A 72,089-nucleotide genomic window follows, 5' to 3' on the forward strand; every position below is an offset into this window, starting at 1 on the left:
TCGTGTGATTGCATGCCTATTAATGCGTTCAAAGCAAGAGACGGCTTGAGAAGAAAATGAAAACAATCGCATAAGCTATAGGCAATGAGGCATGACATGACATGGATGGTGGGTGTCACATCACAAGTTGCGTTGGTGGCTGACAGGAAAGCTATGTTGAAGATTCAATGAACCACTGACACCTTGCAGTTGGCGCGACAGAATATGGAATTTAATGCACTCCATCAATGCAATCATGAGCTTAAGAAAAGAAGTGCCTGTAAATGCCTATAAATACCCATGCAAATGCCATGCAGGAGTTCCCAGTTCGAAGTTCTTAGTTCTTAGTTTGAGTTTTTCAATAGACATTGTGACATATATTAGGGCATATATTGTGGGAGACAAAAAGAACACCTTGAGAAAGGATTCTGCTGGAAACCCTTATCATTCTTCCATAGAAACACTTTGGTGAGAGCTTAGGACTCTAGGGAAAGAAGAAGATAATACTGTTCGAGTATCTAAGGAAGCAGCTGTAAAACAAGCCGAAAGGAGCAAGACATTACGAACCACTGCTTGACTCTCTGACCCTTTCTCTTTTTGTGTATTTGTATTGTATTTCTTGTATTGACAAATTCAAAATTGCAGTATGAATACATGTCTATTATACATCTTGCCTATCATTTTCACCAATATCATGCATAGCTAATCGCTTCATGGGTTGAGAAGATTGTAGCTAACACGACTAAATAACTGGAAGAATATGCGATCAACCTATTTTATGCATGCTTATATTTGTTGCTTGAATCAATTGAGAAATTGTTCTAAGTAAAGCTAATCTAAGTTTGAGAAAATTTAGACTAAGACCTTATAAAACGAGAGAAAATGTTCCTTAAAAATAAGTACATTCTTTACATATTACACCTATCGCATGCATCTTAGAGATAAGATAATGTGGCAAAGAATACTGAGAAGTGTTGGTTGTAACATTGAGTGTATAGCTTGATCGCATATTTCATCTAGTTGTTTAGAAAGTAAAAATTCTTCTCAACCCTCCTATCGCATAATTGTTATCCAGCTCACACTGCTTCATCTTAGACACAATCCTCATCCCATATTTAGGTTTAAGTTTGCTTATTCGATCACTTATTTGAACATTTTAAACTCATGCTAAGATCACATTTTTAGTTTCATCGCATACTTACAAGCAATCCCTGCGTTCGACCTTGGACTCACCAGGAACTTTGGTCAAATTTGTACTTAGGTTTAACTAAAGAAAACTAAGTGTTAAATCTCATAAGCATTATTATTTCATCTGTTCATGCATCACAAATCATATGGGAAACCTCATACAAACTAATATAAAATAAATGAAATTGTATCATATGATTGGGTAATCAAACCCATAACAAACAAAATTTTCATCCAAAAATAAATAATTAACTAATAGTTAATTTACAACAACTATTTTATTCCTCGATAATCTAGTATTTCAAGATTGCTTAAGACTTGAAGGGACAATGGACCTTGATTTATACAAGAACAAGTAACATATGAACTTAAAACATTTACTATTTACAAATGTGACCATCAACAACTTAACACTGTTGGTCAATCACATGATCATGCAAAGACCCATAATCTACCAAATTCATCAAGTGTACATAATTTGAACAATGTACCTTGATTACCAAGTCAATATGATACAAAAAACAAAGAACTAAGTCTGTACAATGTGTTACTTTACAAGTCATATACATAGATCAAAGAATGAGGAAAATTTTAATATAAAAATTAATAAATAATGAAAAGAATAGAGAAAAACCTTGAAAAAACCACAAAGAAGCAACCAAAATTTGGGGTCTTAGTAGGTCAGAATCTTGAGATTGAAATGACATTTGTCAAACGAAGTTTTGTCGTTGGCGTCGTCAAGACCACAAATTTCAAAACGTTAAGCCATCGCTCGTCATTTGTGGTTTATTCAGCCATCCAAGCCGCCACTACTGTAGTACGTTCAAGCTGCCATCATTGGTCAATACAGTCGATGCCATCAAAGTTGGGCAGGAAAGAAAAGCTACCGTCGAAATCGGGCTAGGTCGAAGCTGTCGTCTGCGGTCTGCTGCGAGGTTGAAAGCGAAGCTGCGCGCTTTGTTAGGGTTTCCCGTTCACGGTCTGCATGATAAAAACGACATCGTTTTGGTAAGGCGCTTTCACTTACCAAAACGGCGTCATTTTTTTTATATAAAAAAAATATATTATCAAGTTATATTTACGACGGCGCACGATTCTTTAGCTCAGTTTAGATGGCGGTTTTAAACCGCCATCTTAAAAAATCTTACGATGACAGTTTTTACCAGCCATCTTTTCTTAAATTATCATTTACCCCACGAATTTCCTTGGAATGTGCAATTTTCCAAAACTGACATCATAGAGTCGATCCGTCATCGTTTTAATTGTTGGGCTTTAATTAAATGATTAAACGGCGCCGTTTGGAGTTGGAAAAGATGGCATTTTGGTTTTTTTTTTTTCTTTAATGATGGCATTTTGATGTTAAAAATAAATAAATAAATAATGACAATAAATAATAAAAATAATCTAATCATTTTATGCCTATAGATGGTGATTTTAAACCGCCATTATAACCGATGTTTCGATGGCAGTTTCAACTAACATCTTACATGTTTCAATTTTTCACGCGATTTAAAAATTTATTTCCCGTTGTTTTTTAACTGTAGATTGCAGTTCACAACCGACATTTTAAAAATTGTTTTGATGGCGGTTTAGGGCCTATATATGGCAGTTTAAAACCACCATTATAACCTATGTTTCGATGGTAGTTTCCAACTGACATCTTACGTGTTTCAAATTTTCGCACGATTTGAAAATTTATTTCCCACCATTTTTAATTATAGATGGCAGTTTACAACTGCTATTAAAACAATCATTATGATGATGGTTTAGAACTAACATCATATATTAATTTTGAAAAAACGAATCATTTTTTTTTATAAACTGACATCGTGTAGTCAATGTCATTGTTTTAAAATGTCAACTGACATCTAAAGTCAAAATTGTTGTAGTGTATGTGGATGATATCATACTCATTCAGAATGATGTAACATTCCTAACCGACGTAAAGAATTGGTTGGCTACTCAATTCCAAATGAAAGATTTGGGTCAAAACATAGTTTGTTCTTAGTATTCAAATTATCAGGGATCATAAGAATAAAACATTAGCCATGTCTTAGACATCATATATTAATAAAATGCTTATCAGAAATTTGATGTAGAATTTCAAGAAGGGGTTTACTATCTTTTAGACATGGAATTAATTAGTCTAAGTAACATTCTCCTAAGACACCTCAAAAGGTTGAGGAAATGAGATGGACTCCCTATGCATCAGTTGTGGGTAGCCTAATGTATGTCATGTTGTGTACTAGGTCGAACATATGCTATGTAGTTGGGATTGTAAGTAGATATCAACCCAATGTAGGATTAGATCATTGGACTATAGTTAAGACCATCCTTAAGTGTCTTAGGAGAACGGGGGACTATATGCTTGTGTGTGGCACTAAGGATTTGATCCTTAGAGGATACACTGACTCTACTTTTCAAACTGATAGGGATTCTAGGAAATCCACATCAAGATCAGTGCTTGCTCTTAATGGAGGAGCTATAGTATGGCGGAGTATCAAGCAAAGATGCATTGTTGACTCCACCATGAAAGCAAAGATTATGGCTTAACTTAGGAAGTTCTTGACAACTATGTTAGTAGTTTCGAACATGTCATTGCCTATCACCCTTTATTGTAATAATAGTAGTGCTGTGACAAACTCCAAAGAGCCTGGAAGCCATAAGCGAAAAAAACACATAAAGCGCAAATATCATTTGATATGGGAGGTTGTGCAACGAGGAGACATGATCATTATGAAGATAGCTTTAAAGCACAATATAGTTGATCCATTTACAAAGACTATCTTAGCTAAATTGTTTGAGAGTCATCTAGAGAGTTTAGGTCTATGAGATATGTATTTCCTAGTCTAGGAAAGTGGGAGATGTTATTAGGTATAGTGTATGCTTTAGTTTTTTGTATTGTAGTACTTTAGTATATTGTACACCCCACTAGCTTTAAGACATGTGGGAGATTGTTAGTGTTTATGTCCTAAATCCCGTGGTTTATAATGAATAAGAAAATTATCTATTTAATAAAATAAACAGTTATTTTATTTATAACTTAGGTGTAACTCACACTAATAAACTAAAATCCAAGGTTATTTTATATAACTCGAACAATATATGGTTGACATACAAGTGAATCATGTTTAAGTAATAATCTAAATGGTTTGTGGTTTATGGATAAGTTGGGTGTTTTATTCTGGTGACACTACAGATACAAACCACTCTGTAATCATTATAAACGATGTGATCAAAATCATTCATGTGGAGACATGCGAGTAGGAGTATCATATACAAATAGTTTGTATAAGACTGAACCGCGAAATATTTAATTTTTCTTTGTAACACCGTTGACTAAAGAGATTAATATTTCATATGATGACCATATGTAACTCGATCTCAATCCTAAGTGAGTTATGTACTCCTTCCATGAGGACAGCCATTTGATTTGTACGGATGAGAGTGGTCCATGTTGTCGACTCAATAATTCTATCATTTTGGAGATTTATCCAAGTAGGGAGCTGGGAACATAGATATCCAAGATGGAATTCACTCCTTTCCGCCTTTAGGCTAAGTAGATGAATTATTCTCTTAAGTGTTGACTCTGAGTCTTGAACAATGGGGCTCCTCTCTCTCATTGGCCTGAGAGAGATTTTGTTTATTGTAGGACCATAAACAAGTTGTTTATTAGAAGATCAATGAGACTTAAGGAGTAAGAGGTAATTACAGGGATAAAACGAAAATTGATCCAACTGCAATTATGAGCACTTCGTGAAGGATCGACTTACTTGTAATGGTTATATCTGTGGACACAGAAATATTTTACAGTGCAAAGAGTGCAACTATTAGTCTTTGACCCACAGTTAATGAATGTTGATTAATATAATTAAGATTTTAATTAATTAATCTCAGATCATTGGAACTTCTAATCTCTAGGTCCATTAGGCTCCCTGCCAGTTCACTAAAGATAAAACAAGATCAAATTATTTTTATGAAAGAATTTGAATTGCTCAAATTAAATTAGGGAATGTACATTAATTGTATAAGATGCAATTAATATAATGTATAAAGATATATTATAATATAAAATTAATTTTGAATGAGATTCGAAAACTATATAATATGAGTGAACAATATATTTGAATAAGATTCAAATATTAAATAAATATGAATTGGATTCATATAAAACTATATGTTAAAATTAATATGAATAAGATTCATATTAAAACTATAGGTTATGAGAGTGACATGCATTTGAATATGCATATTTATTTAAATATATGATATCTAATAATATTAATTAATTAGATTAGTGAATTATTAATTATTAATTAATCAAGATTAAATTAATTTATTTTTAATTAAATAAAAATAAATCTCTCCTACAGTTGTAGGGGAATGGTGAACGTGAGAGGGATTTATTCTTCCTCTCATCTCTCTCTATTTTCTTTAAAAATGTAGATTGTCTATAGTGAGGGGATTGGTTTTTTACATATAGATCTCAGACAAAAACTCTCTCAATCTTTCTCTTAAGAAAATCACAAAGGAATATTTTCCTTCCCTTATAAAAAGAAGATTCCCACAAGTCCTATCCTTGTTGGAGTATAGTAGAGAAGATCTTGTGGTGGTGTTTATTTTGTACTTAATCGAAGAGTTCATGATATCAAGAATTAGAGAAGATTTTTAAGAAACGTTTTTAAAGATAAATATTCTTCTCCCTGGGTTGAAATTCTAGTATGCATAATGTACTGTATTTTCCATTTTTTTCTGTTGTTGTTCTCGAATAAAATTGAGACAAAAACGTTCATATACTTCTATACGGGATTCAATCTCTTTACATCTAATTAGGTGTAAATTCAAATGTCAAGTCAATGTTAAGAGAATAAAAGTACTTCATATTTCATGTTAGTTGTTTTCCCAATATGTTGATTTTAATATAAATTTTAGAGATTATGTGACATCATACAAGAAATATCAATTGATGTAAGTTAACGTGTATATATTGCATTTTTTAATAAAATATATGCATATAGTAAAGAATTATAAAATAAGCTTGATAGAACCACAATAAAAAAGATGCATAAAAAAAAATTTATGGATAGTTGTTAAAGTTTTCTTCACCATGTTACAACAATGCTATTGTTGGCTAGAAATAAGACTATAAAAGATGCTTTCGTCGTCTTGTAGTCACTTTGATATTTCCATAAAACATAAGAATGGAAATAGATCATAACTATTATAAATACTATACTATAGGTATGAGACATGTAATGTCACAATCTTAGTAGCCAAATTTTTCAATAAATAGTGATGATTTTGTAGATGTCGGTGATATGAATATTGGTGGAAAATAAAGAGAGAAATTTCCATATTTACCTATTTTCATAATTTCCTTTATTTATTTATTCCAAAATTTAGTTAATTAGTTATTTTATTTTATTTGCTTATATATTTTATTATTATATTATATTTTTTCTATATTCGTATTCTCGTTGTGCTTTGTTGTGTTTCTCAATTTTATAACATTTTATCAACACGTGCTCCTATCATTCTCTCCACTGAAGGTATGTCATTTTTTCCCTATGTGTTATAATTAATAAATTAAATATTATTTTGCATGTTTAGTATATATTAAATTTGTAATATAAATACAATATTTTGTGATAGTGTTACCATGACAAATCTTACAATTTGTTGCCCTTGACATTAATGGTAATAATTATTTGTTATGGGTGCTTGATGTTGAAGTACACCTGGATGCCATGAATCTTAGGGAAACAATTAAAGAAAGAAATACAACATCCAATCAAGAAAAGGCAAAAGCTATGATTTTATTTCGTCAACATCTTCACGAGAGATTGAAAATGAAATATTTAACAGTAAAAGATTCCCACATCTTATGGAAGAATTTGAAAGAAATATATGATCGCTAGAAAACAGTCATTATTCCTAAAGCTCGTTATGAATAGATGCATTCAAAGCTACAAGATTTTAAATCAGTATGTGATTACAAGACTACATTATTTAAAAACGGTTCAAAATTGTTGTTATGTAGAGAGAAAATTACTGATGCAGATATATTAAAGAAGACATTTTCTACGTTTTATGTCTCGAACATGCTCATGTGGTAGCAATATCGAGGAAAATCTTTTAAACAGTATTTTGAACTTATTTCATGTCTTCTCGTGGCTACACAAACTAATGAGTTATTGACGAAAAATCATGAATCTCGACCAACTAGAACAATATCATTCTCTAAAGTGAATGTTGTGGTTTTAACAATTATGGTCGAGGTCGTGGTCGTGGTTGAGGTCGTGACTGTGGCGGTGGAATAAATAATTGTTCTTTTCGGGGTGGTCAGAAGAAAAAATAATTATTCTTTTCGTGGTGGTCATTATAATCATCCAAATTTCAAAAGAACTACAAGAAATGATGATCGTAAAGGAAAAACTCCACAAGATAAAAGTTTAAGAAATATTGAAAAGAAATGCTTCCGATTTGGTATGATTGGGCACTGGGCACATATATGTCATACATCAAAACATTTAGTTTATCTTTATCAAGCTTTTCTGAAAGAATTAAAGGAAAAAAGTGGAAGCAAATTGTGCATACCAGAATAATGATATATTTGACACATCTAATATGACAAATTTGGATGTGGTAGACTTCTTTAAATCTCCAAGGAGAAAATTGGCACAATTGATGACATAGCAATCGCTTCTTTTGATTTTGAAAATATCTAAAATTAATATTTTTTTCCTTTTAGAATCTATCTTTCATGTTTTTTTTTTGGGTTGAACTTTTGTAATCAAAGTTATGTTTCTCTTTATGTAATTATTTTGTTTAATGAAGAAACATGAACATTTTTCATATATTAAGTAACTAAAAAATGAGGAATGAATCTATCTCTAGCAGACTGTGTAACTAAGCAACACATGCATAAAGATAATTTTTGCACAACAACCCTTTCTTGAAAGAATATAGGGAATATGGAAGAAGAATTTTCTTAAAAATTGACAGAATTTCTAGAGGGAGAGTTTCAAAATAATCGTAAAGATTATTCTTGTAGAGAGTGTAGAAGTAAGTTCCATAAAGGTTCCCTGGAGCCCTATTTATAGATTCTACGGGGTCACTCCTAATCCTATTAGGAAAGTCCTTTGTAGATATTTTAAATTATATAGTCAATAATATCTTCTCATGTAATATCACATATCTCATATTAAAATATTTGTCTTTTGCTGATTCTCTTTAATTTGAATCTCATTCAAATTAATTAACTAAATTTGAATCCTATTTAAATAAATTAATTCTCCCATTATCTTTTTAATTAGAATATTATTTAAATTAAATAATTTATTTATTTATATGGATCTCGTCAAAATAAATAAGTAACTATTTGAATCATATTCAAATAAATTAATTCTTCATATTATAAAGTTATAATTTGAATCTCATCCAAATAAATTTTATAATAAAATATGTATTTAACTGTATCCAATACAATTAATATTTTCCTTCATAAATTTTCAAATTTTCTTTCAACATATTCGATCCTTGTTGGTCCGTGGTGAGCTAGCAATGGGACTTTTATGGACCTAAATATTATAAGTTTCAATGATCCAAGATTAATTAATTAAACTCTTTGATTAAATTAACTTTCATTCATTAATTACAAGGCAAACCACTATCGACCTATAGTTGAATTCTTATGCACTATCAAATAAGTTGTGTCCATGGATATAATCATTATAAGCAAGCTGGTAGTATAAGCAAATTGATCCTTCATGAATTGTTCATAATTATAGTTGGGTCAAAATGTTCGTTTCACCCATGTAATTACTGTTGGGGTTGATGTCCAAAGTCTCATGGGTCCTGTAGTTTGTAATAGCTTAAACGTATATGTAGAGACATACAGGTGGATCATGTTTAAGTGATAACCCAAAAGGTCTGTAGTAGATGGATAAGGTTGGGTACCTTATTCTGGTGACACTACGAATACAACCCGCTTTATAGATGTTACAATGGTTGTAAAGTGCTACAATTGATCTGATCCTGATAATTTATGTGGAGACATGTGAGTGTGGATATTCTATACAAAGGAGTTTGTATAAGACTGGACCACGAAATGACTAGTCTCGTTATACAACACCATTAATAATAGAGACTTACATTTCACTAGGATGACCATAAGTGACATGACCTGAATCCTGAGTGAGTTGTGAACTCCTGTCCATGAAGGTGGTCCTTGGATTTGTATAGGTGAGAGTGATCAGATCACCAAGTCAATAAACCTACCATTTTAGGGATTCGTCTGATTGGGGGAGCGGGGAATACAGCTACACAAGATGGAATTCACTCATTCCCCAAGGTCGGGATAAATAGATAAATTGCTCTCTTAAGGACTGATTCTAGAGCTTGAATAATGTGGCGCCACACCTTCTCTTGGCTCGATAGAAGTTTGGTCATACTTGAACTATAACTTATTGTTCATTAAAAGGATCGATGGTACATAATGAGTTAGATATAACTATAAGGGAAAAACGATAATTTTGGCCTAACTATACCTACGAGCAATTTGTAAAGGGTCATCGACTGATTATATCCAATGGACACAAAAATATATCTGTAGTGCAAAGAGTGCAGTTGTCGGTCTTTAGTGAAGTGACCGGTAGTTAATGAATGTTGAATAATTTAATTAAAAAGTTTAATTAATTATTCAAGAATTATTGGAGCTTCAATCTATAAATCCATAAGGTCCCCTTTGTAGCTCAACAAGGATTATTGAGAATCAATTTTGGATTAATTTGAATTGTTTAATTAATTGAGGACATTAGTTATATGTGAAATAATTAATTTAAATTAATTATATATGATATAAATATAATGTATTTGTTACATCATAATATAAGTTTATTTGAGAGGAACTATTTATTTGAATATGATTCAAATATTAATTATATGAATAAGATTCATATAATTAAATTTAGTATAAATATGATTTATATTAAATGTCATGCATTATTGAGAGATATGTTATATTGTATTTAATACAATATAAAAACTATAAGTTATGTGTTATATTTGTTATAATATATAGTTTAACATATATTATATGATAAGGTAATTATCATATATGTATATTAAATAATTTTAAATTTAATTGATTTTTGAAAAATTACAACTCCTTCCCCATCATTTTTCTTTTTGAATTGGTGGTCTTACATCTTCTTCACAAAAGATTTTTACAGAGGACTATACCAATTGAGCTACACTTTTGTTCGCTCTCAATTCCTATTCTTTATTTAGTCTACATTGTTTATTTAAATATAAAAATAAAAAAATAAAAAATGCTGTACGTGCGTAGGTGATTAGATGGTAAGACATGGGCATGCCTTCACTAATTAATTAGTATTGTTTATTTATAGGTTAAACATTTAAACATTTAGAATTAATTTTCAATTTTTGACGATAAATTAGTTTGAAAGTGTCGTCTTAAAAAAAAAAATTAAAACAATAGTTACAAATATCTAAATTATAATAAATAATGTTTATTGCTCTTTTCAAATTCTTTTTTTTATTATTATTTTTAAAATCACCTCTTTTCAAAATAGGCATTTTTATTTATTTTTTTTATTTTCAAACATCATTCTTTTTTTTTTTTTTTTCTAAATTATAATAAATTTTAAAATTATAATTAAAATTATTTCTTTTTTAAATCATGTTTTAAACAAATTTTGTTATTTGAACCCAATCAAACCCAAATGAGTTGATAACCCAACCCAAACTGCACGGGTTGGATTGGGTTGATCGATTTTTTCGGGTCATTAGATTTTTTAAACACCCCTAGTTCCTATTCTTTATTTAATCTTGATAACTGGCAGAAATGCCAGTTATTATAAGCCTTTTATTTAGAATTATGAGAGCTAACAGGTAGAAAACGCAGTGATAATCCTTAGAATTTGTGAAATTTTGAGTTTTGCGTCGATAAGCATTTAAAACCTCACTGACCCAATATTATGCGTTATTCTGTGCCAAAGTGTCTATTTTTGTAGCTATCGCAGGAATCAAACGCATGTGTTTGTAATAAGCAATCACAGAAAAACGCATGCGCTGAAGCCAGACGACCGCAAAAGACAAACGCAGACGGAAATCCCATGCGTCCAACGCATGGAAGTTGCAGTAACCCCATGCGTTCAACGCATGGAGAACGCGGTGAACAAATAGAGATTGCGGCCACGGAGTGACAGCCATAATAGAAGATTGCAAGATGGGTAGAATGCGTTGATAACTTTAGCTAAATTAAGCTCGGACGCATACCTTGGGAGTATCAACAAGATAAGGTGATGTGACAATGCCCATACTGCGACAAAAGCAGCAGTGAGCCATACCTTCATCATTACAACTGTCGGCGTCCAAGTTCTATAAATAGCCCTTGAGACCTTCATTTTGAGACATCCGAGCTTTTGACTCAAGGTAGAAGTTTATGATCACAGATGAGAGCTTGAAAGAGATTTCCAGTGAGAATTCTTCATTTCCATAACCCAGACCAAGTGGCAATCGGAGCATTCGCCGGGGATAGAGCTCGAGAGAGACATCTCCACCATTCAACCATGGCACCACCGGCAGCCTTGACGCAGAGTCCTTCATCTCCCTTCTAATCTCTGTATTGTATTACATTTTAGCTTGAGATATTAAGATATTTTGTGATCAATGCAAATTTTAACTCCTTCATTACCGTCTTCTTCATCATCTTCATCTCTATCATAGTTTATCTTCAACATTTATTTATCAAAGTCAATCACATGCTTAATCGTGTAGCCTAGAGATAGGACGCATGTAGCAACCCACCGAGAGGTGTGTGTTGTGTGAGTATAGTGAGTTAATCCTCTTTGCTTGGTGAAAGGCTGTGGCAACGCCTGTCTATGGGATGTTGCATTACTTGTCTATAAGTTAAGTAGTCGCGTCTAACTACCTGAGAAGATAAGGGATGGAACGCACTAAGCAAGGTTCGTATTGTTCCTAGAGATAGGCACAATCTTATGCTTGACGCAACCATGCACTATAGAGATATAGTCATGTGGCTGACCACCTAGAGGTGTGATGCGTTAGTGCAACGAGTTGAGATTACTCGGGCGATTTAAGATAGTAAACATTACTATGCGTCAATGGTTGTTGTGTCTCTACCTATTCTAATTGCAAGTCTTTTATTGCTCAATCTGTTTAGTTAGGAGTAGAGTAGTGTGTAAATCATTTTAAACCTTCTTCGCTATACTTTTATTCTTATTTATCGCCTCAAACGCATCACCTCACAAATATTATTGAGTGACAAGTCCCCGTGTTCGACCTCGGATTACCCGAGAAACTTGCATTTGTGTTATACTTGGCGCAACTGTAAGAAAACTTGTGATGGGAACGTGCGATTATTGCATGCTAAGATTAACGCATCATCATTCCGACGCATGACCTCAGACGCATGGGAGCAAACGCATCAGTTATGTCTAACGCATAATTTCATGTTCAAATCCCATCCGTCCTTAATAAATAAAATAAAACAGAAACGCGTCCATAAATTAATTCCCAACAAATCTCCATTGTTTATTTAAATGTTAAAAAAAATGTGATACGTGCATAGGTGATTAGATGGTAAGATATGGGCATGTAGGCATCTTTAACCTTCACCAATTAATTAGTATTGTTTATTTAAAGGTTAAACATTTAAACATTTAGGAGCAATTTTCAATTTTTGAGAATAAATGAGTTTAAAAGTCTGTCTTCAAAAAATTAAAAATAATAGTTACAAATATCTAAATTATAATAAATAATGTTTATTACTCTTTTCAAATTCCATCATCATCATCATGGCTAAAAAGGTAACATATCCATTATAGCATTTTGCATTTCTTATAAATAGTTCTATGCATTTGGTAAGTAAATCATTTTTCGATATCTATGCCAAGTTGATTCATTTGTTGTCATATATATGTCAATCCTTGATTTTTTTTTTTTTTTTTTTTAAATCATGTCTTAAACAAATTTTAGATTTATCATAGTTTATTTAAGTTTTATTGTTATTAATACATTGTGGTTAATTTGCAGGATTGATGGTGAACATGCTAATACAATATTTGGAATCTTTTAAAAAATACTTGGAATTTCAAAGCAAGTTGAAAATTGAATCATACTAAAAATGGAGAAGCTTTAAAGGTGTTGAAAGTCACTGTAATTGAAAAGGTAACCCTACATTTCTTATTTATAATTTTATAAAGTTACTTAAAATGTTTTCACAATGCAATATTCTTTTCCTCATGTTTTACTCTTTTAATGAATATTTACAAAATCCATATTGTAGTTTGACAAAGACAACCATATATATTTTTGTCAATTTCAATGCTCACTATTGACTCCACACCATTGTAAGTAAGACTTAAATTTGGATTTGTGTAATTTATATATATTTTTTATATAGTTTTAAGTGTGAATCGATTTTGCAATAATCATTAACAAAGGCTCAAGGACAAACAATACTATACGTCGGAATTTATCTTCAACAACATGTCTTCTCATATATCTTTAACATGTCTTCTCATATAGATAATTGAAAGTTGCACTTTCAAGACGTTCTCAGTGAAAACAACAAAACTTTTGTTAAATTGAAATGTTGTAAACTTTTTCTAAAAAAATTGCGTATAATGAGGTAATCATTTATTAACCTAAGTGAGAGCATCTCAGATGTTAATTAACATGCACTCTCTTTCCTGAGATCGGAAGTTTGATATTCCATCTCCACAATTATTGTACTAAAAAAATGTAATAGTTTAATAAACTAATATTTTCTTTAATCATTATATTATGTTGTCTTTGAAATTATTGTTTCTTAATTTAATATTATTTTATTTATTTCTATATGTATACATAATTTCAAAAGAAAAAAAGGCCTGATACGTGCCACACACGTTTTTGTATTCTAGTATAACAAAATCTACTTTAATCCGCTACTAATATTCATGACTTTGTTAAATGAATTGGAACGACAAACTATGTGAAACTCAAATATAATTCAAATAGAATAATATTTTATTATTATTTTATCAAGATTTGAATCTCCAATTTTTTAATTGAGTATATATTTCAGGACTAGTTTAATTATACTCACGTTAATGAAACAGAACCATTTTTAAGGATCTAAAGAAAAGTAAACTATATTTATTTATTATCTAAATATACGTTTAAAAAAATCAATTTTATACCTTCAAAGATATTTATGTATTGATTTATTTATTATGAAAAGAAAAAAAAAAAGATATTTATAAATTTTATATTTGAAAAAAAAGAACCAAGCGTTTGATGTCTTGGAGACGTGCGGATAATTTAATTGAAGTGCCCGGTAAGCTCGAGCGAATTAAGGTGGAGGATCTTATTTTTTAATTGTAAAATTGTCGGGGAATCTGACGGATTTCTGCATGTCTGCCACGTGGCCGCGTGCATCCCTCTCTTTTTTTATGAGGCCCATCCCTATCGCTGGGCTGGGCCTATCAACTGGGCCAACTCATTGGCCTTCAACCTGTTTTCTTAGTGCTTACCACATATATAGCCCTAATATTCTAGATGGCCAGAATAGAAGGTTGCTTTTAAGTAATGACCAAAGCCATTTTAGTTTGAGAAAATGGTCAAATGATTAAATCTACTATTTTTTTTTTTATTAATTTAAAAATGGATGGATTTATTCCTATAGTCATATAATTTTAAAATAAATCTAATAAACTAAAAATAGTATCTAATAAAATCTAAACAAACCAAAAAAAAAAAAAAAATCTAGGAAAACACATTTTAACAAACTAAAAAAATAATGTTTACAATGCTTTTAAGGAAAAAAAAAATACACGGAAGATTTGGCACAACCTTCAATGAAAATAGACGAGAAGTAGGTGATGATTAAATTCCCACCAATCTAAAAAAAAATACCTTATACTAAAAAAAATAATGTTGCAATTTCATACCCATGCAAATACCTTAATTATCTATTTGAATCATGTAAATAAGATGTACTAAAAAAGGTCACATAAATACCTTCAACTTAAGTGCTAAAATAATCTATATTAATTCAGAGAAATAACTATACCTAGAAAAATAGGAGGTTGAGAGTAAACATCTGTGGAAGACTTTAAAAAATCGAGAATTTAGATCTTTTTCTATCAGTAACTTTTTTAGCATTGCAAATCGATAACGTCACCAAAATATAAAAGAAAAATTCAATCCATAAGAGGAAATGTACCATACTGAATACGTAGATCCACCACCAGTATATTATATGTTACTTTATAGATGGTGAAGTGAAGCCTTTTGTAAAGTCTCACTTGCACTACCGAAAACAAGTTACATCTCTGAAAAGAGCAATAATTGCATTTGTGGAGAGGCATAGTAAAAGTGGAATGTGTGGGAAAGAAGAGAAGGAAAAATTGAAATGAAAATTAGATATGATATAATCTTCAACTTTATAGTTGGAATTAAAAAAGAAAATTAAAATTGAGATTGAAATGTATTACAATCCAAATCAAGCACTATTAACCACTAAAAAAGCTTCTGTAGATTTAATCTTTTAAATCATCTCTACTCATTAAAAATTGAATCCCAAAAAAATCTTCCCTTAATAAGTTTAGAAACTTTTCTAGATTTCCCTAAAATTATAGGGATATACTCAAACTCTGATTATTGTATTTTTCTTTTTAGTAAAATCTGGATTTTGCTAAAATTGTGGGGAGATATACTCATTTGTAATTGATGGGAGCGTTAGCTTTGGAAGGGGCAAAATTGGAAAAGTAGGTAGGGAGATAGAGCCCACCATATTACGTTTTTGGCCATTAATCAAACATTTCAAAAAATGGTCATTTTTTCAATTGGATTTTTCATTTTCGACTTCTTGAACAATTTCTCAATATTCTAATATTGAGCTATGTATTTTATAATTATTATGATATTGAAACATTATTATTATTTTCTTGCGAATTCCCTCCACAAACCCTAATGTTTATTGAACTCGAAAATAAAAATAAACTATCAAAGCTAAAAAAAGCCATTAATTTCATTATTTTGTCTTGTATTTTAAATCTGTTTTGAGTGCATTTATCTTGCCTTTCATTTTTTCCTTAAATGGTTATTCTATTTCGTTACATATATAATATTCTATGAACGTAATTTTGAAAATGAAGATGAATGGTTTGTATATATACTTTGATTGAAATTAAAATTAAGAAGATTAAATATATTTTTATCAATTATCTCCCTAATTTTCTCAACTTAGTTTTTTTCATAATTACTTTTTACTATAAACATAAATTTAATGTGGTTAGAACAAATAACTTAAAATTATGAGATCATGGATATGAAAGAGGAAGGTGAATAAATTATTGTACTTTTAAAATTATAATTAAAATTAAATGAATTTTTACATAATAGCTCCCTATTTTCTCAACTTCTCCCTCCATTTTTCACTATTTCTCATTTTTCTCAAATCTCTCTTCTCCCATTCCCTTATTATCTCTCTAACTTTTCTCCATTCTAATGATTTTCTTCCTCATCTCAACAACTCTCTCTCTTCTTCTCTTTTAAATATAAATTCAAAATAGACTTATCCAAATTGTAATTGAAAAAATCAATTAATATATGAATAAAGATAAAACCCTCTAATTAACAATTAAGCACTATTTTTTATTTATTTATTATTATTATTATTATTTGTGAAGATGCTACTTAATAATATACCAAAAACTACCAAAGAAGGTGAACTAACATATATAGCAAAAACTCACAACTTGAAAAAGAAAAAAAAAATCATAAAGTTGGATATCAAAATATCATAAAACAAGAAGGTAAAATAACAAATGTAGGGTCGAGGGTTACTATTATTTTGGAGAGGAGGTTAACTGCCCTTAAATTGCCCTTTAAATCTCTAGCATATCTTCACACTAATTCACAATATGTTTCAATCAATTACTTGAACACATCCAATTTCTATTGAATAATTCGTTAAACATCAATGAAAATAGTTTTCGAATCCAAAGAAAAAAACAATTATACCTTTTAAAGCATTGGAGCAAAAATTTTGGGGATGACATGAATATCAATGTTTGAAGATAGAATAACCTACATCTTCGAAAGGGTAATTGTTTTATGGTGTATTTAGAATACATTTTCAAGTGTTTAATTTTAAAAATAAGTTATTTTGGAAGAAATTAGAGTATTTGACAACTACTCAAAATAGTTTTTCAAGTGTATTTTAATCAGTTTTTATCAAAAGTATTCAAAATAAAAATGAGTTTTTTTTTTTAAATACTTTTTTTTCAAGTCAATCCAAACGGGCTCTTAAATGGTAAACTGTTGGAATTATTTTCAAATCTAGCATAATGTCACTATCTATTTGTGATATACACTAATAAACTTTGATATACTATTATCATTGATAATTATCTATTAATAATAGACACTGATTTTCTATATCTATATCTGTAACTATAACTATCTATCAATGTGTTTGATAGACAATGAGACTATTTTTTTTTTCTATATTTGAAAATAGTTCAGATTGAAAACAAAATATTACTGTTATTTTCTATATTGGTACATGGTAACTATAGATTATATGTGATTTTTTAAAAATAGTTGAAAATAAACTATTTGATATGGTTAAACTTTTGTGAATTATGGTTTAAAGGAAAAAAAAAAAAACTGTAGTTTTAAATAATATATTTTAAATTAAAGGAGGGCCATGCATGTAGTAAGTTTTGCCCTAAAAATAATGGGCCATGATTAATGATTTCAAACTACTATATATTATCATGCATGACATCATCAAGTTGTAAGGGATTTATGTTTTAAATACTAGCATTGGACCTGAAACTCACACCTTTTTATTTAACTAATATTTACAAGGATATTTGTTATAGATATTATATAAGGAAAAGATCTAAAATTATATTTTCTTTAAAATATTTGCTTTCAATTTTTTCTAATCTTCAATTTCGCCTTCTCTTGTCTTCTTATTACACACTTTTTTTTTTCTTTTATTTTATTTTTATTTTCTTTATTTTCTTCGAATTTTGTTTATTTAGTTTACTTTTAAACTTTCTTTCCTTTCTTCAGTTTTTGTTTCTTCCATTTTTTTTTAATTTTCTTTCCTATATCCAGTTTTTACTTCTTTCCTTTTTTTTATATATTTTTATTTTCTTTCATTTTTTCGATTTTTACTTCTTCCCTTCCCTTTTTTGATATATATTTTTATTTTATTTTATTTTTTTGATTTTTGCTTCTTCCTTTTTTATTTTTTTAAAATTTTCTTTCATTTCTTCAATTTTTGCTTCTTCTCTTTCTTCTCTCTCTCTCTTTTTTTTTTTAAAAATTCTTTTCTTTAACTGATTTTTCTTCTCTTTTTTTCATAAGAATTATGAAGTTGATTTCGTACCTAAGACTTGAAAGTATTCAATTCATAAGTGACTTAACCCCAACAAGTCAATTATCAAATTTGATTATTATAATGAAACATTAAATATAAATAGCAAATAAAAATAGATTTGAAAGAAACTACTTTTTTTAGTCCACAAATTTGTACAATTTTTTGAAACATTAAAGTTTGAAATAAGAAATGAGAATAGTTATTAGATAATTTTATTTCTCAAAAAATGAGAAATGTGAACGATATCAAACAAGCCCCCAATAGTTTTTTTTCCCCTTTTTATGGGACTTTAAGAATATGATGTCTATCAGAAATAAACTTAAAAAAATGGCATAGGTGACCCAAAATGAAGGAGACAAATATATTTGTATACCATAATATTTGTGTATTGATGATAACAACTATTAGTGATATTAGTGATTGAACTTAGTTAGATATCAGTCATATTCATGTATTAGTGACATCAAATTTAGGTAGATATCAGTTGTAGAAGTCTATTATTGATAATCATGATAAAACTTTCTCAATAATAACCACTGATAACTTTAAGTGTTAGTCTTTCAAAATTGATAGTCATTAATGAAAGTCTATCAGTGATAGCCACTAATATTTTCTATCATTAATGGCTTAATCTTTGATGATTTTTTCAACAATTAATATTCACTTATAGAAGTCTATCATTGATAGCCAACTTAGTGAATTTAATTAATAAAGTTGAATCTTGAACTAAAGTGTAAGTACTTCATTTGTCATTTTATTTATTGAATATATGTGCTTTAATTATTTTTGTGGCATATCAAAATCAAAATCCAATATTTGTTTTTTTATTGTTTTGAATATACATATTAATTTTGTTATTGTTATTGTTATTGAATATACATATTAATTTTGTTATTGTTATTGTTAATGAATATATATATTATGATTGAAAGTTTGTTTTGATTGTGTTGGGAGTTTGAATATGGTGGGAGGTTGTTGAAATTGGTGTCCTAATTCTTCCGAAGTTTCGTAGTTTGTAATTTATACACATTGTTATGAATAAAATAAGAGTTATTTTATCTGGCATTTACTCATATGCTATTAACAAAGTTCCATGGTTATTGTTTGCAAACTTAAGCATGTATATGAGATATACAAGTGGATCATGCCTTAAGTGATAACCTAAATAGGTCTGTAGTATAAGGATTAAGGAGGGATACCTGATCCTGTGATACTACGGATATGACCCACTTTGTAGAGGTTTGCAAGTGTTGTGAACTACTACAAATGGTAGATCCTGACCATTCATGTGGAGACATGCGAGCAGGGGTGTCCTATACAAAGAGTTTGTATAAGACCAGACTACGAGATGATTCGTCTCTGTATATAACGCCGTTGATACTGGAGACTTAAATCTCACCTAAATGACCATAGGTGACATGACCTCAATCCTGAGTGTTTTGGGAACTCCTACATTTGAGGGCGGTCCTTTGATTTGTATGGGTGAGAGTGGCCAGATTGCTAACTCAACATGCCTACCTTTTTAGGGACTTGTATGATTTGGGAGCTGGGAACTCAGTTACACAAGATGGAATTCACTCCTTCCCCGAAGTAGGGGCAAGTAGATAGATTACTCCTTTAAAGGTTGATTCTTAGTCTTGAACATAGTGGCCATAGTTTCTCTTTGGAAGAGAGGATTCAGTTATAGTAGGACTATGACTTATGTTCATTAGAGGGATCAGTGTTACTTAAGGAGTTAGATGTAACTACAGGGACATAATGGTTATTGGCCCAATTGTACTTACGAGTGATCTGTGAAAGGTTATCGTACTATTGATTGGTTGATATGGACACAATATATCTGTAGTAAGGAGAGTTTAGCTGTCGGTCTTTAGTGGAGTGCCTGACAGTTAACAGATGGTGGATCCCGTGACTAAAGAGTTTAGTTAGTTATTCACGTACCATTGGAGCTTCGAACTACAGGTCCATAAGGTCCCATTGGTAGCTCAATGGATTCAAGTTGAGAATCAGTTCTTGGTATTGATTTGAAATATTCAAATTGACAAGAGGTAATTCAATTATATATGATATGATCGGTGTGGTGTATGAGATACATCAAGTGGAGGGTTAATGTAAATGAGATTTATATTAAGTACCATGAAATAGAAAAAGAACTATGATTATATGTTTCATGAGATGAAATATTAAAACTGTAGGTTATATATATAGTATGGTAAGTTGGTTATCATATATATTTATAATAATATTAATTATTGGATAATTATCTATTTTTCTCTAATAACCAATTGAGTGGGAGGTTATTGGTAGTTTCATGTTAACCGTGAGATAAAAGGAAAAAGTGTTTTTCTAATTTTAGTAGTTGTTGTATTGAGATTTCTATTCTCGGAAAGACTCACAGTGGCTGTCAAGTGAATGAGATTCATTAAACGATAGCTGAAGAGAACGATCGATAGTGCACTCAATTGACCTTTAGCTAAACTATCGCGGAGCTTTTGCTAAACGATTGCATAGCATTTTTTAAACGATTGGGCATCGTCTATATTGTTGGGGTTGATGCCCTAAAGTCTTGTGTTCTGTAGTTTGTAAATAGTATATACGAACACTTGTGATTGTTAATATATGATATTTACATCACATCTTGTTGTTATACTTGGTTATTTGTTTTATTTGACACAAAATCCCTTGTTATCTGTATGTGACTCAAGCATGTATGTGGTGACATACAAGTGGATCATGTTTTGAGTGATAACCAAAATGGTCTGTAGTATATGGATATAGGAGGGAAACTTTATCCTGGTAATGCTACGGACGCGACTAGCTTTGTGGAATGGTCACAAGTGTTGTGACTTGCCACAGATGGTTTGATCCTGATCATTCGTGTTGGGGACATGCGAGCGGGGGCATCCTATACAAAGAGTTTGTATAAGACCAGACCACGAAGTGTTAACGTCTCGTTATATAACACCGTTAATGACAAAGACTTCATTTCACTAGGATGACCATAGGTAACATGACTTCAATCTTAAGTGAGTTGGGGACTCCTACTATTGAGGGCGGTCATTTGATTTGTATGGGTGCGAGTGGCCAGGTCACCGATTTAAACCTGCCATTTTGGGAATTCGTCTGATTTGAGAGTTGAGAACTCAGCTACACAAGATGGAATTCACTTCTTCCCCAAGGCAAGGGTAAGTAGATAGATGGCTCCCTTAAAGGCTGATTATGAGACATGAATGATGTGGCACCACACACCTTTTCTTGACCCGAGAGGTGTTCACACATAGTTGGACTATGTTGTATTGTTCATTAGAGGAATCAATGGTACTTAAGGAGTGAGATGTAACTACAGGGCAAAACGGTAAATTGGCCCAGTGATGATATGCAGAAATGCATTTCATCTTAGGCCTTTTACTTAGAATTATGAAGGTTATTAGGCAGAATATACGTCGATCATGATAGGAATTCACGAGAATATGAGTTTGCATCGATCAGCATGTCGAATCCCAGTTGACTCGTTATTTTGCGTTAATTATGCGTTCAATGTTCTATCTTTGTAGCTAATGCAGGAAATGAACGCAAATGCGAAAAACGGACCACCGCATAGATGATCGCATATGGAGAAACACTCCATCGCAAAGGCAAACGGATCGATCAATGCATGGATGTTGCGGTAATCATCCGTATGCGTCCATCGCATGGGAGTTGCGCTCGTTAGGCAATTGCGATCATCATGTAGAGTTGCGGTATTAAGCGAATGTGGCCATTGAATGATTGCAGCTACGCGACAATGCAAACTAATGGGATCAACGCAAGGTGGGTGGAATAATAGATCAACGCATCTACCTCGAGAAAATCCAAAGCTGATGTTGACATTTCACCTACCACGCCATTAGTGGCTGAGGTTTAGAAAGGATGAACGTGCCGAACGTCAGACTCAGAGCAGTCCAATTAATGCTGTCGGTGATTCAAGCTCTATAAATAGAAGCTGATGAGTTGAAATTCATTTTATCTAAGGTTTTTGCCTGGGGTTAGCCTATGGCGGATCCTTGCAATCCAGACAAACGCGTGAGAAGATGGCTGAGAGTTCTTTACCTCCTTCATCCATTCCGAGTGACGACCGGAGTCTTCGACCGGAGCTAGATCTCGAGAGAGTCAGTTCTCTGCCCATCCATGGCACCACTGGCACCCTTAATGCACATCCGCTGGAAGCAAGTCTTTGCTTCCAGTCGGTCATTTCCTCTTCCTTTCTTTTCTTATATTGTATTGTATGACATTTTGGAATTAAGGAATTAATACAATTTGTTTTCAATGTATTTCTCTGTTCCTTCGACTCCATCTCCATTTTCTTGCTTAGCATCATTACTTTCATTTCAACACTTAGTGGGATTGTGTGGGTATTGCGTACTTAGTCATGTGGATTAGGGATATGAAGCATGTAGCAAACCACCAAGAGCGTTGTGTGAGTGTGTGAGAAAACCTTATTTGCTTAGTGTGGAGCTGCGGCAACGCCTGTCTATAGGTTAACGCATGACTTGTCTATGAGTAAAGTTAGCAACAATCAATTGCTCGGGAGAGTAAGTGGTTGGACGCATTAAGCAAAGTTTGCATTGTTCATTAGGGATAGTAACAATCTTGCGTCAACCAAGTTCATTCGATTGTCTTGTAGTATGTATGCTTCATTCGTCCATTAGGGATACTCAGAAGGGTAGTCTAAAGAAGAATCTAGGCTTGGGAGAGCCAGATTAGAACACATAATACAAAAGATAGGCGCTTAGGAATGAGCACTATTTGTTATTAACCCATCGCATGCATCCTAGAGATAGGATACGATTGAGTGCGGTCACCGAAGCATTGTGTGCATTTTGCATCATCGCATAGGAAAAGAGTAGAGACTTAGCAATAAGCTCTATGGACACTTTGCATTCAACACATGCGTCCTAGACTTCGGAGCACCGCATTTCCACTGGAAAATGATTTGTCGTGCATGAGTGTAGCATGAGTGCATTGGCTTGCGTTGAGTAGGGTGCCCTCGCAGTCACTCTTAAGGGTTGCAATGAAAACATCTCTGTATTTTATCTATTTTCCCATACATTTATTTCATGTCAAGGTTTGTCGTATCTCTACCTTTCATGCATATTCACATTGTGTTGTCTGTTAGATAGGAGTAGGAGTAGGATTAACTTAGCAACATCCCCTCCATTCTTTTATTTAAACCATCACATGCACATCACCGCAAACATATAGCTACAAGTCCCTGTGTTCAACCTCGGATTACCCGAGAAACTTGCGTTGGAATTATACTTGGTTCCACCGCAAGAAAACTTGTGGCAGGACGCCTGGTCATCACATACATTCGTTAATGCAATTTTCATTCCAATGCATGACCATCGAGCATGACTATCAACACATATCTTAGGAACATGCATCACATAACGCGTCCAAGGGAAGTTAGTTTTCGAGAAAAATTGACTTCCAATGTCCCGTCATCAAGTTTTTGGCACCATTTCCGGGGACTTGGCAACTAAATATTTGTTAAGTTTTGTGTTTCTGCGAGCAAACATATTTATCTTGGGTGTATTGCAATATGTGCGACCAGGTTGCAAACAATATTGAAGTGTAGGTGATGCACTGAAAGCCAATGTTGACCCCAAGGTATAAGGGAAATCAGTCGCAAAAGAGCTAAAGGTAATTCTAAGCACATGACGGTCGCATGTGCCCAACAATTTTCGGAAGTTCCAATGGTCAGGGCAACTTGACCCAAGCAGTTGAGAACCATCTCCTGCATGGAAGACTCCTTGCGGTGACAAACGCCTATTTTTTTTAGGGACATCTTCTGCTCTATCTTTACTTTGCTTTCTTAGTATAGGTTATTTTTATTTTTATTGTTATTTTGGATATATGACTGCTTCCTTGGTTGTGGTACGTTTGCTCTTGCAGGTGCAACAATAAGTCTCTTCAGTTCGTAGTCCAACGGAAGAATTCCTTTCACCCTTCAACGCATGGCTTCAATCGCGTGGATTCCAACTCATGCGTTTACCTCATGCGTTTTCTAAACGATCGTATATATTTTTCCTAAACGATCGTTCATTCTTTCCTACACGATCGTGTAGCTCTACCATACAATAAGCATTTCTACTCTACGATAGCAAAGTTTCATCTCCCACTTGTTTATCGTCTACACGACGCCTTCTTCTCCGTCCTCTACCAAACTCACCAGAGCCTACTCTTTGGGTTTTTAACGCCGAGGATACTCGAGTTTCTCTTGTGGTGGTGTCGTCCCCACTGCATTGTTCGTGTACGTTCGGATCGTGCTGTTGCAGTCGACATAATCTCCGGGTGCTGGTAGATCGGTGGGAGGTTTTCCGCTGCTGAGGGTTCAGACATACAAAGACAGTCTTCATTTGGTATGAACCTTTTTCCTTGTTAATTATTGTATTCTGAGCATGCTGATAATGATTTTTATATGCATAACTGTATGTTTGGAATGTATATCGTTTGTGTTTCGGTCACTGTGAAATCGAAGCGATCTAAACCTGTTCATGGAAATCTCGGTATGAGATTATTCATATACGATAGACCTTTGCCATCTCCCACATGCTCAATCGTTTATATGATTGTTCTTTCTCCAATCTCTTCCTCTAATCAAGTCCACACTGAGCCCACACTTCTGAATTCTCATACCGAGAATACAAGGTAGCCATTGTGGTGGTGTCGTACTCAACTCGATATAGTTTGAGGTTTTTGGAGGCTATTCGTTGTGTTGAGTTCGTTGTGATCATGATGTGTTGCAGTCGTAGTGTTCGAGCATTTAGGTTTACAATCTTGCTAATTGTTCGAGCGTTCGTGATCGAGGTTTATGACACCCTCGCTCCCATGTCCCCAACACGAATGATCAGGATCAGACCATTTGTGACAAGTTACAATACTTGTGACCATTCCACAAAGTGGGCCGCATCCGTAGCGTTACTAGGATAAGGTTTTCCTCCTATATCCATATACTACAGACCATTTTGGTTATCACTCAAGACATGATCCACTTGTATGTCACTACATACATGCTTAAGTTACATACAGATAACCAGAGATTTTATGTTTATTGGTTTGTGGTAAAGCAAATAAAACATGTAACACAAGTATTCGTATAAACTATTTACAAACTATAGGACATGAGACTTTAGGGTATCAACCCCAATAGTTGATGCATATCAAAGTTCTCAATGGCTGGAGTAACAAATCGTTTGATATGTTGCTGGAATTGTTAAAAGCAACGTTTCTAGCTGACATCGCTATACCTACTTCCTTTTATGAAGCTAAGTGAAAATTACATGATTTAGGCCTATTTTATGAGTCTATTCATGCATGCAAATATGATTGTGTATTATATCGAAAAGAATTTGTAGATTTGCAATAATGCTCCGTTTGTGGTGAGTCTTGGTACAAAGTTAATGATAGCAAGGATAAAAAAAATAACATATAAGGTATTGCATCATTTTCCATTGACACCGAGATTAAACCGATTGTTCGCATTAAAAAAAGGCGTTTTTAACATGAGATGGCATAAATATAAGCGAGTTGAAACGGAGGATGTATTGCGACATCTAACTGATGCAAAGGGGTGGAAACATTTTGATCATGAATTTCCTCATTTCGCTTTAGATCCCCGAAATGTTCGTTTAGGATTAGCTTCTGATAGGTTCAATCCGTTTGAAAATATGAGTACTTCTTATAGTATGTTTATGGATGTTTATGAATGTTTGAACATGTTGTGGGGGGTGAGTCAAAGTTTGGTTTAGATTTTTTTGGGGGGAAAGTTTGAGTTCTTGTGTGTTTGTTCTTGTTTGTGAAGTTTGAATATTGTGGGGGTAGGAAGGGAGTTGAACTTGTAGGTTTTATGTGTTTTTTTTTTTTTTTTTTATGTTTATGAGCGTCGAGAATGTCGTTGGGTGTGGGTAGAGTTAGGTTATACTCGTTTTGTCATTGAACTTGGAGTTTTTGTGTGTTTATATATGTTTATGAATGTTTGAACATGTTGTAGGGAGTGGGTGAAAGTTTGGAGTTTTTTTTTTGTGTTCGTTGGTGTTTATGAAGTTTGAATATTATGGAGGTAGGTAGAGTTCGGTTATAATCATTGAGGTGTTGAACTTGTCGATTTTTGTATGCTTTTTTATGTTTATGAGCATCGGGAACGTCGTTTTGAAGTTGAACTTAGAGTTTTTTTTATTTGTTTTTGGAAGTTTATGACATTTGAATATTTTTGTTTTGTTGTAAGATGTTGTTCGGAGATGAGGTTAGACGATTGTTGAAGATGTTGTATTCCAAACGTTGTTTTCTTTTCTGTATTCTAAAGACATATTTCTTGACGTTGTTTTCATCTTATTTCTTTCATGTATTTTTGAAGACAAATTTTTTTTATAAACTGTCTTGTAACTTTTCATTTATTTGTTATAATATAGAATTTGTTGTGTTTGTTTTATTTATTATGTGAATCTGTTTGAGTGGGTTAATGATGCTTTACAGGTTATTCAGATCACATTTTTTTAAAAAATTACAAATTATAAATTTAAAAAAAATTAAAAGCCAATATTCAACAAGTGAAGAAACTCCCCACGCATAATTGGGCCATCGGGAGTTCCCCTAACTCCCGACGAATGGTACAGCCCGTTGGGAGTTTGAGAACTCCCAATGCACTAGTGGGCCGTCGGGAGTTTCTAGAACTCTCAACGCATAGAAGAGGTCGTCAGGAGTTCCTAGAACTCCTGACGATTTATACTAACCATTGGGAGTTAGAGGAACTCCCAATGCGCCCTTCTATGCATCGGAGTTCTAGGAACAACTCCCGACAAATCCTTTCTTGCGTCGGGAGTTCCATTCCTAACAGATTTTTCTCAACCAAACTCTCAATGATCCGTTTGTCGTTGGAAGATCTCTCCCGACACATTTCCCACTATTTTTCGAAAATTTTGGATGTCGGGAGAAGTGCGGTTTCTTGTAGTGTTATAAACCATGACCCTCTTTTATGAGAGGTTGGGGCCCCATTGTTCAAGACCAGAAATCAACGCTTAAGAAAACAACCTATTTGCTAACCCTAAGTTGAGTAGGAGTAAATCCCATCTTGTAGAACTATGTCCCCAACTATCTATCCGGTCTTATCCCCAAAATAGGAGGCTTATTAAGTAGTGTTGTTGGACTACTCTCACCTATGCAAATCAATGGATAATCTCGAATAAATAGGAGTTTATAGTTTAGCTCGGATTAAGATCGAGTTACCCTAGGTCATTGAAATTTGAAATAGTCAGTTTTAATAGTAAACGATTGTTATAAAGAAAAGTGACTATTTCGAGATTCAGTTTTATGCAAAACTCATTGCATAGGATGACCCTACTCGCATGTCTCCACATTGATTCTGGATCACGTCATTTATATCAGTATACAAAATGGGCCGCATCCAATAGTGTTACCTGGATGAGGTACCCAATCTCCTCCATATACTTATAAACTATTTTGGCTATATACTAAACCTTGACCCTCTTTTATGTTGCCACAAGTTAAAGTATTCATATTATAGCTATGGATTCATTTATTGGATTTTTAGAATAGAATGCAATATCAATAACAATTTAATGAATAAAATACTCAATATTTATTGATAAATAGAATATGTTAACAAATATTTACGAATAGCGAGTTTTTAGGACATTCCCAAAAAAATGAATGATATTAATGATATTGGAGATATGAGTTAGATAAATATCAAAGATAGTCACTTATAGACCTCGTATTGATAGACTTCTATCATTTATAGCTTTAAATGTTAATCTATGAAAGATAATAGTTTCCTTTCAAAAGTTGATAACTACATATAAAAGTCTATTATCGATATCCACTGATAGCCCTAGGTATTAATATTTCAAGTTTGATTACAATCGATTAAACTAAAGTGTATCAATGATAGCCATTGAAAACTGATAGCAGATTGAAAGATGACATATCAACTGTTACTATTTTAAGGTTGTATTAATGTTTCTCAAATTGAAAGCTATCACTGATAGCAACTATCAACGATAGCAATTAATAGTGGCTATCACTGATAACTACTATCAGTTGCTATCATTGATAGTTGCTATCAGTGATAGTTTTCAATTTGAGAAAACTGGAAGAAAAAATGCGAAATGTTGGGCTGCATGTGGTTTTTTTAGTTATTTATCTATATAGCATATCACTGATAACTATTATCAGTGATATTTGGTGCTAATTTTGTACCATATCCCTAATTTGTTTATCATTATTCAACATTTTTTATTATTTTTGGTCTGATTGTTATTTGTGCAACCAGTCCTATTTATTAATTTTCGTACTTTATTTTCAGTATACTATTCAATAAATTAAGTGTTTTTTGTTTTTTAATAATATGTGGGGTGGGAATGAAACCTCTAACTTCAAAGTTGATAACACATATTTGATGTCAATTGAACTAGACTCATCTTGATCTATATAATAAGTACTTTCAAAATCTCTTATTTCAAATTCAAACTCATTCAGTTATATTTAAATTGTTTAATATATTTATCAACAACATAAACAGTGACTTAAAAAGTAAATGACCACAAAATTTTCATTAAAAATGAAAATGAAGGGTTCAAGATCGGTCATTTAATTTTTACAGTGTATGTTAGGCACAAAAAACTCGCACGCGGGCCTTGAGCACTCCTTCAACCTATTCTAGTCTCATGAAATTGACTTGCATGAAAATACTCATTTTGATATAGTGCCTAGTCAAATATACTCTAATGCCTAAATTAGTATAATGAGTATTTTAGCACAACTAAGCACAAAGTTACCTACCCGTTGACATTGAAAAAATGAGTTGTTTATAAGGTCTTCCTCTAATACTTGTTTGGGGTTACGTACAACACCAATAGTTTCAGGATAGATGTGGCCCCAAGGTTACAAAGTATGTATGACGGGTTCGAATTGACCATTTTTTCTTGAGTGAAACTCCATGAGCTCGATCGATCGATTTGGAACTTGAGGGTTTAAGTTTTCTTTTTCGGATGTATGGAGCCCATGCAAACCATTGTTTTCTCTTAGTCTTGGATTCACTTGTGGTTTTAGACCTTGTCTGTTGCCAAAATAAAAGTTTTGAAAGTATAATAATTAAGATAAACTAAAATTAAAATATACCGACTAAAACAAACAATTTAAAAGTAAGAAAAATTAAAATAAATGAAAATAAAAAGTAATGTTTAAAGCTATTATAAATATTACGGTGGACCAAAGTTATAAAAATAAATGAAAATAAAAAGTAATGTTTAAAGCTATTATAAATATTACGGTGAACCAAAGTTATATAACCACGGTCATGTTTAACGGCTACATCAATAAATGGCTGGATGAGAACGAAGAATAGTGTACAAATTTCAATAAATACTTTTTTGTCAAAAAGAAAAAATCGCAATAAATACAATGCACAAACAAATGCACTTCCGGACAATTGGACATTGGCTCCCCAACCATTCCCCTTCCCCTTATTTGAAAGTTTTCAAACCTCCAGCTGCCGAGAGTTCGCTACAGTTCGATTAAGATAAAAATAAAGGATTGATCGATCTCAGCCGTTGATACATACCGGCACACACATTTTGAACAAAATAAAGCCTCAGTATAATAAATACCCTTTTAACTTTCTTCCTTCTTTGCCAAAACCATCAATATAGCTCAATTCGCATTAAGTGTGTACAGTAACTTTGTTTTTTTCTTAAAAAATATCTTCTTTATCTCAACAATACTCTTATATTTTTAAATGTTACGATATTATTCCTAAACATCTAAAATGTTTTAAAATTACTCTAAGAATAAAAATCTTTTTAAAGTTATAAACAAAAATGACAATAACTTATAACCATGTGATGAATTAAATTTTCATTATATATGAATATATTTGATCAAAATTAATTCTTTACAGAATTTCTAATGTAAAAGTATTTTTGAAATGTTTATGAAAATTTAGAGATGATATTGCTACTTATCTTTCATAAGTGGAGAGTATTTGGAAACATATGGCAAAATTTAATGATATATTTATTTATATGTATAATTTAACTCGTATAAGGAAATGAAGTGCAAAGTCTGGTGCATGCAAAAGGAGAGGGACACGTGTAAGAAGGCAAGCCACGCGGTTTGTGGTACAGTTGAGGCGCATTAATTATGGTCACAGTTGAGCAGAAACGTAGCCGGACCGGGAATTGAAGACCACCCCAACTACCCCGATCCGGTTCCATAAATCACTTGAATTATAATATACATATATAAATAAATTAAAGCCCAAGCGGCCGGTTCATTATATTTTATTTGCAAAGAATGAGAAAAATGAAGGGCGGAATAAGGAAAGTTGGGGCGGCGCTGTTGGTGGCGGTGGCGATGGTTTGTTTAATGGGAAGGCCGGGGAAGGCAGCTGAAGACGACCATCTGAAAGAAGAGTGCAGCAGTGACTTTGAGAAAGTGGTGAGTTGCTTCGAGTACGCGACGGGGAAGGCGGCGGCGCCGAGTAAGGAGTGTTGTGACTCAATTGAAGGTATAAAAGAAAGCAAGCCCAAGTGCTTGTGTTTCTTTATACAGCAGACTCATAATGGGAATCAGCAGATTAAGAGCATGGGTATTCAAGAGATCAAGCTTCTTCAGCTTCCTTCTGTTTGTCACTTGAAAAACTCAAGCGTCAGCTATTGCCCTAGTAATTAACCTTCTTCTCCTTTCATTCTCTTCTATCTTCTAAACTTGTTTACGTTTTTTCTTGTTTACTCATATACATATACCACCTTTAATTATGGTCACTACTTTTTGTTTCTTTTTATTTATTATCATTTTCGGCAGAGCTTCTGGGGTTACCAGCAAATTCACCCGACGCTGCTATTTTTAGCAACACTACGACATCCGCGACGCCGGCATCATCAACGACGACAAGGACGAGTCCCGACGGCAGTTCTGGTACTAAGATAGCAGCCAATTCTCCTGGCGCTCTGATGGCGGTGGCAATGGCGGTAATCTTTTTCACAGCATTCCTTCCGCCGATCACGCGTGAGGGATAAAAGTAGAACTATATTGTTCTCTTCAAATCTGTACTTTTTTTTTTTTTTTTTTTTTTTGCTTCAATATGATTTTGGATAAACTGGAAGTTGGACTCTTCTTTTATACTTCCTTTGTTGTTTTGTTTTGTTTTTTTAGGACAAAATGTTTTAGGTTTCTTAAGACTCTTGCGTTTTGTTTTATGGCCTTCCTTTGTATTTCATTTCTAATTTTCTGAAGAATGGAAATGAGAAGCTCTTACAAAACAATATTATGTTCTCTTTTGTGCCCGCTGGTTGCGTCACCATAAATACACCACATCTTTCCATATTAGTTTCATTAATTGTGAATTAGGTAATACTTGAGTCCCTTACACAAAAGAAAAAAGAAAAAAGAAAAAGAAATATATATATTTCTTATTTATTATCACAAGATAATCTTGTGAAACCTAGCTTATAGATTAGGTATTGTTTGAGATGCATAAGATAAGATTTCATTTCAATTAATTGATAGTTAGAATGTGGTCCTAAAATATCTAGAACGTGTTTACTATTTTCATGAATAGATCAAATGTTATATTAATTTATTATTATTTTTATCATGGATTCGACGACATTTTTAAATTTTACTTTTGTGATAAGCCAGGAATGAGATACTATAATCGTAGGTTTTTCCCACCTTAGGACCGTTTGTTGTTTTGTTGTTTGATGTATTTTATGTCGCACACTTACACTTCTTTATATTTCTTCTCAAATCCCAAATGTCCCATTTCATCTTCTTGATTACTACTCAAATTTGATTTCATAGAAGCAACTTGGGACTTAAATTGGGAAGGACTGAAAGAGAAAGAGAGGAGGAAAAACACACACAAAAAAAAAAAAAAAAAAAAAATCACTTCATTGAAAATAATATAATCTAGTAAAAGTGTGACATGAAACTAAATAGACATTAACCTCAAACTTGATTGAACAAATTATATTTTGTCCTATATAAAAACAATATATTTAACTTTTATTATCTACTAGGATATATGATTGATCAAATTGCCGCATTTGAAAATTTATAGACAAAATGTTTCACCATACTTAAACGTCAAGGAGAAATTTTGAATTTTTTTTTTTTTATTATTTCAAATTTGTGATGTTTATAAAATCGTACATTTAGCAATTCACCATAAATGTGATTTATATTAGAATCTTTAAAAGAGTGTAATTTACCTATATTCTCAACTTTGACCAAAGTTTTTAAGTAACATTATTAAGAAAGTCAACATAAGCATCATTCACATTTACTCTTATCTATTTGAAATTAAGGTCACATTTACCCTATGGAGAAACAAAATAAATCGGTGATAATCTAAAAAGTAAGTCCCATTTAATTACATTTTCGTTGTTCACTTGTGATCCGTGATCATAGTGAAATATGAGATCTAAGTTTGTAATCGAAAAATGCAATACAATTGAAGGTGATTAATCTTATTGCATTTCAAAATTATGTGGAACCCACTAATCTATATTGTTATGATTATTGTTATTGTTACCATTACAATATACGGTCACATTTTTTATTACAATTACCGTTTAGAACAGTAAATGTGACAGATTCATAATTCTTAGTAAACGTAATAAAAAAGCAATCTAATTATGTTTGCAATTGCGACGCATTACGATTGACCTATCAATCGAATCTCATTAAAATTACACCATTTTCCATTATAAATTTGTAAATGTTAGGGGAGTTCATGGATTAGATTGGGTTGAAAGACTTTTTAGACCCAACCCAATTGTTCGAGTTGTAAATTTTTTCAACCCAAATAACCTTATTAAAAAATGAACCCAACCCAACCCAACCATAAAATATTTGGGTTGGGTTGGTTCGAGTTAATTAGATCATTTATTTAAATTTTTTCTAAAAAAAAGTAAAACATAAATATGTAAAAACCTAATTTAATTATTTTCATATATTGAATTAAAATTAACAACTCAATTTACATTTATATAATGAATTTTTTTTTCTAAAGTACAAATGAATCACTTTTAAGAGTCGTCGAAGAATAAATTATAAAAAAATATTTGAATTAAATAAAAATAAAATCAATAAATATATAAATAATTGTGTTATAAGTAATAAAAAAAATATATTTTAAAGTTAATAATAAATTCGGATTGGTTCGGGTTGATTTAGATTATATTAAGTGAACCTGTGAACCAACCCAACCCATAAAATTTTTATTTATTTGAACCAAACCCAACCCAAATGAGTTGCCAACCCAAACTGGGATTGATTTTTCGGATCATCGGATTTTTTTGAACATCCCTAGTAAATGTGGCTTAAAAATTCAAATCTACCCCTCCCATACTCTAATCTACCTATCCCATATTCTTTCTCTGAAAAAAGATAATATTAGGAAGAGGAAAAATAAGAATAATAGCTATCATTTTCAAAATTCTGAGGGGAATATCAAAAGCCCCTTCTACCATTCATAAATATATGCTATTGGATATGCCTTACCTACTTGAGTAGATGAGTTAATTAATTAGTCTCCTTACATGTCATTTATTCAATAAAAACAATTTATATGTAAATGTAACTTGAATTTGGAAAATCGAAATTGCCATTTTAGAGATTATATAATTGTCTTAATAATTGAACTGTGTTTAATTCGACCGTAAATAATTGAATGAAATCATGATATGAACAGAAAATTTCGCAAATAAGCCTATATTATACAAAATAAATATCCACATGCATCATTATTGCATTTGAACATAATTGTTCTGTTTATCTTTCTCGAATTTACATTTTTATTATTCAATATTAATAAATGACCATCACTCAAAAATTTAAAAATTAATATATTGGTAAATTTATGATTTTTTTTATAATTATATATCTTATAATATAAGAAAGGTGAAGGTAATGATTTGAATCTTCAATCTCTATCTTAATAGTTTAAATCTAAAGAAAAAAAAATATTTATGTATAAAATAAATAATGTTGGATTATGTTTATGGTTGCGTTCGAAAGAGTTTTGAACAATGAAATAATGAAGAGTGGACTTCAATAATAGCATTCACACTATAAAACGTTTCACCAAATTACCATGGAGACCAATTTTGTAATTTATTTATTTTTTAAATAGAAATTATATCTTATAGCATCCCATGCACACAAAATTTCGCAAATGACAACTTTGATCAAAATGATCAACTTTAGCATTTTATATAATATATCCCAAATTTAGTAATATTTATATGCACGATGTCATAGTAAATTATACCTAGATATATTCGTTATAAACCTATACAAAAAATGGGATATTATTTACTAAATGGTTCCAAAATGCATATAAACTATAAGTCGTGAAATATACCATTAAAAAATCCCCCGGATATATGTATGGAATATAAACAATGGTAGGATAATAATGTAACACAAAGTGACATCAATAAATATGAATTAAATGCTCTCTTTTTATTATTATGTCTAACAGTATAGTGAACTTATAGAGCTACTGCTAATAAACTTCCCTAAAAACAACTAACCAAACTTCAGTAGAAATTAAAGGAAAGGAAATTGGAGTGTATAATAAAATTTAAGGTATCGTTCTAAAAAATGATAAAATATCCATGAATAGGATTTATGGTAACATGTACATGACCATAAATTCTTAAATCTCTGATTTTCCTTAATAAAAACAGTGTCGAGTTATGTATAATTGCTGATATTCCTTAACCTGCCCTCCTCATTTTACTCATGTAGCTAACATAATCTCCATATTTTATTATTATTTTAGATTCCATTTAACCACTTTTGAAATTAATCTCACCTTAACTAAATATCCCAATTTTTCTACCAAGTTATATTTTAAATATCCATATATTATTAACTTTTATTTTATCCATATATTTAATTCAAATCTTTGAATGGTTTTTCATTACTTTATACGTATCCAATTTTATTCAAATCTTTAATTTTTTTTTTTTCATAATTTTTTATATACATTCTTTTCACAATTTTTTATATACATTCTTAATAAATTAGTTGTATAGTTTTCATATTCTTAATAAATTAGTTTTATATAATGTTTTTGCTATCATTTTAACGATTTGGAAAGAAGAAATATCATTTCGTTATTAAATGGCCATAACTTTTGTTAAAGTGTTCATTGTTTTAGGTTTTGTTGTGGTTTCTTTAACAAACTAATGGTTTTGCTATGGCTTTACAATGAATTAGACTCCTCTTTGATGGTCGATGGGATGAGAATTCTCACTATTGATTTTCGAAATTTTGAAGCGTACATTCCATCAAATTCATGGTTCCAACAATTTTTAGAATATATCAAAGGTAAACTTTTTCATTTTAGTGAGTTAACTATATCTCGTTTGACAATGTACCAGATTGGTTCTGCCAATTCAAATCTTATTAGGATTGTTGAAGATAAAGATATTTTGTGGTTGATGTCAGTTTTATCAGAGTCCCCCTAAATTGATTTATGTGTAGTGGTTGACCATGTCTCATTTGTTGCCCCAAACACTAGAAATATATTATATTTGAATAATGAATTAGCAGACATTATCATTCTTCCCAACCTTCTGAGGGCAACAATGAAATCGTTGATTTCCAAGATTTCGATTCATTTCAATCTTGTATTCCCACTAGAGTAGGTTTACTTTTTAGGAGCAAGTCTGTATTGAAGAAAACAATTTATTTCTTGTACATGTGGATTAGACACTTCATTGTTTAGTATGTGATAGTTGTCTAGGTAGAGTGTATTTGTTGTTTTCAAACGGTGTTAAAACTCTCACACCTTTAAAATTCCATGTGGGGTAGTTTTAACAATTGTTAATAATTATTTTCTAATTTTATAATCAGTTTTGCCGTTTTTACAATTTTAAAAAGTTTTTGCTATTTATCCTAATAAAAACTTAAATTTTGCTATTTATCTGGTGAATCCTTAAAGTAAAGTAGTTATATTGAAGATGGACTGAGTAACCTAAAGAGTAGTTACAAATAAAAAAAACAGAATCTAAAGATAGTAGCTGACAACAGAATGGACTAATTTGTAATAATCCCCCTTAGTGCATGCTTGCGATCCATGCCTCCAGGAGCATCTCTGAAAATTTCAAATTTAGACCTGTCTAAAGCCTTTGTAAATAGGTTTGCAACATGATCTGTAGTGGAGATTTCATTGAGTTCAATTTCATGACTCGAAACTTTCTCTCGAATGAAGTGGTAGAGAACATCAATATGTTTTGTCCTTCTATGCAAAATTGGATTCGAGGCAAGTTTGATGGTACTCTCATTGTCACAATAAATCGACGATAAAATCAATTTGAGAAAAAATATCTCTCATCAAACATTTCAACCAAACACATTCCTGGACAACCATTGTTTTTACCATGTATTTAGCTTAAATGGTAGATAAAGCAACTATAGATTACTTCTTGCTACACTAAGAAATGAAGTTGAACGACGATCTAATGCATCACCTATCCAGTTTGCATCAGTAAAACCCTTGAGCAAAAAATTATCACATTTTTTGTAAATAAGTCCATAGGTATGTGAACCCTTAATGTATCAAAGGATTCTTTTTGCAGCATCTAGATGTGGAGTTCTTGGATTTTGCATAAACTGAGAAGTAGCACTAACTGAGTAAGAAATTTCGGGTCTTGTGATAGTTAAATAAATCAAACAACCAACAAGTTGTCGAAACCTTGTAGCCTTGATCTTTCAGTAACTCCCCATCTTCTCTTTCCAACTTGAGACGTGTCTTTACAGGAGTAGCCATTTCTTTTGACTCCCCATGCCAAAACGATCTACAAGCTCTTTTGCATACCTTTTTTGAGATACAAAATAGCCTTTATCTAATCTTTCAACTTCTAACTCAAGAAATCATCCAATTTCTACCAAGTTCTTCATATCAAATCGGACAGATACATCATTTCTCAAGCGAGAAATTTGATTATCATGTCATCCACCTATAACAGAACCAATGCTTTTTCTTTGATTCTAATTTTACAAACAAACTAGAGTCAGAGTCAGAAACTTTAAATTCACAAAAGAGGAAATATTGAGCAACTTTACCATACCAAGCCTGTGATGCTTGTTTGAGGCCATAAAATGCCTTCTTTAATCGACAAACATGGTTAGAAAATTGTTGGGAGATAAATCCTAGTTGTTGTTCCATAAGTACTTCATGATCCAACTCGCCATAAAGAAATGCATTTTTTACATCAAGCTACCATAGCTTTCAACTTTTATAAGCGACAACAGAAAATATAGTCTCACTGTAACCATCTTTGCTACAGAATTGAAAGTCTCTTCATAATCTAATCCATAACTTTGAAAAAAACCACGAGCTACTAGACGTGCTTTGAATCTATCAAGTTTGCCATATGCTTTCTTCTTCAATCGATAAACCCTTTTGCATGTGACTAGCTTTGAATATTCTGGTCTTGACATGCTCCCATGTCTGGTTTATTTTTAAAGCATCAATCTATTCTTACATGGTTGCCTCTCATTCTAGAGAACCTTTGGCTTCTTTATATCAAGTAGGCTCCTCCTTTTCATCTTCTAAACTTGGAGAATTTGCTGTTAAGGATGAAGGTTCACTTTAAGGATTTGATGTTGAAGATGAAGATTCTCCTTGAGGATCATCATCACAAGAATCTCCAATGTTTATTTGAGAAAACATCTTTAGCTTGCCTTTATCATCATCATGCTCAATGGTTGAATAAGAAGGTATTTCATAAAATACAACATCTCTAAAAGTGATCGGAGATATCATCTTCGCTCACCGGGGAGGCCAAAAATGAAATAATTTATTTGTCTTAGGATCCATGCATTTCCACCATTTCTTGCATGAGTCATAACCTACGAAAACACATTTCTTTGCCTTTGGAACATGAACGTAACAAGTTGAACCAAACACTCGAAAGTAGTCTACACTTGGTTTCATATCATAAACGATCTCAAAAGGAGCCTTTTCTTTACCTGGCCATGGAGGTAGTTGATTTATCACATGATATGCACACTGAATTGCTTCTACCCAAAGCTCTCGTGGAAGGTTTTTGTCATGTATCCATGAGAGACTCGTTGAAAAAAAATGTGCTAGCTTTCTTTCAGCTACCCCATTTTGCTGGGGATTGTTAGGACAAGTCATTTGTCATTGAATGCCATTGTTGTCACAATATTGAAAGAAGTCATTTGCCATGAATTCGCCATCATTGTCACTCCTTAAGTACTTTATTATCTTCTCAAACTCATTTTCTAAAAAATTCTTAAATTTAACAAAATTGAACAGTGCTTCACTATTTTCTTTCAGAAAACAAACCCAAGTAAACCTAGAATAATCATCTACCAATACCATCACATAATGAAAACCAACTGCAACTAGGTGTTTTTGTTTGTCCTATTAGAATTGTGTGAATTAATTCAAACAAACTTGATTTGCAATTAGATGAACTTTTGAAAGGAAGACAATGTGATTTTCCATATTGGCAACTGTTGGAGATTTGCTTATTATCTTTATATTTTTCTAAGGCAGCTTCAGGCGGTTTTTACAATTGTCGTAAATGAAGTCTTAACATCTGCCTCAAATATTACTATTTCTTGAAGAATATTTTTCTTTCCTAATTTGGCACTTATATGCGGGATTTTTTAATTTCCTAATCTGGACAATCTCAGCAGAAGTATTTTTATCGATTTTTTCCTTATTTATGGTGGATATTATTTTGATAGAAAGAACTTTTTGGAATTTCTTTCCTTATTTGGCCACAATTTTCAAAGAATTTTTTTTTACCCTCATTTAGGGTGGCCACATTTGTTCATTGTGAAGAGTGTATTTGTTCTTGGTGGTCGTTTTGTTCAGCAAAGTGTTCTTGATCTTTGTTCACTATTTTTTGCTCTACAACGTCATTGTGTGAATCATTCATGAACATAAGATATTCTGTCTTAGAAGAGCCTATGGCGCATGTGAAGAGAAGGGATTCTTGGTCTCATTGGGAGCCTAAGACTTCATTTATGGAGAAGGATTCCTCAAGCGTAGAGGGAGCCTAAGGTGTTATTTATCGAGAAGGAAGAATTTGAGACTTAGAGGGACCTAAGTTTTCATGTGAAGGGAGATCACTGAGTTATAAGGAAGACAATCAAGCAGAGAGGAGTCTCATATACTATCACAACCCTTCCCAGATTAACCTTTAAATCTGAGAAAGGATGTGAAAACAGTAGTTGTCAACCATTTTATGACAATTACGGTCCCACCTGTTCTTGTAAACCTATCTCGTTAGTACCTATTAAACCTAATTAGTAATTCATATTCTTAACATCCTACCCTAATCTCATAAACATTTCACCATATTTATGTGTATATATATATATTGCTAAACAATTACCAAACCAAGATACATTAATAGATTTTAGAAACTCAAGTTTAATACAACAACAGTTCGACACAAGTTATACCCTTTTCCCCATGACATGTATAGACAAAACTAGGGTCTAAATATAGCAAAGTGGACCACCTAAATTTCAAAATGCTTGGAAGATTCTGAGTAGTGACTGACTGGCAGATTTTCTAGGCTTTAGGATATTGACCCCTACTTGGGGAGAGAAAACATTTACAAAAATGAGCTTAAAAAGTCCAGTAAGTGACTATTTTAAGAAACATGCTTTCATACAAGAATAACATAAACATGCTTTCCATAAAACATTTAAAAGTATATTTACAAGGTTTAGGATTAAAGCTGAAGAAGTGAAAACATGGCACATAAAAACCCTAAAATGAAACTCATCATCATTTCCTCCAAAGCGGCCCTACTCCTCGCCTAAACTTGTGGGAGAGCCTTTTTGCTCGATCTCATCAACGTTGATAACATAGATCTTAGGCACAGGTAAAATTGACTAGGATCCTACCTACCTTACCATATCTTCAATAACAAGGATCTCCATGTAACTGGGCACCTTACCATACTTTCGGTACAAATGTCCAGGAGTAGGTTTTACATACAAGTCTAATCATTTTAATTTTACATGAATCTTTATCATAAAATAGCATGTTCTACATGTTATAGAAAATCCTTGAAAAGCTTAGTCTCATGCTAAAACATGGCATAAAGCTTAGTTGAAATGCATGGAAGTTATATTTAAAACCGGTCGTTAAACTATACTCATGCATTCAACATCAATTTTCAATATTTAAGTCATGTGTTAAGAAAATCAAGTTAAAACTAACTATGCATTGTAAATTCATTAATAGAACACTTAGTAAAATTTTGAAAGTTGGTCACTCACTGTCTTTGAGTTACTTCCTCAAAGGGTTGTAGGCCTTCCCTATATGCGTTTCCCTGTAAAAATGATCAGAGCCCTGCTTAATGCCTTTAGCTCCATCTTGAGCTTATTTTCACTATTCAACATTAATATATACTAAGTCCATATTGAATTCAATGCATCATCTCATTCCTTTTTACTCGATGCATCCTCAACACATAGGTACTCAACGTATTACCATCCTGAACCAAGTTTTACCTTGCAGTTAGTTAAGTGGGTAATAGTCTACACACAGGTGCTCAATGACTTTAAGATGTGCCTACCTTGCCTATGTGACGGGGGCTTACCCATACTTAGCCTCAGTCGGTCAGCTGCTCGCTTGTACTTAGGGGGCAACTGCCTGCTTGTTCATCCAACCAAATATTCCAGATTATATTTTTTAGCTTGATAACTTAAATTCCAGACTTAATCTCTTGAAACTTTCTTCTAAGAACTTATTCCCAGACATCTTTACTAACTCACCTTAAAATTCCAACCTCTGATTCATCTCTATGAGCTTGAAATTCATCAATCTCTACAACCTATCCGGATAACCCAAGAATCTCAAACACTTGAGGAATTCTTCAACTTTCAGCTCCAATTCGTGGGAATTTCTTCTTGGCAACCTAAAACTTCCCTCAACACTGATCAACCTCAAGTTGGCAATAACTCCTCTCAAATAGGAAGAGTGAAAATGCCCAAATCGCGTTCTTTTTCGTAAACTTCCTTTTATACTAGTGTATGCATAATGAAAGGGCAATGCATTTAGCATGACACTTAGGCTGTTTATAATCGTCATGAATGCCTTGCATGTATTAGCTTTGCCTTGTGGTTTTGGTTGTTTTCGTTTATAAGTGTTATAAAGGAAATTAGACCTAAAATCAATAAGAAAGAGTTACATGCAGACTTAGGGTGAACTCAAGTTTTTTAAAAGGATTTTAAAATTGGAGTGAGATAGACCTAAGTTCAAATGGTTCTAAAGAGTTTAGAAACCTAGATTAATCTTTTAAAATCGGTTTAATAGGATTAAATTGATTGGAATAAAAGATTAGATTTGTTTTAAATATATCTATAAAGGATCTTTTGTCTAAGGCGGGTTCTGACTAGGCTGGGGTTTTTAAGTTGACAGAAACGGAACACCTCTACCTGGGAACCTATCTGGAAAGGTGAATTAGATATATTTTTTACAAGCATGCGACAATTGGTCAAAAGTTGTTTAACTATCTAAGGTAAAAGTTACTCTTGGGAAAATCTAAAAGTCACTTAGTTAAGATCCTTAGCCGTGTTTTTTCTAAGTAAACTAAACCCTAGGTTATAAAATACTTAGTAGGAGGAAGAGATGTATCTAATATGTATATGATTCCACTCATGTTTCTCCCTATATGTTCATATCGTGAGATCATGCTTGGCCTCATGGTTTGCTGGGAGCATCCCCCTTCGAATGGTGTTTGCATGAGTCAATATCAAGGTGGACGAAGAGAGTGTTTATATTAAGTGGGTGAAGGGTGTATGTCAACATGTCCTCTGGCCTCTGTCATTGGTTCACACTGTGACATCATTCTGTACTCCCTCGTGATGCCTTGGGAGCGTCCCCCTTCGGATGAGTTTTGTCCAGTTGGTCAAGATCAAGGTGAACTCCAGAAATGGATAGGGTCACTTTAGGTTTTTCTCCAATTGGATTTTCCCCCTTCAGATTGGTTGCTTGGGGCAGATCTCTAGGGCCTAAAATGGTAGGTCACACTTACGGGAGATTGTTAAGTAAGTTAATGATCTCTTGGCCAAATCAATGATGACTAAATCCTTATTGGATGTTGTTTGTTTTACAACGAGTATTTGTGTGAAACCTAACGTAGGTCAATGTGTCTTTCTTTTTAGCAGCTTGTTAGTATTTCTGTTGATTGCTTTTAATATGATCGATTACATACAGTGGAAAGAATCGTGTAAAACATATTTCATGTCAAACGACCTCGTATTTATCATGGTTGAGAAGTGTCCTCAAGTCCCAACCCTTGATGCACTGTAAAGTGCTTGCAATGCATATGAGGTGTAGATGAAGGCTAATTCGTTGGCTCAACTTCACATTTTGGCTAACATACCTAATGTTTTGGCCAAAAGGGTTGAGAAATGATCATAGCATGCGAGATCATGGACTCGTTGCAAGATTTGTTTGAACATTAGTTCTTACTTTTCGAGCACAAAGGGATGGATGACCAAACCAGTAATGTCAGTTGTTCTAACACTGATCCCACTACTCTCCAAAAGAGGAGGAAAGACAGTAAATCTGATTTATTGGTCTTGGAGACATGTTTGATAGAGAATGACGATTTTGCCTGGATCCTAGATTCGGGTGCTACCAATCATGTCAGTTCCTCTTACCAAGGATTCAGTTCTTGGCAAATGTTGCCATGGGGAGAGATGACTCTACGAGTCGGCACTCGTGAGTTGTTTCAGCTATTGCGGTACGTAGGCTGAAGTTATTTGTTAACAAGAAAAAATTATCTGTTACTGGATAATGTTTTCGTAGTACTTCATATTAAGAGGAACTTAATCTCGGTTTCTTATCTCATTGAACAAGGGTATACCGTCTCCTTTTCTGAGAATAAAGTGTTTATTTTCAAGAATGGAACAAATATTTGTTATGGTTCAATGTAAAGTAACTTATATGTACTAAGGCTGTTAGTCATAAAAGCCTTGTTTAACACTGAAATGTTCAGTAAGCAACAACAGCTAAAAGACCAAAGGTTTCTCCCAAGAAAAACGCCCATCTTTGGCATCTAAGGTTAGGTCACATTAACCTCAATAGGATTGAGAAGTTGGTGAAAAGTGAACTTCTAAAGAGTCTAGAAGAAAACTCCTTGCCGGTATGTGAATCATGTCTCGAAGGCAAGTTGACCAAACAACCATTTACTGGAAAAGATTACAGAGCCAAAGAAGCCTTGGAGCTTGTACATTCATGCCTCTGTGGTATGATGAGCTTGAGGTGGGTATGAATATTTCATCACTTTTATTGATGATTATTCAAGGTTCGGGTATCTTTACCTAATACAATTTAAGTCTGAAGCCCTTGACAATTTCAAGGAGTATAAGGCTGAAGTTAAAAACTTATTAGGTAAAAAGATAAAAACACTACGATCTGATTGTGGTGGAGAATATATGGACCTCCAATTCTAGAACTATGTGATAAAACATGGGATTGCATCCCAACTCTCAGCCCCTGGTACACCTCAGCAGAATGGTGCATCAGAAAGGAGAAACAGAACCTTGTTGGACATGGTTTGGTGTATGATGAGTTATGCTCATCTTCCAAACTCATTTTAGGGGTTTGCAATGGAGACTGCATGCTATATCCTGAACAACATTCCCTCGAAAGGGGTTTCTAAAACATCTTTTGAATTGTGGAGAGGTCGTAACGTTAGTTTACACCACTTTAGGATTTGGGGTTGTCTGGCACATGTGCTAGTGACTAACCCGAAGAAGTTGGAACCGCATTCGAAGGTTTTCCTCTTTGTAGGCTACCCCAAGGAAACGAAAGGTAGATACTTTTATGATCCGAGTGAGAACAAAATGTTTGTTTCTACAAATGCTATCTTCTTGGAAGAAAACCACATGAGGGATCATAAGTCACGAAGTAAGCTCGTTTTTTGTGAGATTTCTAGTGAGACTGAGACTGCTGAGGGTTCAACAATAGTTGTTGAACAGGCCGAAAGATCAACAAGAGTTGTTGAGGTTGGTACATCTAGTCAACCAGTTCAAGAGTTGAGACTGCCTTAACGTAGTGGGAGGGTTATAAACCCATCAGATCGCTACATAGGTTTGACTGAAGCCCAGAACGTCATTTCAAATGATGGGGTCGAGGATCCGTTGTCTTTTAAGAAAGCGGTGGCAGATGTTGACAAAGATGAATGGATTAAAGCCATGAACTAGAAAATGGAGTCTATGTACTTCAATAACGTTTGGGTGCTCGTTGATCCACCTGATGGGATAAGACCTATTGGGTGTAAATGGATCTATAAGCGAAAGAGAGGTGTAGATAGAAAGGTGCAAACCTTTAAGGCTTGACTCGTGGAAAAGGGTTATATCCAGGTTGAAGGAGTTGACTGTGAGGAAACTTTCTCACTTGTTATCATGCTCAAGTCTATTAAGATTCTCCTATCCATAGCCATATTTTATGATTATGAAATATAGAAAATGGGCATCAATACTGCCTTTCTTAATGGTAATCTTGAGGATACCGTCTATATGACTCAACCAGAGGGGTTCATTGTTCCAAATCAAGAACAAAAAGTTTGCAAGCTTCATTTATGGGCTGAAACATGCATCTAGATCATGGAACATAATATTTGCCACTACGGTCAAGTCCTTTGGCTTTGATCAGAATGTTGATAAGCCTTGTATCTACAAGAAGATCATCAACAACTCATTAGCCTTCCTAGTACTGTATGTGGATGATATCCTACTTATTGGGAATGATGTAGGGTATCTGACTGACATTAAGAAATGACCAGCTGTCCAATTCCAAATGAAAGATTTGAGTGAGGCACAGTGTGTTCTAGGGATCCAGATCATTCGGGATCATAAAAACAAACAGTTAGCCTTGTCTCAGGCATCGTACATCGATCAAATATTGATCAGGTATAGGATGCAGGATTCCAAGAGGGGTTTGTTACCCTTCAGGCATGGAATCGTTTTGTCTAAGAATCAATTTCCTAAGACACCTCAAGAGGTTGAGGAGATAAGACGGGTTCCTATGCTTCAGCTGTAGGAAGCTTAATGTATGCAATGTTGTGTACCAGACCCGATATTAACTATGCAGTAGGGATTGCCAATTGGTATCAGTTCAATCCAGGATTTGATCACTGGATGGCAGTCAAGACGATTCTCAAGTATCTTCGGAGAACGAGGGACTACATGCTCGTGTATGGAGATAAGAATCTGATCCAAACAGGATACACAGACTCTGACTTTCAGACCGATAGAGATTCTCGCAAATCAACATCGTGGTCAGTTTTCACTCTGATGAAGGGGTTGTAGTGTGGCGAAACATCGAGAAATGATGCATCACGGACTCCACTATGGAAGCTGAATAAATAGCCGCTTGTGAAGCAGCTAAGAAGGCTGTTTGGCTGAGGAAATTCCTTTTAGATTTGAAAGTTGTTCCAAATATGGATTTGCCTATCACTCTATATTGTGGTTACAACGGGGATGTGGTAAATTCAAAGGAGCCTCGGAGTCATCGTCAGGGTAAGCATATAGAGAGCAAATACCACTTGATCAGGAAGATTGTGCATCGCAATGATGTGATAATCACGAAGATCGCGTCAGAGCATAACGTTGTTGATCCCTTTACAAAGGCTCTTACGGCTAAAGTATTCGAGGGTCACCTGGAGAGTCTGGGTCTGCGGGACATATGGCACCTTGTCTATGGCAAGTGGGAGATGATACTAGGGTATGACCTAGTTTATTTTATATTGTATTGTACATTAGCCTCCCGAGGCATTAGGACAAGTGGGTGATTGTTGGGATTAGTGTCCTAATTCTCTCGGAGTCTCATTGTTTGTAATGATACACATTGTTTTATGAACAAAATAACTGTTATTTCATTCTGGTATTTACTCAAACTCCATGGTTATCTTATGTAAACTTAAGCATGTATATGTGATATACAAGTGGATCATGCCTTAAGAGATAACCTAAATAGTCGGTAGTATAAGGATTAAGGTGGGATACCTGATTCTGGTGTCATTATGGATACGACCCACTTTGTAGAGGTTTACAAGTGTTGTAAACTACTACAGATGGTAGATCCTGACCATTCATATGGAGACATGCGATCGGGGGTAGACTCTATATATAACATCGTTGATACTGGAGACTTACATCTCAACTAACGACCATAGATGACACAACCTCAATTCTGAGTGTTTTGGGAACTCATGCCTTTGAGGGCGGTTATTTGATTAGTATGGGTGAGAGTGGCCAGATTGACAACTCAACATGCCTATCTTTTTTGGGACTTTTCTGATTTTGGAGATGGGAACTCAATTACACAAGATGGAATTCACTCCTTCCCTAAAGTAGGGGTAAGTAGAGAGATTGCTCCGTTAAGGGCTGATTCCGGGGCTTGAACATAGTGGCCACAACTTCTCTTTAGAAGAGAGGGCTCAGTCATAATAGAACTATGACTTATGTTCATTAGAGGATTCAGTGGTACTTAAAGAGTTAGAAGTAACTACATGGACATAACAGTTATTGGCCGAGCAGTACTTACGAGCGATATGTGAAGGGTTGTCGCACTGTTGATTGGTTCAGATGGACACATTATATATCTGTGGTAAAGAGAGTTCAGCTTTCGGTCTTTAGTGGAGTGCCTGGCAGTTAACGGATGGTGGATCCCGTGACTAAAGAGTTTAGTCAGTTATTCATGTACCGCTGGAGCTTCGAGCTACAGGTCCATAAGGTCCCCTTGGTAGCTCAATAGATTCAAGTTGAGGATCAATTCTTGGTGTTGATTTGAAATGTTCAAATTGACAAGAGGTATTTCGATTGTATATGATATGATATGATCGGTATGGTGTATGAGATATATCAAGTGGAGGATTAATGTAAATGAGATTTACATTAAGAGCCATGGAATAGAAAAAGAACTATGTTGTATATGTTTTATGAGATGAAATATTAAAACTATAGGTTATAAATATATTATGGTAAGTTAGTTATCATTTATATTTATAATAATATTAATTATTGGATAATTATCTCTTTTTCTTTAATAACCAATTGAGTGGGAGGTTATTGGTGGTTTCATGGTAACCATGAGATAAACGGAAAAATGTTTTCCTATTTTTGGTAATGTTGATTAAGGTTGATTTTGAGTTTTCCATTCTTGAAAATTGCTCACGGGAAGTTGTCAAGTAAATAAGATTTACTAAGCGACAACTTGGAGTTAGCTAAATAATCATGGAGTGTTCTTACACGATAGACACTCAGCTAAGTGATGAGCTAAATGATCGCATAGCTTTTGCTAGACGATTGCATATCTTTTCCTAAAAAATTTGGCATCAACCTATACGATAGGTTGTTTCATCTCCCACTTGCTCAACCGTTTACATGATTGTGGTTCCTCCAGTTTTCTGCCTCAAACCAAATACACACAGAGCCCACCCTCTAGATTCTCACACCGAGAATACCGAGGTAACCTTCTTGGTGGTGTCATACTCAACTCGACACAGTCGAGGTTTTGTGGAGGCCGTTCATAGTGTTCGGGATGTTCATGACCTTGGCGATCACTTAGTTTGAGTACGCGGTGTTCGTGTTGTGTAGCGGTTGTGTTAGACGAACGTTTGTTTGTTGCTCTGTTGCTGTGTTCATAGTAAAGCATGTTGTAATTTCTATATTATGCATAACCGCATGTTTTCGTTTGTGATTGTAATTGTAAAGTTCATATACGAATGAAATTTGGAAAGATCTTTCCATTGCTCATGGAAATCCTCGTGTCCGATTTCCTTCAAAATACTCATAGCTTCCCCTGGCTTGCACATTCATCGGACCACAAAGGTCGGAATGCACTAACTCTAGAGGCTCTTTGGCTCGATAACTTTTTTCAGTAAAAGGTCTTTTAGTCATCTTGCCCTCAAGGCAAGATTCGCACATCAGTAAAGAATTTTCCTCTAACTCGCTTAGAAGTCCATTCTTCACCAACTTCTTAATCCTATTTAGATTGATGTGCCCTAATCGAAGGTGCCAAAGTTGATTTTCCTTTGGAAAAATATTTTTTCGTTTATTTTGAGTTACGATAGTTTTAAACATCTCAATGTTATGGAGGGAACTCGTTGCTAACGGCCTTAGCACATACAAGTTATTTTCCAGATTTGCTTAACAGATTTCAATTCTATCTTTATGAATAAACACTTTATTCAATTGAAAATTTAGAGTATAATTACTCTATATCAGACACTTTACAGAAATTAAGTTCCTTTTCAACTCAGAAACTACAAAAACATTATCTAAAATGATAAATTTCTTCTGCAAAGTCAACTGGACTCCTCCCACTGCCACAACTGAGACGACGTTCTCGATGCTTACTCGTATCGTCATCTCACCAGCCTCCAACTGCTGCTAGGATCTAATCCCCTAAAAAGAAGAACAAACATGATTAGTGACCTCAGAGTTAATAATCCAGGCAGAATCATCATTCTCCACTAAACAAGTTTCTAACACCAGTAAATCATATTCACCTTGTTTTGCCTTGGCCTTGGCCTTAGCATTGTTCTTCTCCATGATCCAGCGAGGACAATTCCTCTTCCAGTGCCTATCTTGGTTACAATGGAAATACTTTTCTTTGTCTCCGGGCGCTGGTCGCCTTCCCCGCTAAGCGATAAGTTGTGGGTTAGCAAGTGCCTTCCCCTTTCTTTTACCACCTTTCTTCTTCTTCCACTTAGTAGTGTTAGAAGTAGAAGGTGCAAACTTTGTTCCTAAGGTTGAACCCTTATAGAACTTCTTAAAAGATGAAGCAACATTTGTCTCACCTACCTTCTTCTCTTTACTTTTTAGTAAGGATTGGAATGTTTGCAATTCGTTGAGGAGAGTTGTAAGGGTATAGTCCACTTTGTTCAGAATCACATTACTGAAAAAGTGCAGAAAGTTATCCGGCAACGAATGCAGGATTATGCTAACCTGGTTGCCTTCATCAATTTGAGACCCATTCATCTCTGCCAAGTTGAAATGGACCATCATATTAAGCACATGTTCTCAAACAGAGGTGCCTTCCTCCATTTTGGAGTTGAAGATGCATTTGAGAGTCTCGTGCTTGAGTTGTCTAGACAGTTGTCTGAACATTCTCCGCAGGGACCCCATGATCTCACGCACTGAGACCATAGGCTCATGCTTCTTGGCCAAAACGTCATTAAGACTGGCCAAGATATAGGCTCAGGCCTTCTCGTTTGCCTATGTCCAGCACTCATAGGCTTCCTGGACATTTCGAGTGGCGTTTTGAGGTGGAATAGGAGGACACTCCTCCGTAAGGACGAATCGTAAGTCATCGATAATTAAAATGGTTGTGATCATGTGTTTCCAACTAGCGTAGTTTTCGCCAGTCAATTTTTCGACGCTAATAGAGCTAATGTGGCTATAGTCATAATTATGTTCCTGAAAAACAGAACAAACTTAATAAGTCTATGCAATACCATATTTTAACACTAATTTTAGTTTTAGCAAAATAGTTTCCAAGTACCCTAAGTAAGATCGTTCTAAATTCATTGTGATAGAAATGCCGCATTCACAAACAAACAGACAAGTTATGCATTTAACAACAAATTACGGCATGCTTTTCAAACTTAAATAACAAAAGGACCGAGAGACATACCTCTTGAAAAACTTTTCTTCTTTGATATCTCACTCTCGTCAATCTCAGCAACTCTCGTTGTCACTATGATCGCCAAGTCTATCGTCCACCAAATCTCACTGTCGTCTACCACCGAACGGTCTTCAACACGAACAGGCTACAAGGAGGACACCACCACTCAGTAACCTCGGTATTCTCGGAGTGAGAATCCAAGAGGTGTGGGCTCTGTTGGATTTGGTAGAGGGGAGGAAGAAACTATGATCGTTTACAATGACCAAGCAAGTGGAAGAGATATGAAGTCTATCGTATAGACGGGTGCTTGATCGTTTAGCAAAAGGTGCACGATTTTTAGTAAAAATGGGGCCAATCTTTTAGACGATCGTTTAGGTAAATCGCTCGCGCACGATCGTTTAGAAAAGACTATGCGATCGGGTAAGTTGCACGTGTACACAGTCGTTTAGGACAACTTGAGCTATCATGTATGCTTTCGTATACTAGACGATGTGCAGTATACTAATCGTGGAGCGGTTATCCAATCTTTTTGCAAATTGAAAACTATTTTCATTTATCCTTCAGTTACAAGAACTGTATGTAACCTCCCACTATCTCATTCGATTATGAAGAAAAACCACAAACAATTATCTCATAATTTTTTAATTAAAAATAAATATAATCATATTATATTTATAACCTATAGTTTAATATCACATCATATGCAACATATAAACCATAGTCCTTTTCTCCTCCACTAGATACAAATCATATTTATATTCTTTTCCTCTAATTAATGTATCTCATACATCATATCAAGTATATCATATATAATTGACCAGTTTAATCATATCATATATAATTAAACTCCTTCTTGTCAATTTGAACACTTCAAACTGATCCAAAAACTGATTCTCAACTTAAATCCATTGAGCTACCAAGGGGATCTTATGGGCCTGTAGCTTGAAGCTGAAACGGTACATGAATAGCTGACTAAATTCTTTAGCCACGAGATCCACTATCCGTTAACTGTCAGACATTCCATTAAAGACTGACAACTGCACTCTTCTCACCACAAATATATTTCGGTGTCCATTGGATATAACCAATAAACAGTACGATAACCCTTCACAAATGCTCGAAAGTACAGTTGGGTCAATTTACCATTTTGCCCCTGTAGTTACATCTAACTCCTTAAATACCATTGATCCCTCTAATGAATAATAAATCATAGTCCTACTATGTGTGGACACCTCTCGGGCCATGAGAAGGTGTATGGCGCCACATCGTTCAAGCCCTAGAATTAACCCTTAAGGAAGAAATCTATCTACTTACCCCTACTTCGGGGAAAAAATGAATTCCATCTTGTGTAGCTGAGTTCTCAGCTCCCAAATCAGACAAATCCCCAAAGTGGTAGGTTTGAGTCGGTAATCTAGCCACTCACACCCATGCAAATCAAAAGACTACCTTCAAAGGCAAGAGTTCCCAACTCACTCAGGATTAAGGTCATGGTCATCCTAGTAAAGTGAAGTTTCTGTCATGAATGACGTTATATAATGAGACTATAACACTTCGTGATCCGGTCTTATACAAACTTCTTTGTATAGGATGCCCCCGCTCGCATGTCTCCACATGAATGATTAGAATCAGACCATCTGTAGTAAGTTACAACACTTGTAACTATTCTACAAAGTGGGTCGCATCAGTAGCGTCACTAGGATAAGGTTTTCCTCCTATATCCATATATTACAGACCATTTTGGTTATCACTTAAGGCATGATCTACCTGTATATCTCCACTTACATGCTTAAGTTTCAATGACAACCAAGGATCTTAGTTTATTGGTTTGTGGTAAAGAAATTAAAACATCCCATATTTCATAGACAATAGTGAAGAAAATATCATATATTATTACATCACAAACATTTGTTCAATACAATGTTTACAAACTACAGGACCTGAGAATTTAGGGCATCATCCTCAACAGTTGGTTGGTTGCTAAATATTTTGCCTTAAAAAATATCAGCCAAAGGGGGGGATTGTTGAAGATTTGTTGATTTCTTTATATTTTTCTAAGACATTTTCTGGTGGTTTTGCAATTTTCACAAATGAAGTCTTAACATCTACCTCATACATTACTATTTCCTACTGATTATTTTTCTTTCCTAATCTAGAATTTATATGCGTATTTTTTTTATTTCCTAAACGGGAAAATCTCAAGCAGAAGTATTTTGATCGATATTTTTATTATTTATGGTGGATTTTATTTTAACAAAAAATGAAATATTTTTTTGGAAATTCTTTCCTTATTTGGCTATAGTTTTAAAAGAAAAATTTTGGTCCTCATTTAGGGTGGTCGCATTTGTTTATTATGAGGAGTGTATTTGTTCTTGGTGGTTGTTTTGTTCAACAAAGTGTTCTTGATATTTGCTCACTATTTTTCGCTATGCAACGTCATTGTGTGAATTGTTCAAGAATGTGAAGATTATTCTATCTTAGGGGAGCCTAAGGCGTAGTTGAAGAGAAAGGATTCCGATCTTAGGGGAGCCTAAAACTTCATTCATCAAGAAGGATTTCTCAAGCCTTAGGGAGAGCCTAAGGTATTATTTATCGAGAAGATGTTCTTTAGACTTAAGGGGACCTAAGTTCTCATGTAAAGGGAGTTCATTGAGTTACAAGGAAGATAATCAAGCGGAGAGGAGTCTCACAAACTATCGAAAGTTAAAGTGGTCAACACTAATATTATCACACTTAGTGAGTGCCTAAGTACAATTCAGAAGAAGTCTCACATCTAGAGAACTAGTGAGTTGTGCTCTACATGAGTCACTGTAGTAGACATTAAATTACAGATAAGTACTACGTTGCAATTGCTTGACTCTTTAATATTAGTGGATTATCTTTCCTTGGCACACTTCTCCCCAAACGTGGGTGGTTTATCGCCAAACTAGGTTACCAACTTCTGTGTGTCTTTACTTGTTTTCTTGCTGTTAGTATTTCTATTGTTATAGTGTTTGTCAGTGTTTTCTATTTAACATCTGTATATCGAGTCACGAGTCATCCTATCATTTTTTCAGCAACCTTGACAAACCATTTCCTCATGTATGTCATTGAGGATTGACAAACCATCTACCAACTTCTTTGAAGAAATTTGCTTCAACATTTGATAATCTATATGGCCGAGTCGAGCATGCCATATAGTTGGGATTTCTGTCTGGCCTGTCTTTTTCACATATGCCTCTTCTACTGACATGACAAATAGAGTCTCTTTCTTCTTACCAGCAAGAACAACATCAGCTACAATGTCTTTCACGTTGTCAAGCACCTTCACATCATTTGGACCAAACAAAACATATTTCCCAGAGTTAGTAATTTTAGAAACCAAAACTAAATTTTTCTTCAAACCTGACATTTGCATCATCAATACCAATCTTGACAGCACCTTCTTTCACTACTGGATAAGTTGAGTTATCATCGTGATAATGACTCGTTCTCCATTATGTTGATGTAGTTCTGAAACTATTGAATCATTTCCGCTTACATGATGCGAACAACCAGAATCAATCATCTATTCTTTGTCATAGCTAATGTAATTTGTTTGAGTTACATTGTCTCTTCCTTTGACTACTCCAGCAGTAAAGCACTGCTCCCAGCTAGACTGTTCGCAATTTTCATCTTCGCATGCAACATTTGCTTTAGAAAGCTTTACTCGACAATTTTACTTGATATGGCCTAGTTTTGCGCATCTATAGCGCTTGAACAATTTTTTTTCCTTGTGGACTGTTTCCACCGTCTCTTTTTTCATCTGTGCCACCTCCATAAATATGAATTAAATGCTCTCTTTCTATTATTTTGTCCAGCAGTGAAGAAATTATAGTGAATTTATAGAGCTACTGTTAAGAAACTTCCCAAAAAAAAAAGTTCTTCAGCAAAAATTAAAGTAAAGTAGTTACATTGAAGATGAACTAAGTAACCTAAAAATAGGAACAAACAAAAAAACAGAATCTAAAAATAATAGCTGACAAGATAATGCACTAATTTATAATACAGTCAACTAGTCTTCACCATTTATATTTGTTGGGTTCCTAAAACTCGTGATTGGTAAACATTAAACATATTCTATTTTACAATAAAGTTGTTATTGAGGTTATTCAGTAAAAATGTTATTGAATAAGTGAATTGCACCTTTTAACCATAAATCTAATAAACTAAAAACATTTAGCCATAGCATGAATACTTGAATTTTATGTGAAGATATAAAAGTGGATCAAGTTCGAGTAATAGCCAAAACGGTCTATAGTATAGGGATAAGGTTGGGTACCTTAACTTAGGGACACTATGGATGCGGCCCACTTTATATTTGATGTAAACAATGTGATCCTAAATCGCTTATGTGGAGACATGTGAATGTGGGCATGCTATGCAATGAGTTTGCATAAGACCGAACCACAAGATAGTCACTTTTACTTTATAACGTTGTTTACTGATAAGACTGACTATTTCAATTTGATGACCTAGATAACTCGATCTTAATCTTGAGCCAACTATGAATTCCTATTTATTCGGGATTATCCTTTAATCTGCATGGGTGAGAGTGGCTCAACATCGCCAGCTCAATAAGCCTTCTATTTTAGGGTTAAGACCGGATAAATAGTTGGGGATATAGTCCTGCAAGATGGAAATCACTCCTACTCGATTATAGGGATAATAAATAGATTATTATTCTATTAAGTGCTGACTTTGGGTCTTGAACAAGGGGTCTCACCCTCTCATTGGCTTGAGAGAGACTCAGTTTGGTGGTTGGACTACAAACCAATTGTTCATTAGAGAATCAATGGGACTTAAGGAGCAAGATGTAATTACAGGGGTAAAACGATAATTTTTACCTAGTTATAATTACAAACAACCTATGAAAGATCGACTTACTAATCATGGTTAAATCAAGTGGACAAAAATATATCTACAGTGAAGAGGGTGCAGCTATAGAGCTTTAGTGGAGTGTCCCAGTAGTTAACGAATGTTGGTTAATTAGGTTGAGTTTAACTGGTTAAACTCGAATCGTTGGAGCTCATGATCTGTAGGTCCATTAGGTCTCCCTCCTAGCTCATATCGGACTAAACCTTAGGACAATGTGATGAGAGAATTGAAACGTTCAAATTCAACTTAGGGAATTATTGCTAATTATATGCGATATAATTGACGTTTAATTGTCGAATTAAACAAATTAGAGGGTTAGAGAATATTTAAATATGATTTAAATATTATACATGAATGGGGATTCATGTTCGAGGTTGGTGTTCTAATTAATTTAATATTTGATATTAAATTAATTAAATTATTTCATTACTTATTTAAAATTATTTTAAAAAGAAATGAACTTTATTTAAAATTTATTGTTTAAATTAAATTAAAATTATTTTTAAAATTGAATTTATGGAATTCAATTGAATTATGTGAAAAATTCAAAAATTGGAAAATTGGGGTTAGTGGGAAAATCTCACATTTCCCACTTTGAAGACCACCTCAAATCCCACTCTTGCATGATTAATTTGGTGTAAACATTAGATGCAATATGATTGCATGTATTTCCTCTATAAATTGACCGAAAATTGTTGAGAAAAAATTTCATGCAAGTTGATTTTTTGAAGAAGAAATAGTTCATCCAAAACTCTACACCAAAACACACATACTCTCTAATTCCCTTCAATCTCACTACAAATTGGATCCCACAATTTGTTCTAAAACCAAAAAATAGTAGAGAAGACTCTAGCGGTGGTCCACGAAATGTTCGTGATAAAAAACGAGTTAGGAATTGCATCAATTTGGAGGTTTTTCAAAGATTTAAACTAAAACCCTATTTTTATGTTATGAACATGCATGCTCGTTTTCTAAAGTTGATGTAATTAAAGTGTTTAGAATCCTGATCGCTTTGGCATGTGTGTTGTTAACCCACGAGAGAAGACAACCTTATGATAATATTATAAGCTAATCTGAAAATTTGAAAAGGAAAACTAAAAGCTAATTGTGCTATAATTTTTATATTAAAAATAGGACGAAAAAAAAAAAAAAACAGTCACACTTGTTGAGGTTTGAGTCCTTTTCGTCCATCATATTTTCAAATAAGAATTGCCGGAAAATTCCTTTGTCGTCGCACCGAAAATTCCTCTAAGTCGCTGGAGAAAAAAATTTTCAGAAATATTTGTTGCTTGCCATACTTCGAGCATTTTGATTTTTTTTAAAAAAAATAAAACCCTAATACTTTTTTCTTTTTATGAATTTATGAAAAATAATGGTTTTAGTAATTAGTTCGAAAATATAAAAAATAGTTGTTTTCAAATATAAGAAAATGAGTCAATATGTATATAAATATAGTAAAATGTCATGGACATTTCTAAGTAAAAATATTTTAAACAATTTTGTCATTTAAAATAAATTCATTGAATATAATAGAAATCATGAAATGAATATATTTTTAATTAATTTAAATAGTAAATGTAAAATGTAAAGTAATGAAAGAGATAATAGCTAATATGATATATATGGTTTATTGGGTTATATTGAATATGAAATGTGATCGCGGGAAAATGATTTAACAAATATAAATCTCAAGAAAAGAATTTCAACCTATAACTATGTTCCTAACCCAATGAATTAAGCCTATGTTTGGAAGTAATTCTCTTTTTGAGATAGACCATGACCACTTTTATCGTTGCTAAAATTACTTCACTTTTAAATAATAATTATATTTGAAAAATAGACAAAATTAATTCTAGAAAAACTAAAAATCATTTACTTGGATTTTAAGAGTATAAAAAAATTGGTGATCTTGGAATTTGATTGACTGGAAATTAGTAACACAGCATAAAAATATTAACTTTTCAAAAAAAGTTCAAATCACGAATTTCCCTCAATTTTTCTCCCTAATATCATAGTTCAAAATCACTCTTAATTAGGTATGAAAATTATATCATAGCCATTACATGAGATTATATCATTGAAAATCACTTTTCCTTAATTTTCTATATCTATAGATATGTTATTGAATCAACTATATAAGATCATTTTAGCATGATATGATTGTGAGTAAGAGATCCGTTATCTTAAAAAAAAAGAGAGAGAGAGAAATTTACCTCCTACCGTAGGAACCTCCAAATTCCTAAATACATCTTTCACCATGTCTCCACCATCACCAATCTCATTGCCGATTCACCCTCATTTTCTTTTCTATCCATATTTCTCTCGATTTGCAGTGATTGTTTCTCTCTAATTGTTACTCTTTGAAAATTGGAATTCATACTCTTTATTAAAAGCTACTTGTTTTTTCTTTTTTTCTTTTTTTTGTTAGGGTGTTTGTTACTAGAGTATAAATAGCTTATTTATTCTAGACAAAACTTGAAAAACGTGCTTATATAAGGGTAATTACAATGGGTAGCATTTTTAAGAATAATAATCAAATGTATAATATCATTTAAAAAAATTGCAAATATAGCCAAGTCTATCTGCGATAGACTTCTATCATTGATAGACTCTTACCAGTGATTTAAATTTGGCCATATTTGTAATTTTTTTTTTTTTACATTATGTTATATCTACTAATACTTTGGGTCTAATGTCTATATTTGCAACTGTCCCTTTATATAACATGTTCCATGTTGTGCTAATTCTTCTGTAAGATTGGTTCCTTAGATGTTGATGTGTAATGCATATTTGCTGGTGTGTTTTTTTTTTCCTCTATGACATGTCATACAACATGTCATGACATTGTCTATGACATTGTTAAGTGACAAATAGAAAAATCCGTAGAATATTTTTTTCCTATTTGTCAGCAGGATTTTTCAAATTTTGTGGTCTATTGTATTTTTCCTTGTAGAGTTGATTTATTCATTTTTCAAATTTTGTGGTCTGCTGTATTTTTCCTTGTAGAGTTGATTTATTCTTTCCTTGAATATATTCTCAACCTTATCCAAATATATATGAGGATTTTGTTCGATTTTAGAGTTGACCATTTTGAAGAATATTCAAGCCATTGTCTTGTGTTTGTGCCAAAAAAAAAATAATAATAAGTGTGTCAATCTGTAAGATTGTGAAATTTTTGCAATTGTTGATCTGAGTGATTCTCTAGATCTTATTAATCCCTTAAAACGAGTTCGATTTTTTGGTGGTTGAACTTTGATTCTGAATTTGTGTTAAGCTTGAAGTTGTGTCGTTGTTTGTATTGAAGCGGGCTTCGTGAGAAAATTGGTTAGTCTTAGGGAGAGCCCAAGGCATCATCTCTTAAGAAGAGATTCTCTAACTTAGAGGGAGTGCTAAGTTCATAATGTGAAGAGATATTCACAAGAATGTAGAAAGATACAAGTAGAGGAATGAGTCTCACACTTAGGGGGAGCTTAAGTGATCATTCACTAATATTCTTATACTTAGGGTGAGTCTAAGTACGTTGAAGTTGAGGGGATCTCACACTTAGAGGGAACCTAAGTTTCATTAAGAGGGAGTCTCACACTTAGGGGGAGCTTAAGCAATCGTTCTCTAAGTTAGACTATTCGAGTGTCACTATAATTGCCATTTATTCATAGATAAGTACATCGTTGTAATTGCTTGACTTTATATTAGTGAATATATCTTTCCACAGGCACATTACCTCCCAGACGTAGGTGGTATTGCATCAAACTAAATTACCAAACTCTGTGTTCTATTCTAATTTTAGTTTTTTGTATTTATTTATGATATCTCTAGAAATGTTGTAACATCGTAATGTGACAAGTTTGGTCTTGTGTTAGATAACTTAAATTTTCAATTGGTATCAGACGGGTTATCATTACTTATGATATTTCTATCTGAATTTCTTTAAATGGAAGGAAACAAAGAAGGTGAATTTACCACGTCCCTTATGGATGGAACGAACTACTTATATTAGAAGGCTAGGATGACAGCTTTTTTAAAGTCTATTGATCATACGACGTGGAGAGTAGTGGTAACTGAACGGGCTCCTCCTCAAATTGTTGTTCTCAGTGTTGGGAACACTCTTAAATTAGAAGCCAAATGGACTGATGCTGAGGGAAAAGCATCCTCAAGGAATTCTCGTGCCCTTAATGTTATCTTTAATGGTGTAGACAGAAATATCTTTCGTTTGATTAACACATGTGTTTCTACCAAGGAAGCTTGAGACATTTTGGTTGTTGCTCATGAAGGTGATAGAGTAAATTAATATGCATAGAGTAAATTAATATGCAACGGAAGAAATCAAATCTATAAGCACTTTAATTACACTTAATTTGAGTTTAAAACATGCTTCTCAAAATTATTTTATAAATGGGTTTGAGTAGTACATTACCTTTGAAGAATCCTCCAATTCAGCAGAATACCACGAATTTGTGCTTGAAACTTCAAATAGACCACCATAAAGATCTTCTCAACTAAACTCTAGCATGGATTGTGTGGTGGAAACACTTAAATTGAGCTGGAATTAGGTGAATTTGAGAGAGGGTTGTAGGTTTTCTTTTTTAGATTGGTACTTATCTTAGCATGCATGCCTCTTCTTCAGCCTTGAACTTCAATTTATAAGTTCAAAAACATGCAGACAGTGTGTGTGCATGGTGGCCAACACCTGCTTCATGAATTAATTGAAGTAAGGTGCTTAGCACCAAAGTGGGATTTTCCAACTTTGTTAATTTTGGAAAATTTCACTTTCCATTTTCTTCTTAAAATCAACAAATTGATTTTTAAAACAATTTTTTTGATTTATTTATATATTAATTTTATAAAATTAATTCATTTAATTAATTTTAGATAAAACTAATTAATTAACCTTTTAATTATTTTGTTAATTTCATATCTAAATATTAAATTAATAAAACACCAATTCCACTACAATGAATTCAATTTCATGTAATTAATATTTAAATCATAATTTAAGCATTAATTAATTCTCCAACTTTGTTCAATTTCGATAGAATTAAACATTTCAATTGTATTAAATATAATTAATTGAAACCCTAATTGAATTTGAACATTTTTCAGAGAACATCCTCAAGTATCTTCAAAAAACGAGGGACTACATACTCGTATATGGATCTAGGGATTTGATCCTTATTGGATACATGGATTCTGACTTTCAGACTGATAGGGACTCTCGCAAGTCCACTTCAGGGTCAGTCTTTACTCTTAACGGAAGAGCTGTAGTATGGCGAAGCACGAAGCAGGGGTGCATCGCCGACTCCACTATGGAGGTAGAGTACGTAGTAGATTGCAAAGCCGTTAAGGAGGCCGTCTGACTCAGAAAGTTCTTGACAGAACTGGAAGTTGTTCCAGATATGTCTAGGCCCATTACGCTCTATTGTGACAATAGGGAAGCTGTGACGAACTCCAAGGAGCCTAGGTGTCACAGGCACGGTAAACACATAGAGCGGAAGTATCACCTGATCCGCGAGATAGTGCATCGAGGAGACGTGATCATCACGAAGATTGCTTCATAGCACAATGTTGTTGACTCGTTTACGAAGGCTCTCACGACTACAGTGTTTGAGGGCCACCTTCAGAGCATGGGTCTATAGGATTGCCCACGTCTAGACTAGAGCAAGTGGGAGATTTCTTGTACGGGGCTTTTATGCCCTAGTTTATTGTTTTGTACTAGTTTTTGTACACCCCACTTCGCTTTAGGACAAATGGGAGATTGTTGGGGTTGATGCCCCAAAGTCTCGTGTTCTATAGTTTGTAAACAGTTTGTATGAACGCTTGTGATGTATAATATATGATATTTTACTTCACTTCTTGATTTTGCTCAGTTGAATGTTTTATTTGTTTTACCACAAACCAATAAACCTAAAATCCCTGGTTATCTGGATGTAACTTAAGCATGTATGTGGTGACATACAAGTGGATCATGTCTTAAGTGATAACCAAAATGGTCTGTAGTATATGGATATAGGAGGGAAACCTTATCCTGGTAACGCTACAGATGCGGCCCCTTTGTGGAATAGTTACAAGTGTTGTAACTTGTCACAGATGGTCTGATCCTGATCATTTGTGTAGGGGACATACGAGCGGGGGCATCCTATACAAAGAGTTTATATAAGACCTGACCACAAAGTGTTAACGTCTCATTATATAACACCCGTTCATGACAGAAACTTTACTTAACTAGAATGACCATAGGTAATGTGACCTCAATCCTGAGTGAGTTGGGAACTCCTGCCATTGAGTACGGTTCTTTGATTTGCATGGGTGCAAGTGGCTAGGTCGCCGACTTAAACCTACCACTTAAGGGATTCGTCTGATTTGGGAGTTGGGAACTTAGTTACACAAGATGGAATTCACTCCTTCCCCGAAGCAGGGGTAAGTAGATAGATAGCTTCCTTAAGGGTTGATTCCAGGGCTTAAACGATGTGGTGCCACACACCATCTCTTGGCCGGAGAAGTGTTCACACATAGTTGGACTATGTTGTATTGTTCATTAGTGGAATCAGTGATACTTAAGGAGTGAGATGTAACTACACGGGTAAAACGGTAAATCGGCCCAGCTGTACTTACGAGCATCTGTTAAGAGCCATCGTACTCATGATTGGTTATATACGATGGACATAGAAATATATCTGTGGTGAGAAGAGTTCAGCTGTTGGTCTTTAGTGGAATGTCTGGCAGTTAACGGATGGTGGATTTTGTGGCTAAAGAGTTTAGTTAGTTATTCACGTAACGTTGGAGCATCGAGCCATAGGTCCATAAGATCCCCTCGGTAGCTTGGATAAAGTTGAGAATTAGTTTTTGGGTTAATTTGAAATGTTCAAATTGACAAGAGGGAGTTCGATTATATATGATATAATTGAACTGGTTAATTATATATGATATGATTGATTAAATGTATGAGATACATTTATTGGAGGAAATTGGATATAAATATAATTTATATCAAGTAGAGGAGAAAACACTATAGTAGATATATGATATCAAACTATAGGTTAGATATAATATGATTATATTAATTAATTAATTAATTAGGCAGTTATGAGATAATTGGCCGAGTATTTCTTCGGAATCGTGCAAAAGTGGGAAGTTCGAATTCAGTTCTTGTAACTGAAGAATAAAATGAAAATTGTTTTCATTTTGCAAGACATGAAAAAGACACGAAAGAAAAATCTCTTACGGTGTGAATCTATACGATCGCTTAGCGTTGAGAGCCTATACGATAGTGTCCGTCTCCTTAAACGATCGCACACCTGCGCACTAAACTATCGCCCGCGATATCTAAACGATCGCTTAAGTTTTCTATACGATCGTTTAGCCCGCTGAGCAGACCTAAACGATCGCTTACCATTTGATAGACGATCTCTTAGCTAAACCTACACGATCATGTACCTTTTTTCTAAATGACAAGCACCCAACTATACGATAGTCTTCTACTATCTCCCACTTACTTGTTCGTACTACATGATCGTATTTTTCTCCTTCCCTCTACCAATTCCATGAAAGTCCACCCTTTGGATTCTCACTCCGAAAATACCAAGAGCTTCGAGTAGTGGTGTCGTCCCCGGTTGCTGTTGGTTCGTGCGCTGCTGATCGTGTAGACGACCGTGGTGCTGGTAGGCGATTGTTTGCTAGACGATAAGGAGAATGAAGAGTTTTCTTCCACTAGACTGAGTTTGATTGAAGAAAGTCTTTAACTGGTACGTTTCTCTCAGTTTTTTATATTTTATTTGTTAAAGCATGCCAATAATTAGTGTGACAATGCATATCTGTTTGTTAGGATGTATGTGTGGTAATTCTGTCACAATGAAATCGGAAAGATATGCTTCCACTCATGGATTCTCTTGTTTGAGAGTTCCTTCATTTTCAACCTATAGGTTTTACCCCATCAAGTTCATCTACAAGCTCCTAGACAGAATTGAAGTACATAGACTCCATTTCTTGATTCATGGCTTTAATCCATTCATCCTTGTCAACATCTTCCATTGCTTGCTTATAAGACAATGGATCCTCAACACCATCATCAGATATGATGTTTTGGGCTTCTATTAAACACATGTAGTGAACAGGTGGGTTCATAACCCTCCCATTACGTCGAGACAATCTCAACTCTTGAGATGGATGACTAGATTAACTAACATCAACAACCTTTGTTGATTTATTAGTCTATTCAACAACTCTTGTTGAAGTCTCAGCAGTTTCATTTAAAACAAGTTTACTTCATGGTTTATGATCCTTTATGTGGTCTTCTTCCAAGAAGGTAGCGTTTGTTGATACAAACACTTTATTCTCACTTTGATCATAGAAGTATCCACCTCTCGTTTCCTTAGGGTAACCTACAAATAGGCACACTTTTGAACGAGGTTCCAACTTTTTGGAGTTTTCCATAAGCACATGGGCTAGACATCCCCAAATTCTGAAGTGGCGTAAGCTATCTTTACGACCTCTCCATAACTCAAAAGGTGTTTTAGAAACACTCTTTGAGGAAACATTGTTCAAAATATAAACTGCAGTCTCTACTGAATATCCCAAAACGAGTCAGGAAGATAAGCATAATTCATCATAGACAGAACCATGTCCAACAGGGTTTTGTTTCTCCTTTCTGATACACCATTCTGCTGAGTTGTACCTGGAGTTGAGAGTTAGGACGTGATTCCATGTTCTATCATATAGTTTTGGAATTTTAAGTCCATATACTCTCCACCACGATCAGATCATAGTGTTTTTATCTTTTTACCTAACAAGTTTTCAACTTCAGTCTTGTATTCCTTAAACTTTTCTAGAGCTTCAGACTTATGTTGCATTAGGTATAGATACCCAAATCTAGAATAATCATTTATGAAAGAGATGAAATATTCATACCCACCTCGTGCTCTTACATTTATCGAACCACAGAGGTCTGAATGTATAAGCTCCAAGGTTTCTTTGGCTCTATATCCTTTTCCAATAAAAATCGTTTAGTCATTTTTCCTTCAAGGCATGACTCACATACTGGTAAAGAGTTTTCTTCTAAACCATTTAGAAGTCCACTTTTCACCAACTTTTCTATCCTATTGAGATTGATGTGACCTAACCTTAGATGCCAAAGATGGGCATTTTCTTTAAGAGAAATTCTCGATCTTTTTATAGTTGTTATTGTTTTGAACATTTCAGTATTGAACACAACTTTTATGACTAACGGCCTTAGTACATACAAGTTATTTTCCATTGAACCAAAGCCTAACTCCATTTAATTCTTAAAAATAAACACTTTATTCTTGGAGAATGATTTAGAATAATTTTGTTCAGTCAGACAAGAAATAAAAAGTAGGTTCCTCTTGATATGAGGAACTACATATACGTTATCTAATAATATATATCGTTTCTTGTCCAAAAATAATTTAAGCCTGCCTATAGCAACAACTGAAATGGCCTCACTAGTACCAACTCTAAGAGTCATCTCTTCAGCTTCCAACTGTTTCCAAGAACTAAATCTTTGATTGGAAGAACACACGTGGTTAGTAGCCATTGAATCAATTATCTAGGAAAAACCATCATTCTCTACTAAGCACGTCTCCAAGACAAATAAATCACATTTATTGTCTTTGGAGTTCTTCCTTTCTAGAGAGTAGTAGGATTAGTACCAAAACCCAATTAATAAACTCCAAGCTTCATTTCAAAGGATAATCCTCGTCGATAAACTTCATCAGAGTTAGCATCAATTTCTTTCTCTGTTAGTCCCTTGACATTCAATATGGACTGAAGATTATCTTGGGAACTGACACTATTGGTTTCATTGTCATCAATCTTGTTTTTCTTGAATAGTGAGAACTTACGTTCAAACAATTCTCGCATTGATTCCATGATCTCATGTGCAATGACCATGTTCTCAAACCTTTTGGCCAACGGATCAAGTATGCTTGCCAAAATGTGAACTCGGGCCCTTGATGCCTTCATCCACACCTCATATGTATTACAAACATTTCTTGGTGCAACTATCAGCTCATAGCTTCTCGGTTTAGCCACTTGTCTGGATGAAACTATCAACTCATAGCTCTCTCATTATCGCATCCTTCCAATTACATGGCCACATGCTTACTTGATCACATGCCTTGATCATCGCATCACTTGTGCCACACTAACCTCAAGGCATCGCAAGTCCTTGTTTGGCCGCATACTTCTCTCTTCGCATGGCTCACCCTTGGCACATGCGTTCAACTAGGACTATGACCATCACATCCTTCCATCGCATGCTGCTAGCCTTGTCATATGCGTCCATATGCCCTCGGATGTCCTTGGCGCATAAATCAGCCTTAGCGCATAGCACATCACCATCGCATACCAACCCTTGGGTAAGCTAGGTCTCAATTCAACGCCTCATGGTTTGTCTTACCATCGCCTAGCCTTTTGCTAATGCATACCTTATGACTAACGCACGCATGCCCTTGTTGCTTGCCAACGCCCATAGCCTCGTGCACAAGACCAACACATTCACCATCTAACCTCGCAAGCCTTGTGTGCCGCAGGCCCCATCAACGCATACACTACATTATGCGCCCATCATGGCTTGGCCCATCGTATAGCTTCATCGTGTAGCTGTTACACCTATCGTATAACTCATCGCTCGCTGCCCTCTTGCTCTTGCTCATCGTCTAGTGCTCACGCCCATCGTATAGCATTTTGTGCCCATCGTCTAGCGCTTTGCACCCATCGTCTAGCACTTGCGCTCATTGTGTAGCCCCGCAAGCAGCTATGTGGTCATCGCATGCACACTCCAATGCCCAGCACCCATGTTCGCACGCAACTGTATGTATCCTTGCTCGCACTTGGCCCATCCTCGTCACTCGATGGACCTTCCTCACTGTTGCTCATTCAACCTTTTATCATCCCAACGCATGAACAACCCTTGTCACACCAGCGCTTGGGTAGCGTCTCATGCTAACACTTCTGCCAACATGCGTCCATACCTCACAAGCTCAACGCATGGTTGTCCTTGGCTTCAATACTTAATCCCTTATAACCTCTACAAACTCGGCCTTATTAGAGCCTTATGCATTAATGCTCCCTAACATCAAACGCATGGTTTCTTCTTGGCTTCATACTTAGTCAAATTTTTACTAGCTAAGGCTCAACTCAAAGCTACTCAAAAAGTCTATTACAATACTTAGAATTTCTCCTTCCCTTCAACATAAGAGTTAACTTATGCTTGGTTAATTTCCTTAATTACCTACTTAAGTAGGGAAATTGAGATCCGAGTTTCACAATTATTTCCCCTTAATAAAATTTCGTCCTCAAAATTTGCTCGGACTAAGGTTTCACAACAACCTCTATCGCAAACCTTTATAACCTTGTCTATTACCATGCTTCCGCTGCACTATTCTGATATTAACTTCCTTAGTTTGTCCAACGATACCTCTCCTAGCCGTCTCTTAGCTAGTCTTCAAGCCAAACTATCTACAAATAACTTTACTATCTCAAATTCTAATTGAGAATAATTTAATTTATTCTTACCTTCCTCAACTGATCTTCAGGTAGTGCTGTGAGTTTCAGCTCAAGTTGTCTACTAGGTTCGCCACTTCTGCTATTCCTTTTAGTCTTACTTTGACTAATTCCTAGGTTTCTCTTTAAACCTATTGTTCGTTACTATCGTGATTTCCTCTAGGAGTGTATTGTGTAAAATAAATTGGAGAAATAAGTTCCAAGTATAAGTGATGTGTTTATGCTTCGATGCGTTTAAGTAAATGTAACGCGTTGGGGTGTCAGATATTTGCAGTAGAACGCACACAACTTCTTCTAACGACATTCAAGTTTTTCTAAATTAGACCCAAGTATAAATCTAATTTAGGTTCCTAGTAAGTCCAGGGTCAAATTCAGGGATTCAGTTAACCAAACGCAAACCTTGCATTGTATCTACTGTAGGGGTTTTCCTAAATAAATGTGAGAAATGTGTCATTTACACTAAATTGATGTGCCTATGCAAGAAATGAAAAAGAGTTGAGTGGTGAATGATGGATTATGCGAAAATGGAATTTAAGGTAAGTGGACGCGTCGGTCTAAAACTATGACTCCTAGCGGTGGTGGTGGTTTTCAACCCTTCTGATCGTCTAGCACCACAGCACAGCCTCTACAGAACTAAAACTATGACTACAATATACAGAGAGTAAGGATCTTGATAATTTTTCGAACTCCTTAACTCTGGAGGGACTTCATCTATTTATAGGCGTTGGTCACGTCCACTTGGTGAATGGGCAGCATTAAAGTCCATATCCTGATCAGCATTAAAGTCCATGCTCTGATTAGCCATCTAACTCTCGGAAGTTTTTCAGACGCCGCCTGCTGCAGGTGCCCATACTTGTAAGTGGTGATGTGACACAATCAACCTGGAGCAATGAATCTTCTCTGTGTTGAACTCCCTCCGACGCATGGCCCATGCATTAGAGCTTTTCCTGCGGCACTTGTCTAATGCGTTAGCGTTAATCCTTGCGTTGAAATCCTGCAATACAATGTGTTAGTGCCGCGATATTTGGTAATAAAACTTCTTTTTCATGAGTTTGCTAATGTTTAAATAAATCCATGCGTTTCTTCTAAAAATGAGGAGAATCTATCATTAAAAACCTTAGTTGTTCCAACTTAAGAGCAAAAATAACTTGTATTTCTACAAGTTATCACCTATGGAATCTACTTTACCACACATCCCTTTGGTTTTCCTGAATACAAACCTCAGGTTTCCCAAATACTTATGCTCTAATACCAACTTGCCACATCCCATTCTGAGCTCACCTCCTGAACACGAAAAGAGGCGTGAGGACAACAGATATCACCCTTTTGTGATACCTACTACCCATTGAACCCTTTTCACTCATTAACCTTTAATCCAAGGATATAAACAATAATTGTTTGACTAAACTCATTTTATTACAAACAATATAACGTTTATTCAATTCCCAGGCTTATTTACAAAGTTTACATCAACTTTAAAACTTGAAGTGTGTCTGTGGTGTGGCAGACCTTGACCTTAGCAGTACCCTGGAACTCCTCATCTTTCACTACCTGGGAAGAAAAAACATAAAAGAAAAGGTGAGTGGTAAGCAACTTTTAGAGTCTCTTTCAACTCATAATAATACAAGCATATCATAATTACGAGGTTAATATTCAAACCTTAGCCTTGAATGAGTTTGTTCTCAACTCTACCTACACACGCGGTAGATAGTTAAACTGATACTAGTCATAAACACATACTCTCCTGTGTTTTCTATGTGCACATAGATCTCCACTTATGAACTCAGAAGCTAGGCCTGTCGGCCTTCTGACCATCCCATACGTGGTTCTTCTCACAGGCTCAGGAACTAGGCCTTATGGCCCCATTGACCATCCCGTGAGATTCTGCTCTAGGCTTAGGAACTAGGTTTGTTGATCCCCTAACTATCCCGGTCACATATTCTAATTCTCGTTCTAACTACTCATTCACAACATAAACATATATCATAAAAGATATGCTTTAAGAACATAAAAGAAATACTACTCACCTTGATTGGTAGAAGCCTCTCTCTTTCCAAGTTCCTTAGTTTCCTCGGGCTCTCTTTTGAACCCTAAATTCCAAATTCATTTTGAAGCTCAAATTACTCATCATTCCAAACATTATTTTGAGACACTTCCTTCAACAAACATGTTCTAAGGAGGCTTACCTTAAAATATCAGCTCAGGACTCCTCGTGCTTTGGCTGGAATCTTTAAATCATTAAGACTGGCCCAAGCTTACCTAAGAGCTCGACCCTTCTATATTTTCTTCACTCTCCAGCCTGATTCCTTTGAGATTCTTCTTCAACAGCCCTAACTTGAAAACTAGACTCTCAAAGCTTTCAAGTGGCTTTAGAATCACTCAAAACTCACGAGTAGTTTGGGAGAATTCCTCATTCCAAGTTGATGCTACTTCATGACCTTACTATCCAACAACATCTCTACCTCTTGGAACCACTTGATCAATGCATGGTCTTGCTATCAACGCATGCCCTCTTGGATCAACGTGAAGCTTCCTCCGAATCTGCTCTCAAACACTCTTCTTAATATCCTTTGAAGAGAATTTGTGTTATGAATTGAAGAGAAGCCTTGTGGTGGTATTTACAGGCCTTAAGAACCAATCCTCATCATCTCTTAAGGCTTCCAACGCATGACACCTCCTACATAGGTACTTTTGGAGTGTCTGCATCTTGCTTTGTCACCACCTACTCCCATGCCACTCACCTACTTCCATGCTACTTCCTACTTGAATAAAGTTTGAGTTATCTTCCTCATGCATAAGTTTTCCTTGCATGAAACCCTATTTGTCTACCTCCTTCTAACTTAAGCTCAACCTCTTCTTGGTTTAGCCACTTGTTTGGATGAAACTATTGGCTCATAGCTCTCTCATCATCACATCCTTCCAATTACATGGTCGCATGCTTACTTGATCACATGCCTTAATCATCGCATCACTTATGCCACACTAACCTCAAGGCATCGCAAGTCCTTGTTTGGCTGCATACCCATCTCCTTGCATGGCTCACCCTTGGCACATGTGTTCAACTAAGATATGACCATTTCATCCTTCCATCGCATGCTGCTAGCCTTTTCATATGCGCCCACATGCCCTCGGATGTCCTTGGCGCATAAATTAGCCTTAATACATAGCACATCACCATTGCATACCAACCCTAGGGTCAAGCTAGGTCTCAATTCAACGCCTCATGGTTTGTCTTACCATTGCCTAGCCTCTTGCTAACGCATTCCTTATAACTAACGCAAGCATACCTTTGTTGCTTGCCAACTCCCATAGCCTCGTGCACAAGACCAATGCATTCACCATCTAACCTCGCAAGCCTTGTGTGCTGTAAGCCCCATCAACGCATACACTACACTATGCATCCATCGTGGCTTGGCCCATCGTATAGCTTCATCATGTAGCTATTGCGCCTATCGCATAACTCATCGCCCGCTGCCCTCTCGCTCTCGTTCATCGTCTGGCACTCTCACTCTCGCTCATCGTCTAGCGTTCACGCCCATTTTCTAATGCTTGCACCCATCGTCTAGCACTTGCGCTCATCGTGCAGCCCCATAAGCAGCTATGCGGTCGCACGCGCGCACGCTTTAACGCCCAGCGCCCATGCTCGCGTGCAACTAAACACATCCTTGCTCACGCCTGGCCCATCCTCGTCACTTGATGGCCCTTCCTCACTGCTTACTCAGCAACCTCTTATCATCCCAATGCATAAGCAGACCTTGTCATAGCAACGCTTGGGCAGCGTCTCATGCCAACACTTCGGCCAACATACGTCCATACCTCACAAGCTCAACGCATGGTTGTCCTTGGCTTCAATACTTAATTCCTTATAACCTCTACAAACTCGGCCTCATTAGAGCCTTATGCGTTAATGCTCCCTAACATCACACATATGGTTTCTTCTTGGCTTCATACTTAGAAAAATTTTACTAATTAAGGCTCAACTCAAAGCTACTCAAAAAGTCTATTCCAATACTTAGAATTTTTCCTTCCCTTCAACATAAGATTTAACTTATACTTGGTTAATTTCCTTAGTTACCTGCTTAAGTAGGAAAATTGAGATCCGGATTTCACAAATAAAGTACTTGATAATATTTTATCGATAAATAGAATGTTTAACATGAATTACGAATTCCGAGTTTTAGGACATTCCTATCAACCATAGGGAAAGGATGCATTATTTCACCGTAGTAGTTACTACTTTCATTTAATTAAATCTTTTTTTTCTAATTTTCTCTAAACTTTGGATCTCATGGAATTATTTTTTAAAGAATATAAATGGAAGTATTTATTTTGTTTTTCTTTTACACATACATCTCACATTGAAAGAATTAATGCACCAAATCGATATCTGAAAACCACCTCCACCTCGAACAGATGCATCCAATTAACATCTATTATATCCTATTACGAAGAGTCACACACCCCGTCAACATCAACTACACTTATTCAACATAAGATTTATTTTTAAATATATAAATTTATTTTGTAAACTAAAAATTGTAAAAGTCACCTCCACTATCTTGCAAACAAACACTTACACTTGAAAAATCACAACCACTATACAAAAAGGGAAATATAGAAATTTATGAAAAATGTAAGGCAAAAAAGGCATGTAAAGATTTTTTTTTTTCTTAAATAAAGTTTTTCCCTCTTTAATATAGTAGAGATGGTAGAAATAGATATAGATTGCCCCTTAAAAAATATAGGAAATGTTGCGAACTTGAGGAGCACAACATGAACACAAATACCAATCAAATATAATATTAAAATAGATATAATATAATATAATAATAAATAAATATTAAAATAAATTAAACATAATATATAAAAAAATAAAATAAATTAGCAAAATATGAAATAATAAATTTCTCTAAAATCTCCATTTTCTCCAATTTTCATGGATTTTTTCTAATTTGTGTGTCCCAAAACCCACCAAATGCCACTATTGCTAGGTAATTTGGCAAATAGAAGGTAGATTGCATGGATACTAATAATGTGTAATGTTGAGACACGTGGACAATACTTTGGGAAATGGGGACATGACAAATGGTCAATGGACACTAAGCATAAGCATCTATTGGACATCTATTATCATAATATTTATAATACTCCCCCTTAGATGCTCATTATATATATAAAATATATCTCGTTAAAACCTTACTAGGAAAAAAAGTCCTAGTGAAAGGAAAAGAGTACATATTTCATATAATTTGTACTCTTAAAAAGTATTTTTACTCCCCCTCAAGGAAACATCACTTAAGATCTCTGAGTAGCCGTATTCCAATGTTGTGCATCAATTTTTCAAAATTTGCTGTAGGTAATGCCTTT

The 72,089-nt window shown here is 34.2% G+C and overlaps 1 protein-coding gene across 1 annotated transcript; it reads left to right on the forward strand.

Moving 5' to 3' along the window:
- The first annotated feature begins 30,883 nt into the window (after positions 1–30,883).
- Positions 30,884–31,920, forward strand: LTPG1 (glycosylphosphatidylinositol-anchored lipid protein transfer 1). The gene is made up of 2 exons (XM_039035930.2): positions 30,884–31,319; positions 31,460–31,920. Exons 1-2 carry the CDS (start codon positions 30,950–30,952, stop codon positions 31,672–31,674), a joined length of 585 nt encoding a protein of 194 aa, XP_038891858.1. The 5' UTR covers positions 30,884–30,949; the 3' UTR covers positions 31,675–31,920.
- The last annotated feature ends 40,169 nt before the right edge of the window (positions 31,921–72,089 follow it).

The sequence above is a fragment of the Benincasa hispida genome, chromosome 7 (assembly GCF_027475165.1).
Source record: "Benincasa hispida cultivar pf3 chromosome 7, pf3_genome.v1.1, whole genome shotgun sequence".
Taxonomy (NCBI): Eukaryota; Viridiplantae; Streptophyta; class Magnoliopsida; order Cucurbitales; family Cucurbitaceae; genus Benincasa; species Benincasa hispida.

Coding starts and splice junctions, on each gene's coding strand:
- LTPG1 (XM_039035930.2), top strand. CDS start 30,950: ATGAGAAAAATGAAGGGCGGAATAAGGAAAGTTGGGGCGGCGCTGTTG. Junction 31,320..31,459: donor AAGCGTCAGCTATTGCCCTA/GTAATTAACCTT, acceptor CATTTTCGGCAG/AGCTTCTGGGGTTACCAGCA.